Source organism: Pinus tabuliformis, chromosome 3_2 (assembly GCF_031772625.1).
Source record: "Pinus tabuliformis cultivar Carrire ecotype Pingquan chromosome 3_2, CPIR1, whole genome shotgun sequence".
Classification (NCBI taxonomy): domain Eukaryota; kingdom Viridiplantae; phylum Streptophyta; class Pinopsida; order Pinales; family Pinaceae; genus Pinus; species Pinus tabuliformis.
In genome coordinates, this window is record NC_142302.1 from 444,287,822 (window position 1) to 444,359,910 (window position 72,089).

Genomic DNA, 72,089 nt, shown 5'->3' on the forward strand with positions numbered 1-72,089 from the left:
ATGATGACAGTGTTAGGATGAGAATTTTTGTTCAAAGCTTAACCGGGGATGTCAGAACTTGGTTTAGATCCCTGAATGCAAATTCCATTGCAACCCCTGAGGTCCTGTACCACGAGTTTACCAACAGATGGGAGAAAAAGAAAGATCCACTCCACATACTCGGTGAATATAACACTATTAAAAGAGGTCCCCAAGAAACAGTTTTGGAATATTGTGCTAGGTTTAACAATGTATATAATGCCATCCCCCAGAACTTAAGACCCCCTCCTGATTTGGCCCTGTATAACTTCCCTGATGGTTTTGATTCTGATATGGCCTATCAGTTGAAAGAAAGAGATCCTCCAACCCTTGCAGAAGCCCAAAGAGTTGCAGTCACTGTAGAGGCAAACCTAATTGCCAAGAGAAACAGGGCAAAGCTGGAAAAGAAGGCTGGCTTCAGAGAAGAGCCCTCAGGCTTTGATCAAAAGTTGGATGCAATACTAAACAGCATGAAGAGACTGGGTGAAAGGGTGGAATCAGTCGAAAGAAAATCATCATGGGAGACATCACAAAGCAACCCTCCTAGAAACCCAAATTTTAGGAGAACTCAGAACCCGAACATAGGAAAAACAAGTGCTGACCAAGATATCAGACCCCCTTTTCAAGAAAACTATGCTGAAACCTCCACAGCCAATCAGCTCAATGAAGATCCCGAAATTAACTTAATGGGTCTGGATGGTAAAAGCCATGTATTCTTAACACAAGAAGACCATGAGGAGGATGAAAGCAAAACATTCCAAACTAAATCAGGAGAATCCTTTGACTTTAAACAAGGATATGATACTGCTGTCTATGAAGTCCACAAACAATACAAACTAAGGAGTAGGACTGTAAATGTAGATCAGCCTGAAAAGGCAAAGGAGAAACAACAGCCCAAAGAAACCATGGTCACTGAACCTAATGACAACACAAACGTGCCTACAAAAGAAGTAGTGGTTGAGGAGGTTACTGAACTACTGTCCCCACTACAACAGCCCACGGCAACCTCATCCTCCCACTCAAACCCGAACATTACCCCTCAAGACATGAGTATGAGGGGCAGGTTTCGGAATCAAGATGAAATCCAACAAGAAGATTTAGTGAACAAAGAAAAGACTGCTATCCGTGACTCTAAAATCCAAGTTGACAAACCTTTTGACCTAGGTACAAAGATTGGCAAGTTAAAGATAGCAATCCCCCTCTCAGAGCTAGCCAAGCATGACATATATAAGCAACAGATCAAAAAATCCCTTCAGCTCACCAACAGCAAAGATGATGTAAATGTGCTAGATGACACTCCAGAATTACTGTTTGGCCCAGAAGTAGATGGAAAAACAGTAGTCACAGGGGTTTTACCTTTTTATGTCAGCCTGCATGTTCATGATAAAATACTGCACAATGCAATGTTTGACTCAGGTGCTTCTCATAACCTGATGCCAAAAGCAGTCATGGAAAGATTAAACTTGGATATAACAAGACCATACAAAGACATGTTTTCTTTTGATTCTAGTCAAGTCAAATGTTTGGGCCTAATAAAAGACTTATGTGTGTCCCTGGTTCAATTCCCCAACAAAACTATTCTAATGGATGTTGTAGTCGCTGATATCCCACCCAAATATGGGATGCTGTTATCAAGATCATGGGGAGCCAAGCTCCAAGGATCCCTGCAATTAGATATGTCATATGCAACTATCTCTGTCTTTGGGCAACCAAAAAGACTATACAGGGAAACACTCATGAAGTATATGGTCAGCAGTGAAGAAAAGCCTCAAAATTTTCCAATATATGCTGTCCATTCGGACATAGACTCCTTCATCCTCTTCAATGACAGCATAAGCCTCTCAAACAATGACATTAGGACCGAAGCACTCATACAAGAACAAAACATTGATCAGACAAGTAGCACCTGCCAAACATTGATCAGCCCAACAATACACAGTATCCCTCCTCTAGTTGTCAAAGATTGTCAAAAAGGTGATGAAACTGTCCTAGAAAATAAATGGGAAAAGAAACCTCAACTCATGCTCACATTGCCATCCCATGAACAGAATTTTAAATCTCCTGATCAGCAAGACATCCTGTGGGCCCTAGAATTTGATGGCTCAGTTAACAAGTTAGGGGCAGGAGCTGGAGTATGGATACATAACAAAGAGAAAGGCTATGCAGAAGGCAGGGCTTACAGATTGAATTTTAGATGCACTAACAACATGGCAGAATATGAAGCTCTGTTACTAGGCCTCAAGATAGCAAAATCATTACAAGCACCCAGACTCTCCATCATGGGGGACTCTGACCTCGTAATTCAACAAGTAAAAGGAAATTTTGTCACCAATGACAAGAGATTGAGGTCCTACAGGTCTGCTGTAATTGAAATATTAGAGACCTTCTCTGAGTTTGTTATCACAAAAATCTCAAGGGGCCACAATCTCCATGCACACAGCCTGGCAACATTTGCCAGCACCTTCAAATTCCCATTGGAACCCAACAATTGTTTCACAGCAGAGGTCAAATACAGACCCTCTATTCCAAACAATGTCAAAGAGTGGCAAGTATTTGAGGATGACATGCAAATAAACAATTTTTTGACCTTGCAACAAGAGTTCACAAGATTAAATATTGATATTGATGGAGCATGCCAATCACAAATGCTTGAGTCAGCATGCCAATCACAAATATTTGAGGGAGCAAGTCCATCACAAATACAGTTTCAACAGTCTGCTCACCCAATGTCACCTAGGACAGCAAAACAATTACTGACTCCAACCATTTTCGACAATGAAAACATTCAGCAAATTAACCAAATTGACTGTGAAGAGACGAGTAACGTTGGAGCTGAAATCATACAACTCAAAGACAATTTCCTTCCAGCAGGCCTTACCCCACTAGAAGACATTTTTGACTCAAATGATGTCCCCAGAAAACCAAAGATGCAGCCATTAGATGCAGCAATTGAAGAATGCAACATTGGTACCACTGACAAGCCTAAAATAATAAAGCTATCTGCTGCTTTGCCCCCTGATCAAAAACCCAAATACATTGATCTCTTTAAAGAGTTTCAAGATGTTTTTGCTTGGGGTTATGATGATCTAAAGTCCTATGATACCTCTGTTATCCAGCATACCATTCCCCTCAAGCCTAATCAAAAACCATTCAAACAAAAATTGAGAAGAATCAATCCTGTGCTCCTTCCTTCCATTGAAAAAGAATTACAGAAAATGTTCAAAGCTGGTATCATAGCACCAATCAGGTTCTCTGAGTGGATTTCAAATTTGGTCCCTACAAGAAAGAAAACTGGTGAGATTAGACTTTGTGTAGACTTAAGGAATTTGAACCAAGTATCACTCAAAGACAACTACCCCTTACCCAAAATGGATCACATTCTTCAAAGAGTAGTAGGGGCTTCAAGGATATCATTGCTGGATGGTTTCTCAGGTTTCAATCAAATCCTGGTACACCCTGATGATCAGGACAAAACTGCATTTACTACCCCATGGGGAACTTTCAAATATGTCAAAATGCCCTTTGGATTGAAAAATGCAGGGGCAACGTTTCAAAGAGCAATGGACATTGCTTTTGCAAAAGAGATTCATGACTTCTTGGTTATTTACTTAGATGATCTAACACCCTTTTCAAAATCTGACCAAGAACACTTGAAACATTTAAGACAGATTTTCATAACATGCAGGAAATATGGTGTTTCCTTAAACCCCAAGAAATCATTATTTGGCTTGGAAGAAGGGAAACTTCTAGGACATATTATTTCAAAAGATGGCATAAGAATTGATCCAGATAGGATACAAGCTATCCTACAAATGCCTCATCCCAGGAATGTCAAGGAGTTGCAAGGATTCTTAGGGAAAATCAACTTTTTAAGAAGGTTTATCCCTAATTTAGCAGAATTAATCAGATTACTAAATGATATGCTAAAGAAAGATTCAAAGGTCAAATGGACTGTTGAAGCGAAACAAGCCTTTGAAAGTATAAAGTTAGCCTTGACTCAAACCCCAGTGTTAACCAATCCTCAGTTTGACAGAGACTTTATCATTTTCTCCTTTGCCTCCCAACATACTATTGCTGCTGTATTATTACAGAAAGATGACCAAGGAAATGAGAAGCCTATTGCCTTTTTCAGCAGAGCTCTTAGAGATGCCCCCCTAAAGTACCAAATAATGGAGAAACAAGCCTATGCTTTGATCAAAGCTATTAAAGACTTTAGGATTTACATCCTTTACTCTCATGTTGTGGCTTATGTACCAAGTCCTATTGTCAAGGACATCCTCACACAAGAAAACTTAGAGGGCAGAAGAGGAAAATGGATTGCCAATATACTAGAATTTGACATGGAAATAAAGCCTACAAAACTGATAAAAGGACAAGGTTTGGCCAAATTAATGACAGAAGCAAATTTCCAAGCCTTAGATATCAACCAACTGGACAGTGAAACAGAGCTGGCGACTCCAAAGATCAATGTAGCCTTTGAACAATCTCCTTGGTACTCTGATATCTGTTATGTGTTACAAAACCTGTGTGCTCCCCCAGGACTGTCCAGAACTAAGTGTAGGTTCCTAAAAATGAAAACATCTAAATTTTGTGTAATGGATGGAAATTTACTTTGGAAAAACCATGAAGGTATTTTGCTGCACTGTCTAATAGAGAATGAAACTAACAATATCATGCAAGATTTCCATGCTGGAGACTGTGGTGGACATTTGTACTGGAAGTCCACTGTGGACAAGTTATTGAGGGCTGGTTATTACTGGCCTACTATGTTCTTTGATGTTAAGAAATTCACAGCCTCATGCCACAAATGCCAACTGTTTGAAGGCAAAAGACAGCTGCTGCCACTTCCTTTGAAGCCCATTACAACAGAGAGACCTTTTCAACAATGGGGCTTGGATTTCATTGGGGAAATTCATCCCTCATCTTCAGGGCAACACAGATGGATTCTAACAGCAACAGACTACTTCACCAAGTGGATTGAAGCCGCCCCATGCAGACAAGCAAATGATTCAGTAATCACTCAGTTTTTGGAAAACAATATATTGGCTAGATTTGGCTGCCCAGAGAAGATAATAACAGACAATGCTGTTGCCTTCAGATCCAAGAAGATGGTGAACTTCTGCCATAAATTTCACATTACTTTGGGCCATTCTACAGCTTACTATCCTCAAGGAAATGGCCTTGCTGAATCATCAAACAAAAGTTTGATAAATATCATAAAGAAAGTACTGGAACAGAACAAAAGGAACTGGCATAAGAAACTAGTAAATGCTTTATGGGCAGACAGACTAACAACTAAAAGATCAATTGGGACCAGCCCATATGAATTAGTCTATGGATTAGAGGCCAGATTTCCTTCATCACTAGGAGTGCCGGTTATGAAACTTCTGCAAGAGAGCCAAGCAGAGCCAAATGACATGCAAAGAAGGATTAACCAGATAATCTGTTTACAGCAAACTAGAGAACAAGTTTTCAGCAGAGTGCAGATACTACAAGAGAAACTGAAAAAGGCCTTTGATAAGAGAACCAAAGCAGAAGATTTCAATGTAGGGGACAAAGTTTTGAAGTGGGATGCAAGAAGAGAAGAGAAAGGGAAACATGGAAAGTTTGATTCTTTATGGAAAGGACCATTTGCTGTACAAGCAGTACAAGGTAACAACACTTACTTCCTTAAAAGTCTGACTGAAACTGACTTGGATGAAGGTCCTGTCAATGGCAGGATGCTGAAGCACTACTTTGACTGTTCATTATGAGTGGAATCCAAGGATTCATTGTATATATGCAGATGTACATATTGTTTTCTGTCTTAGATTGTAAAAAGCAGTTTTCCCACGTGATTCACCAAGCAGTAAAAGGCAAATAGAATCAGAGGTTCTCCAAGGAAAAAGCACACAAGTTTGACACATTTATGCAGCAGATTTCAAAGATTGAGATGGGCAGTCAAAGAACAAGGCAATCTGACCTGTTGTTCTTGGTCTTTCAGAAGAAAAACCATCCCCATGTGGAGCCACTGTTGGATACCTATACCAATAGGTTTCATATTTCATGATTGGCAAGAGAAAGGCCAAATATGCTCTGCTTTGAGTTCACAAAGATCCCATATTTCCTAGAAAGCAAGAGGTGGGTAAGTGTCTCAATGTTGAGGACCTTATTTCAATTTTGTGGATGATTCAACAGTCTAATCTGGATCATGCCATCTTTCAATTTTGAGTTATAGGATAGAGAAAGAAGTCTGTCCAAACTGCTTAATCTTGGCAGACAAGTAGTTTAGGTAGAGGAGTAAAGGTTCCCAACAGCTTAATCTGGGACCTTGGAAGAAATAAGGGTAGAAGTAGATAGTAAAGAATAAAGAAAAAGCCAAAGAAAAGAAAAGGCAAGTAAGGGTTTGCAAGTCCAAATGCACCCTCTATGGAGAAACAAAAAATGCTAGGAAAATAGCTGGGTAGGCAGTTGTGGTTGCAGAAAGGGTATTTTCGCCATTACACATATGTCAAGAGGTGTTTTGCCAAAGCAAAATCTATCAATGAACAAAGTGGTTAATCCCATCATATTACAGCAAGGAGCATAACTAACCTCCCTTTTCCCCTCTATTCCATCACTAACACTCCCTTTCTTTAGCTGAGATTTATGAAGAGAGATCATGGTTTTATGGTGGTTCTAGTTCATTCAGAATCCACATTTCTTGTCTAAGGTCTTTTCATTTTGATCTACTCTCAAAACCAAGTCAATTTCAGATAAACTCAGTAAAATCCCCTTCATTTGCTCCCTTCATTCATATTAACCTCTAATCTTACTATATAGCTCCCCTATTTTACCCTTTCCCCTAATAATACTAACACTATGGTGTATAAAGCCCCAAATCTTATAAATACTCTTTCCCCCTGGCATTATAGCCATATGTTCTTCAAAAGGGACCAAAATGACATCTGGTCACTTTGGTGAACCTGTCCCATCCCATTCCCCCTTGTTGCAAGTTAAACTGCTCCTCAAACCACCATTTGCATTGGAAAACCCTTATAAAACCTCTTTTGCCTTTAAAAAATCCTTTGCAAAAAATTATCAAAGTCGAAACCCGCCTCTGGCGCATTTCCAAAGGTTAGCGCATTATTGGTTAAATGAAAAAAACATTCGAAAAACCAACAAAAAACCCACAAAACCTAAAGTTTTCCGCCCGCATATAACCCGAGCACCTCCATACTCCGCCCACCGTCGGATCAAGGCCTGAAGATCCGACGAGCCATGTTCATATCGGAGCGGCCCCCACTGCCGTCCTTTACCGCCCGAGATGCTGACGTTGCGTCACGTCGGGGCCTCTCCACGCGTCAAGCGCTAAGATATCTCGGAGCCGGGCCTGACAACTTCGGCGCCGTACCCAAACCGCCCCGAGAAACCGTAGCGGTTAGCTTTAACCGTAACCGCTACGGTCCTAACTGCCACCTATTTTCCGCTAACTCATCGCCACGTTGCGTCCGCTCGTACTCACCTCTGCTATTCGTCCACCTGTCCGCTGACGTGGTTGCCACCTCATCGCCCCTTGGACCAATAATCTACTGCCACGTCACCCGACGACGTCAGCTGACGTCACCTCACCGTGACCCACCAATGACGTCATGCTGACGTCATCACGAAAAAGCGCCAAAATGGTAAAAAACCCATATTTACCCAAAAAAGCCGTGTTTTTCCCACTTTCACTCCTGTCGCTATTGTTCTCCCTGCATGACCGTTTACGTTCGAATTTCCGCCAACCTGTTGATTTAACTCGGGCGACCTCCTCAGCAGCAACCGTGCACACCTGCACAACCTCTGTTCGCCAATTTACAGGTATTTACAGTTGTCCTGCCCTCCATACGACTGTTATTGAACTTTAATTTGCTCAGAAGGATAAAGGCACCTCAAAAACTATATTTACACCACCCATTTCCCTCTGCAAGTCCACATTTGCCACTGTGAAGTCGAAAAACACCAGCCGAGCCATAATACCTGTAATTTCGCCCAGAAAGCAACACTCACTGCGTATTCTCGGAAAATTCCTTGTTGGTCTCAATTCACCCGCTGGAAGGGGACAGTTAGACCTTAGAGAAGCTCTGCTCCTAAAAACAAACAGTATTTCAATTGCTGTTGAGTAAATTCCCCTCTGGTATCCAAAATACAAACTGTTTTCACAGAGAATCACCTCCATTATGTGTTGCTGCCATTTTTAGCTATCCACCCACAATTCTTGCACTTTGAAGAACTATGGAGACTCCTACTGCTCTAAATATCAAGCCCCTCAATGCTCCTCACCAGGAATTAGCATGGAAAGCCCTGGGAGACATGGATTACCAAATGATGGACTGGTTCCCTATGGGAACCAAATACAATATCCAGATGATGAATGAGTTAAAAGCCCAGCACCTGAGTGGGGCAGACATCTTGGGAATTTGGGACTCAAATTTGCCCATCTACAACCTTCCCCAAGTAAATCCTATGCCAGAACTGATCTACAGCTGCCAGGAATGTTATGACCCAAACCAAAGAGCTGTCATCAGCCCCACAGGCTCAATCCTGTTCCAGATTACCCCAGAGAGTATAAATGGAATGCTGCACTTCCAAACTGCCAAGCAATTGACTCCCCTCTTTATGCAGAATTTGATAAACAAAGGGACCAAGCTGTCAAATGACCAAATCATTAAAATCAATCAGTTGTTTGTAAAACCAGGCTCTGAATCAGTCAGAACCCCTCCCATTGGGTATCACTATTTGAATGAATTGGGCAGGATGTTAGTGGATTTAATCAGTTATGTCCTAGGATTCAGGGGGATAGAAGATGTGGATGATAGCCTAATGGCAATGCTATCTATATTCTCTCCTGGTAAACCCCCAGCTGTGCATTATGACTATGCAACCTACATTGCAGAGAAAATCCATGATCAGTTTATGAATTTAAAGAGAGAAAGACTATTCAGGTATACTTCATATATCTACCACCTCTTCTTGTTTTATCAACCAGCTACCTTCTCTTTTCCATTGAAGCAACTCAATGCCCAAGGAAATCCAAGATCAGTGGTATTCTGGACCTCTGTCTTTCACTATATATCTGTGTCTCCTTACACATACAATGAGTTCATCGACTTATTCATTTATCCAGCCATGACAATACTGCAAGGTACTCCTCCTCCTAGACTGACCGATGATATGAGGAGAATTCTCCATTTGAATAAGTCTTACAGCATTGGTAATTGGTACTTCTACCAAAACCACACAGTCATCAGAATATATGGCTGTGAGTTGACACCTTTTAGGTTGCCAAGGTATGTCCCCATGAGGCTTTTTGCCTTGGAATATTTCAGACAGTTTGGGAACTCAGACTACCTTCATTTTCAGAGCAAGAACAAGAAGTCACAGTTGAGGGTAAGGAACCAGCTGGGTCCTTTCCTATATAACAAGAAAGAGGAAGGATGGAAGGAGGCAGACACTATCCTGGAAGGCCTCAGACTGCAAACTAGTTTTGAATGGATACCCTATGACCCCAATCATTCTGTTTCCCTCAGGAGGATAAAATACAAATTGGGTGGTTATGCACACAAAAGACAACCTGAGATTGAACAGTATGCCAATGCCTTAAGCTGGGAAGAGGGTACCTTAGAAGAAGAAATAACTGCTGAAGAGCTTCTAGAGAGACAGGCTAGAAATATGCAAAAGGAAGCTGACTTGGAAACTTGTGGACAGGTGCCCCTCTCCTACAAAAAGCAACTTGGAGCAGCTGATACATCATCAACAGCGCAGCAGCAAACTGCCGAAAAAGCACCACAAACAGCAAGCAAGGATAAAGGGAAGCAGGTGGAACAGCCACCTCCATTAACAGAAGAACAAGTGGACACATTGCTACAGCAGCAAGAAGAGATGGAGCAGCAGGAACTCGGGCAGCAACAAGAAGAGGAACAATTTAGTGAACAGCAGCCCTTGCAGCAAGAAAAAGTGACTGATCCTCCAAGCTCCACTGAGCAACAGGCTCAGACAGTAGTGCCTCCTAGGGCAGAAACTACTGTTGATACCTCGGTCCTCCAAACCCCACAAAAGGAGGACTTAACCAGGAAAAGGGATAGAGAGACTCCCCTGACTTCATCCATTAATCGGGGAGAGAAAAGACAAAGACTAAATGACTCCCAAGAGGATGACATAGCAGTGAGGCAAGCAATGGGCATGGGCCCACCCAGTGGAGAAGTTTCAGCCAGTTCATTTCAGCATGAACATGATAGAGCTATAGGAGGAGAGGTCAGCTCCTCCAGCCAGCACAGAGAAGGACAGTCAAGCATCAAACAGCAATTTATTGACATTAAGAGGAGGAGTGATCCTATTAAAATACGGCTGTACGATCATTTGCTGAACCTGGCTCCTACCAATCAGCAAAGACTCATGTCTGCCTTTGATGTAAGTGAAGGCAAGATGATCATGAGTCACTTCATGCCCACAACACTGCATCCTCAATCTACCTCGGATTACCTAAGAACCAACATGGAGGTTCTGGCCAAAGACATACACCCTATGGATAAGATTGAATTACATAAACAAACTGGTGAAATGGTGTATGCCTCCTTGGCAGGTGAGACATTGGAGAACTACAAATTGAAGAGCAGCCTTGATAATACAGCCTCTCAGCTGGAATTGGAGAGAGCATCATCACAAGCCAAGGACAACAGGATCAAGGCCTTGGAAGAGGTAATTATAGAAATAGGACATGATCCTAAAGATGTCAAAGGTATCCAAGAACTCCTGAAGATAAGGGATGCAGACATGGCGGCCTTAAGAAAGAAAATCAAGCTTCCAGCTACCATCCATCCACAAACAGATGAGGTCGCCCAGCAAAGGCAGGAAAAGGATACTACAGACCTGCTGGTATCCCTGTACAAGGAACTGGTTAGGACTCAAGACCAGCTAGGACAATCTGAAGCTGCAAAGGCAGCACTACAAACAGCACTGAAGCAAAGAGAAGAGGGCCAAACCTCCCAGCCCCCTCCGGAAGTAATCAACCTTGAAGAAGCTACTCCAATAACTACTATTCCTCCTCAGCAGACTGGAACTACAGCACCATCTACAGCAACAACTACACCAGCAACAGAGCAAACTCCTAGTCTGGATATGCAGAAGCTGCAGGCTGAAATCCAAGTTCTTGAATCCCAAATGAAAGAGCTTGATGAAGTCAAGAAGACTTTGGCCAAGGTGAATGAAAAATTCGACAAAAGCAAGCAGAATGAAGCAACAAAGGAGCGAGAGATAAAAGCTCTAAAAAAGAGAATAGCTGAACTGGAAAAAGAGCTTGCACTGGAAAAGGTAACAGCAGAACTAAAAGCAGTCCTCTGGGGCAACATTGGTCGATCCATCACCAATCAGTGGCAGTACATTGAGACTATGGATGAGCAAATAGTACTCATCACCAAGGCAAACAAGGAAATACACAGAGCAAGAGCAAGCCTTGGCCACATGCCAGATGCTGCCAGCAGAATGGTCAATGTTTTAAATAACAAAACTAGCTCTCAACTAGCTGCCATGGGAATTACTAACAGGACTGAAACAATATCAGTAGTCAAAAGAGTCCTGACACTAAGAAGCCTAGTTGGAACACTGGAGAGGAGAACACAGGATATGCAGACCGAGATCAACAAGTTCCTGGACAGATTTGTAGCATTACAGAACAGAGGCCTCCCCAGCATTTTAAGCAGTGTAGGAAGACTGCTCACCCTAGAAAATTACAACAAAAGGATTGATGCCCATGCAGTAGCACAGATTGCAAAACAGCCCAGTACCTCAACAGACACAGGGCCAGCATCAGGGCAGAATCTGTATGATAGGGTGGATAATCTGTTTTTTATTATGAATGAAATTGATCATCTGTTTGACACACCACCAAATTTCTTTAAGTATACTGAGGTAGATGAGACTATGGGGGCAATCATAAATCATCAATTGCCCACACAGGAAGTATGGAGGAATTTGACACAGATAATTTTATCAGGCCAGAACCTGTAGCGCTAGTTTTTCTCCAGTCTATGAGCAGTCATGCACGGGCAGAATTTTGATAGATAAGATCTACAAGGAAGAGACAGAGGCTGAGCCAACTCAGCAAAGCCATTTACTCACTACTGCAGCAGTCACAATCACAGGTGACAAACACAGCATACAGCGCACAAGCCATAAAGTCGGGCTCTCCAGCATTTAATCAAAGTATCTCAACCGACTCAGCAGATCCCAAAGGCCAAAATATCTTCTGACAGAGCATTAAAACGCCTTTATTTTGTATTCAATGCTGTAATAAATTTCTGATAATAATATCTCAAAGTTGGTGAGAATATTAAGTCTGAGATAACTCAGGACTCAGATATTTTTGTAAAAATCGCAAGTATATATTGACCCCTGGCAGAAGCTCAGGGGGTTGTTGTTATTTTCCTTTCAGAGCTCTCGCTTGCTGTAAGATTCTCAGAGAAATAATACAAAGGGAGAAGGGAATTTCCAAAGCTTGGTGTACTTTGATGCGTTGTGATGAATGGTGAATGTTGCAGGATTCCAGAGTGTTTCATAAAACAATAAGTTTTTCTTAAATCTCTGTATTTCATGTTTTCGAGTCTTTTGTTCTCTTTTGTTGTCTAAATGTTTTACACTTAATAGCAAAGTAGAAGAATGGTTCCAGGATTTAATCTACGATTACCCTGAACTCAAACTGAGCTATTATCCATGTTTTCTTCAGATACAGTAACAGAAGTGTAATTCTTAATTGCTGCACTTTAGAACTATATCTTTCACAGTGATAGACATTTCCAGGGTTTCGAGTTTGCCCCTGAGACATCTATCCATTTCTCGTAACCAGTAGGGTGAGAATACTTAAGCGCTGAGTGAAAATTCTTAAATGCTTTCACTGCTTGTTTAGCCTGTTCATGTTATTAATCAAAAGTTTGTTCTATAAAGCACCCAAATGGCCCTGTAAGTTTCACCAGTTCATCTCAAAGTTTCTAGACACCTACAGCCATAGACTCCATTGCCCAATGATACTTGACTCTCTGAATAATACATCACAAAGATCTGAAAGAAATTCTTCAACCAAAATATAAACAAAACCTGTGCTTAATACCTAGCCTAAACAGTATCATTACAGATACAAATCATATAGAGAGAGCCCTCTCTGATCACAGTTTGGCTAGAAACAGTGATCAAAAGATTGGTTAGTGGTTACCCCGGCCGTATTCCCTTGGGAGTCATAGGGAACAACCTGGGTGATAACATAAAGCATAGGCAAAATTTTGGAGGGTGGTTGTAGCTGCTACAACAGTATCCTTCTCAATGCTTTGGGAGTGAGACGAATTGGATTCTTCTTCACTCCTTGCGTGATTTTTTTCTCCCTCGGATTAAAACTCTTTGCACAAAGATGGACAATTTCCTTGAAATCAAAAACCTCAAGAACACATGCAACATTCACTAACCTAGTTGTCCAAATTTTGTTATTGTTTTTCTGCTCTGTTGGTAAGTTCACATACCACTGATATGTGATTGGCTAGTGAAAATTATTACCATGACCGACAAGTGAGTTAAAGGTATCACTAAAATTGCTTATTTCCTTCCTTTCCTAGTCATCCTTTGTTTGTAGTTAGAAATATGTGATGGATTACAAACATTCTCAATGCCACTTACCCATATATTCCTCTTTCCCTATATAATTATGAGTTGTTACTCTCTCACGTGTGACATTCGTTGGGTGGGACAGGCTGATAAATTGAAACTTAATAGATTAAGGTCGTCGTTTATGGGAGATGGTGGCAATAAACCTCTAATTTTTAAAACCATCTCGTCTATTTAATTTGGAGATTGATTTGTTTTTAACACCCTTGATAATATTACCATTGAATGACAGGGAAATTTACTAAGATGAGATAAATATTGTGCCTCAAAATATTGTGATCATGACAAGTGGCATGCAAGAAATCAATAGTGCTAAGTGGTAGAATGTGTGAGAAGTGACAAGTCTCGAAGAAGTAGGTGTGCATAACAAGAGGTGTTCCAATTCGAGGATGTGTGTGGAACAAAAGAGTAGGGAAGAGGGAGTATATGTCGGAGAATGAGTTTGTGGAGGGAATGTGTGTGTGAATCAAGGAACACAAATTTCTTCTACACACATGAAATTTTTCTAAGTATAAAAGCACTTGAGAGATCAATTTCGAGGGTCAACACGCACAATTTGGGGCCAAAAGGAAATATTTAATTTATAATTGTGTAAGGTAATAAATGATTATTTATCTTCTTTTCTACTACAATGTGACCTGGGCCTAAAGTGAAGTGCCACTTTCGCTCTTCCATTTTCTAACAGCTTAAATACTGTTGCAAATCAGGAGTAAGATTTTATCATAAATGTTCTTAAATGGCTAGAATACATTTTTTTAATTAAATTTTGATCTTCACTCTCATGCCTAAAGTGAAGTGCCCTTACTAACAACGTAAATCCAACTAAATTATTATTTTTAATTAAATTTTGGTTTGAACCTACAAATAATTGGGTAATGATTTTAAGTATCATCATAATTTTATTATGGATAAAATTTATGTATGATGATATATTGTTTTTAAATTTTTGCCTAGTATTGAAATGACACAAATTTTCAAAAATTCAATGTTGAATTCTTCGCCAAAAGAATGATTCAAACTTGAATTCTCAATGTCGCTTAGCTATAAATTCCTTGTTTCCCTATATAATCATCAATTGTTACTTTGGCGTGTGACTTCCATTGGGCGGGATAGGCTAATGAATAGAAACTTAATAGATTAAGGTTATTGTTTATGGGAGATGGTGGCAATAAAACCTGAAGTTTAAAATCATCTCATCCATTTAATTCAGATATTGGTTCACCTTTAACACCCTTAATACCAATACCATTGAATGACAGGGAAAGTTAATGAAGCGAGATAAATATTTTGCCTCGAAATTTTGTGATCGTCACAAGTGACATGCATGAAATCAATAGTGTAGAGTGGGAGAACATGTGAGAAGTGACAAGTGTAGAAGAAGTAGTTGTGCATAACAAGAGGTGTGTGGATTTGAGGACGTGTGCATAATAAAGAATGTGTGAAAGAGGGGGTGTGCGCATGAGCATGGGTGCGCAGAGGGAATGCATGTGTGGAGCAAGGAACACGAACCTTCTTCCAGACACATGAAATTTGGTTAAGTATAAAAGCACTTGAGAGAGCAATTTTGGGTCAACACGCACAAGTTGGAGCCAAAAGGAAATATTTAATTTATAATTTTGTTGGGAAAGTGAACCAGGTATTTATACTTGGCTATATATGATAAATAATAAAGTTGTAGTGAATAAATTAAGAAGAGGTAACAAATGATTATTTATCTTCTACTTACCATAAAAACAAAAACAATGCTTTACAAAATATACAACAAATTAGGATATTAATTGCAGAATGTGCATCGAGCATTAAATCTAAATGATTTAATCATCATAGCATTAAAATTCAATCAATCTTACTCCCAATCATAAATGGCCCACTCATCTAATTAATATAAACACCAACAAGAGACACATGTTTGTATTTCAAAACTTTGGAAATTGAACATATACTCGCCATCTATAGAGACACTCAATTAGCATGGAATTAGTCATAAATATAATGAAAAAACAACTCTAATTTGTGGTACAAGAGATTTTTTTACCATGGCACCACAAATTCACTAAATGCTTCACAAATAATATCTAATGTTGCAGCGCCACTATATAGTTCTCTACTTAACTATCGAGAAAGTCAATTTAAGCTTTAACTTGGAATTCCTAGTTTTACTATCACAGAAGTAGATCACATTAAACAAAATGAAAAAAAACAAAAAAACAAATCTTAGCATGAACCATGGATAGCCAACTAGTTCATTTAATTTAAGGGTTCCAACCAAGACATGGTAAAATTTACATATGCAAATGTTCAACCGACAATACAGATGAAGCAATCATCGCTTTGAAATTTGCATTCATCCTTTCAATAGCCTGCTTCAAAGCATCCTCCTCTTGGGAAAAGGTAAATCTTCCTAGTTTTTCACCCTCTTCTGAGTCCATATAGAAGACATTGAAATCTCATGATGCTTTTCCTTATAACTAGTTCTTTATGCAATCCCTTTGTTGGTTATATAATTTTTTGTGATTACAAAGTTCATTATGGCTATATGGTGTGGCTCACATTCTTTCTCAACATTATGCATGGTCATATTACATAACCATAATGATATTGACTTATCATTGCTTAATGGATTTGTACACCTCATAAATTATATTTGGTACTCCATGCCTTGAATCCATATGCTATGTTTTTTCTTTCCATGTGTTTAGGTGCATGAACTCTATAAAAAAAAATCTGACTAGCTCATTATATGATGTCATCTTTGCTTGTGTGCAATGTAATTTTTTACATAGTTTTACTCATTTATCAATTTTTTAGTAAATGTCTTATTAAACAAGGTTTTCACATAATGGCATGTAACCCCTCACCTTATGCCACATGTACACTCTCTTTGACTAGAAGAGGATGACCAAAATATTCTCCAAGAGGTTTTCATGGAAGGGCATGTAACCTCTCATCTTATGCTACATTTACCTTCTTTATGACCCGAAGAGGACAATAAAAAAGTTGTACAAGGTAACTATACAAAAATGAGTGGTTAGTGATGAAAATTCCTTTCAGAGCAAATTTCAATTATTTTTGCTCATTTCGAAGTTGTTAAACAATTGTGGAAATCTAGAGTCTCTTTAGTGGGAAAGTTGTCACGAGAGAGTTTTTGAAGGAAATTGAGCACAACACATCAATATTCTTAAACCACAAAGCCTCAATACAGGGGAATTTCACCATCCCAAGGATAAAAGCCTAGATATTATAGTGAAACCTGACCGTAACCCATAAATCTCAGCTAGAAAAGGTCACAAGCTTCAACACAGAGAAGTTTCATAGTTCCAAATTTTCCAACAGTGAAAAAAACTCAGTTATTTTAGCAAAAATTCTAACTTTAACGCATATATCTCGCAAACAAGATATTTTGGAGAACAAAAAATTACATTTTAAAACAACAAAACAAGTTGAATTAGCAAGCTTTGATCTTGGGCATCATGGGATCTTTGAAACTAGGTTTTATGAATATTCGTTTAATAAAACAAAATATTAACGGAAAGAGTTCATTCATGGAAAATTATCAACATTATGAAGCAAATCAAAATTTTTCCATTGAAATATAAATCTCTAAAGATTTGAACATGCCAAGACTTCCAAACAACTGATCAACTTGCTAAGAGGCTCGCATATAGACTGGGAGACAAATTCATGTTGCTAAAAAAAAAAAAAAAAACCTAAGAAATTGGTTGAGATAAAATAACTCAAGAGGCATCACTAAACTGTGTGAATCAATAATATTAACATCCACAACCTCTCCTTCTTCTTCTTTTTTCTCTGATTATGACCAAAACTCGTATATTCATATTTCTCTTCCTTTTTACCAACAAAATAGATCAAAGAATTGTCGTTTTACAATTATTGTAAACTGGCATCATCTTTATTAAGAGTTATGAAATTTAATTAAAGAAAAATTCATCATGTATATAGTTCAAAAGCTTCGTGGAAATGTTTTGCAGATAATCCTCAAATTTATGAATTTTTTAAAATATGTATATAAATAAAACCTCGACTTATCCACTACTCCTATTGCTAATCTGCAACAAAATTAGGGACATGAACAAGATACCAAGACCAATGAATATTAAAATTCATAATCTAATGGTTCTAATTTTTAGATCCATGTACAATTGAAATCATATACAACCAAAGTCAGTGAAATTACAATTAAAATCAGTGAATATACAACCAAACTAGGTCCAAAAAGTAAAACAATTAGACAATTACCTAAAATTAAGGAATTGTAGGGTCTAACTACTCAAACTTTACAAAAAACTATAAGATCAAGTAAAGATACATCCCAAAAAGAACAAAGAACAATTTGAAACATATAAAAAATAATAGAAAATTGATCATTTTCATCTTCGAACTCCATCAATATGAGAAATTAGAATAAGTAACTCAAATTTTATACCAACTGACTAAGTTTTTATATTAAATGAAAACACATTACAACACCGAGCATGAAACTAATACTAGCTTCAACCAACAAACAAACACAAATAGAAAACGTAGACACTAAATACATAAAATAAAAAACCACATACATTCAAAAACACCATTTTTTCGTGACAATCAAAATGACCACCAAAGATCACCACATTTTATTATTGATTCTTAACTATATTTGAAGTTATAAGCCATAACCGAGACTCCTAAATATTTTAAGTGGCCAAATTACCACCATCTTACAACTGCTACGTCACAAAGATAAACCTCTGCTAGTAAAGAGGGATTCCCTCCTTGTATTAATCATAACCTTCACATTATCAATGGTATCATAGCTCTCCACTTCCAAAGTGGTGGTTTACCTATAAGGGTATTTATAAAGATTTGCATTCCAACTTTTAGACAAAGCACCAGACACAAAGTAAATTCCTTTTGAATTTTATAATCGGCCAAGGTCCTCTAGCCATCCTCCAACCACTTACCAACGAAGATTAGCCACTACTGGTCAGTGGGAAATCCTTGCTTGTCCTAGATATTGACCTTGATGTTTTCAATTGTGTCCAAGCTCTCAAATCCCAATGTAACTTTCTTTCCAATGGTTCTTTAACAAATATATGCATACCACCTCTCGATAGAAACAAAATTAAGAAAGGTCAACTTAAGAGTTTTAGTGTTCAAGGACTATAGAGAACAATATTTAAATTTGAAAAATGCAACCTATTCTATGCTTATCTGAATGTGTTCCATTTACCGAACCGACGACCAGGCTTAAGCATAATACATCTGTCTAATTACCTCTTATTTTAACTCCATATCGAAATGTGCACTTCATTTTCCAAACTAAAGCAGGGTTTAACACAATAAGTCTGCCTGACCAGCGCCATGGTACATAATGACATTTGCAATATTTGAAGTAAATGTTTTTCTTCAAATCACCTAGGAACAATACTTCATGGTGTTGCTCCATTTTACAAGAAATATTAATCACTTCATTTAAATTTGAAAGGTACTATAACCATATTCTTGTCTTGTCTCTGGTACATAGCAATCCATGTAAGCTTGGATGCCTTTAGGCAATTATTGAAATACAACTTCCATATGGAATTGGAAAACAAGAATACTTGCGAATTTCCAATCAAGAATAATTGAACATTTAAATTATGACATCCTCCACCAGATCTGAGAATAAGCATATGAAGACAAGCTTCTAAACACAAAGGAGTTAGATATTACCATTAGAGAAATTTTGAGGTAAAAAATGGGCCTCAAAACAAAATTGTACAACCAAAATCAACTTTATAAGAACCAATAGGATTCAAGGTGATGGTGTCAACCATGGGGGGTGATTCACCATTTTTGGAGTAAAAAAGTAAAAAATAAATAAATTATTTTTTCAATTGTATTTTCAACTTATCTCCCTACAGTTTTACTCAATTTTAGCACTCATTCAATTTGGAATTTAATTCCTCATCCAAGGAGTATCCATGTTCCATATTTTTTATGGACCCTATTACACAAAAAAATGAGAAATACATGAAAAATGAGATTACAATCACATTTTTTCATTTATTTCTCATTTTCGTGTGGCATGGTCCATAAAAAGTATGCAACATGGGTACTCCTTGGACGAGGAATTAATTTTTCATCCAATGAGTGCTCTTGCTCGAAATTTGAGTAAAACCCTAGGGAAATAAGTTGAAAATATGAGTTGAAAAGTAGTTTTTATCTTTTTGTTCCCTCTAAAAATTTGATGATATGATCTAATATTATTTTATTATTTCCACTATTATTTTATAATATTCCTTAGGAGGCCCATTTTATACCTCGAAATTTCTCTAATGTCCTCTCTATAGAGAGTCAACATGGCCAACACCCTTCATCAACTTGTGGGAACGCGCAGGCTAACATAGTTTGCAAAGCATACCTAATCCATTGTCTAGAGTTTGCAAACAACCTAAAATCACTTAATATACACATGCAACATTTTATGAGTGATACACTCTTGAGTCTTAACAGAACCATGTTATAAAATGGAAAGCGGAAGCTATTAAACTTATTTTCCTTAACCTTGATATTTGCTTGTGAATCTTATTTATCTTATTTGTGTTATTTAGTTAGATCTTTTCACCAAGCAATATCAAGAACAATAATAGAAACAATAGAGGACACAAATATTAGGCTCTCAGCTAGGGTGATCCGGATTTAAACAGGAACGCAACAAATTACAGAGATAACCATATACACAAAGATGCAGCGGAAATAATACTTCATTTCATTAATGGAAAATACTGAAATATGCTTACAAACAGAAATGGCAATAAACTAGCTAGGGCGATGGTAGCTTATCTCTGAGAAGAGATGTGATGGCTACATGCCTCTGAACTGTTCTTAACTGTATTACAATGAGGCTCGAAGGCCTATTTATTGTTGAGAAACAATGGAAAACCCTTCACATACCGAAACCTAACCCTAGAAGATGAAACGCCAAATTGTGGGCCCCGTTTGGGTAAATTGGTACATCAATTTCCCGGGGTCGTAACTTTGGCATACGATCTCCGTTTGACGCGTACGATAGCTCGTTAGAAAGATCTATCCGAGTACTACCACTTTGGGGGCCAACATAGGACTCGGTCGCCCCAGAATTCCAAAAAAACGTCGTTTAGGGCCTCAAAACGGCTCCGGAAGTTCAGGACCCGAAAAACTGCTAAAAATAGTAAACTGTGCTACAATTAAGGAAACTGAAAATGCTGAGAAAGACAATGGTGGGGGTCCAGGTGGACCTGGCAGGTGGCCACCAATATCCACCTGGATCATTCCTCCCCCCTTAGGAAGCAATGGTCCCCATTGCGTTGAGCTCCTCCATGAGATGAGGAAACCTCTGCTGAACTTGTTCCCTGGTGAGCCACTTGCCCTGCTGAAGGAGTTGGCCTGCTTTGACAACTCGATACAGTTGGATATGCTGTTGGCGAGTGTTCTTGATCTGTGTGTCCATGATCCGATCAGTTGCAGCTTGTTCCATGCAATCTGGATTTAATTCTGTGGGTTTGAGCTGTTCTGCAATGTCGGATGTGTCTAGCAATGGTGGAAAGTATGGCCGAAGGCGGTCCACATTGAACACTGGGTGCAGGCCAAGGAATGGGGGAATGCTGAGCTCAAATGCATTGTCTCCCATAGCCTTAGTAATGGTGTAAGGACCATATCGAAGTGGTCTCAATTTCCGATAGGCTCCAGTAAGGCGTTCCTTTTGCAAATGCAACCAGACTTTGTCGCCCACCTGAAACTTGTGTGGCACCCGGTGTTGATCATGTCGCTGCTTGTACTTGGCATTTGATTTCTCAAGAATGTCATGGACCTGCTGGCGAATATGTTGGATGCGCTCAATGAAGCTGGTGGCCTTATCTGTTTCGGACTGGACATGAGCTGAATTCATGTGAGTAGCTGCAAGTGGCATGGCCACATCAATGGGGCATAGTGGCTGGAATCCTAAACCCACCTGAAAAGGGCTATGGCCAGTGGAGCTGTGAAGAGCTCGGTTGTAGCTGTGCTGAACATAGGGGAGGCTCTCGTCCCATGTGCGTGGATGCTTTGAGTTATACATGCGCAGAATGTGCACAATCATCCTGTTGACAACCTCTGTCTGGCCATCAGTTTGAGGATGGAAGGCTGTGGACTTCGTGAGTTTGGTGTCCAGCATTGACCAGAGACTGGACCAAAATGTGCTGAGAAACCGACTGTCCCGATCTGAGATGATAGACTGTGGGATCCCAAAGTGCACCCACACTCGTTCAAAGAAGAGTTTAGCAGTGGCTTCTGCTGTGATATTCTTCTTGCAGGCCATCATAATGGCCATCTTTGAGAACCTGTCGACGACCACAAAAACACAGTCATTTCCATGCTTAGTGGAAGGAAGGCCTGACATGTAATCCATGGAGATGGATTCCCAAGGTCGACTAGGGGTAGGCAACGGGGTATAGAGGCCTTGCTTCTTAATGGTCGGTTTGGCAATGGCACAGGCAGTACATGATCGGATGTACTTCCCAACATCCTGTCGAAGATTCGGCCAATAGAAATAGTTTTGCAGTACTGCCACTGTTTTCTCGACCCCGAAATGCCCAGCAGCCCGACTGTAGTGTGCTTCCCAAATCATCTTGGCACGCTCGCTTGAAGGAACACAGAGGTGACCGAGGTGGCATAATAGGGCATCCTGGAGGTGAAAATCTGCAACCTGCCGACCCTCCAAGAGTGTCTGGTATGTGTGGCCGAATTCTGGGTCGCTTTTGTAGAGAAGTGGCCAATCAGAAGTCTCGTGCCCGCAAGAGTTGAGCACGGTGGTTAGCGCCATGATCGGTGGTCGACTGAGGCAATCTGCAACATTATTGGTGCTGCCCTTTTTATACTTGATATTCAAGTGAAACTGTTGCAGGTATGTAGACCACTTCTGATGGCGATCATTCTGCAATTTCCCTTGGGTCTGTATGAACTGCAGAGGTCGGTGGTCTGTGTGGATGACCGTTTCCTTCCCCAAAATGTAATGCTTCCATTGTCGGCAGGCCTGTACAATGGAATACATCTCTTTATCATAAGTGGGGTACTTCCGGACTGTGTCTGAAAGTGTTTCACTGTGATATGCCACTGGATGTCCATGTTGAGTAAGGACTGCCCCAATAGCATAGTCAGAGGCATCTGTCTCGACCTCAAATGGTTGTTGTAAATCTGGTAACGCGAGCACTGGTGCCGTGCAGAGGCGATCCTTCAACTCCCTGAATGCCTTCTGTTGAGATTCAGACCAAAAGAATTTTGCTTTCGCCCCGCCCTTGGTGACTTGACTCAAGGGCCAAGAAATATGAGAAAATCCCAACACAAACCTGCGGTAGAAGTTGGCAAGACCTAGAAAGCTGCGGAGCTCTGTTAGAGTGGTTGGAGAGGGCCAATCCCGAATGACTTGGACCTTGGCTGGATCGACATGCACCCCCTGTTCATCAATGATGTATCCCAGATACTGAACCTCGGTCATGCCAAAAGTGCATTTCTCCAAATTGGCACATAGCTTGTGTTGCCGCAGTGTTTGGAGAACCTGTCGGATGTGGTGGAGGTGCTCTTCCCAACTCTGGCTGAAGATCAGAATGTCATCCAAGTATACTACTACAAAGGAGTTGGTGAATGGCCGCAAGATGTCATCCATTAGCCTCATAAAGGTTGCAGGAGCATTCGTCAATCCGAAAGGCATGACCAACCATTCGAAGAGGCCCTCCTTGGATTTGAAGGCAGTCTTCCACACATCTGAGGGTTCAATTGGTACCTGGTGATATCCTGACTTCAGATCGATCTTGCTGAAATATTTCGCCCCCTTTAGTTGGTCTAGGAGGTCATCAATCCGCGGGATCGGGTACCTATTACGGACAGTGATCTTGTTCAGCGCCCGATAGTCAATACAGAGTCTCCACGTCCCATCCTTCTTCTGTACCAACACTATCGGGCTCCCACAGGGCGAAGAACTCGGACGGATGTGACCTTTCTGCAGGAGCTCCTGAATCTGCCTCTTGATTTCATTGTTCTCCAGAACGGAGCGCCGATAAATTGGTCCATTGGGTAGCGGCGCACCTGGGGTCAGATCGATGGAGTGCTTGACTTGACAGTGCAGAGGAACCCCTGCCGGGGAGGTGAAGATGTCTTCGTACTCCTCCACAATCTTGTCCATCTGTAGCTGCCGTGCAGAGGGACCCCGTTTGGAGGCCGCGGCCACTGTCTTCTTCTTCCCTTGAGGGCGTATCATCAGGAAAACAAATTTCCTGGTTTTGGAAATGATCTTACTGCATTGTTTTGCAGTAATCAAAGAGATGGCGGCAGGTGGTGCTACCTCTGGTATCCTGAACAACTTATTTCCCAATGTAATAATAACAGCACGGGGCCTTGATTCATACACAGCATGTCGCTTCCACAAGTATGGTTGTCCTAGTAATACATCACAAACTTCAAGGGGAGCAATGTCACACAATACCTCATCCGTGAAGGGCTTGATGTTGTATGGAAGGCGACACTGCTGGCTCACGCGAAGATCTCGCCCTTGGTGAAGCCACCCAATGGTGTATGGTTGTGGATGTGCTGTGGTCGGTAAGCCCAACCGCTTCACGACCTCTGCCGAAATGAGGTTCTTTTGACTCCCGCTATCAACAATGAACTGTATCGGGGAGCCCTTTACCCACATCTGGGAGTGGAAGAGACGCTCCTCCTCCTCTGGATCTTCGGGTTCATTTTTCTGGATCTTTGCGGTAGCAACAGTGGCGCTGGGATCCGCATCAATGATCTGCTTCCCTTTTTCATACCCCTTATCGGGTTCTGACTCAGAGTCGGAACATGCATCTGATTCTGAAACCTTTAGCTCAGCCACCAGTGACTGCTTGGCCCGACACTCACTTGTGTTGTGAGTGGAGCTCTTATGGAACTCGCACCATTTTCCAGTGTCCTTTCTCGGCTTCGCGGCGTTGCTCTTTGCTTGCAGCTTCGGCTGGTTGTCTTGGGCTGTCCCGCCTTGGCTTTGTCCTTTGTTCTGTGGTTTAGGGGCACCTTTCCCCTGCTTTGGATTCGCAGATCCAAAGTCTCGCTTCTTTTGTTTAAACTTCTGCTCGACCTTGACGGCATACCGGTATGCTGCGCCGAGCGAGGGGATGTTTAGGAACTGTATTTCTTCCTGGATGTACTTGTGCAGGCAGCCACGGTATTTGAGTATCAAATGTTGCTCCGAATCCTTGATACCCAACTTTGTGCGAAGGGTATGGAAAAGATTGGTGAACTCCGGCACGTCTTGGTCCCTTCCCTGCCGCAGCGTGGTCCACTTTATGTATTCATCCTCATAGCTTCCGACAGGGTAGTACTGCTCCTTGATGGCATCCCGGAACGAATCCCAGGTGGGTGCGGCTGAAAATAGTGAGCCAGTACTTTCATCCTTCTGCTCGCAGTAGGTTTCCCACCAGTCCTTGACGTGGGGGGCTGCTTTGAGAAGAGCAAAAACAATCTTTTCCCGACTCGAAAATTCATGAACAGAAAAATAACCCTCTAGCAGATTTAACCATTTATCTACGGCATCGGCGTCTATCTGACCCTCGAATATGGGGATTTCAAAATTAACTTGTACCTTAAAGGGTGTGGCGTTTCCAGAGGAGCTGCTGGAAGCCGATGCGCCGCTTCTGGGTAGCCGCTGAAGGATCTGCGCAAAGCTGTCCATCATCGCGTTCCGTTGTCGCTCGAGCGCTTCTTCGAGCAAGATTTTGATGGGATCTCCTGCCCCCTCGTCTTTCTTCTCGTCCGCCATGGGAGGCCGTCGGGATTTGCGAGGCTGGTCTTGCAAAGGTTCAACCAGTTCAAGCCCTAACTCCTTATATCCCGACCTTGTTGGGGACATGCAAAGAAAAACAGAGAAAAAGCAGACCGCTCTGATACCACTGATCCGGATTTAAACAGGAACGCAACAAATTACAGAGATAACCATATACACAAAGATGCAGCGGAAATAATACTTCATTTCATTAATGGAAAATACTGAAATATGCTTACAAACAGAAATGGCAATAAACTAGCTAGGGCGATGGTAGCTTATCTCTGAGAAGAGATGTGATGGCTACATGCCTCTGAACTGTTCTTAACTGTATTACAATGAGGCTCGAAGGCCTATTTATTGTTGAGAAACAATGGAAAACCCTTCACATACCGAAACCTAACCCTAGAAGATGAAACGCCAAATTGTGGGCCCCGTTTGGGTAAATTGGTACATCAATTTCCCGGGGTCGTAACTTTGGCATACGATCTCCGTTTGACGCGTACGATAGCTCGTTAGAAAGATCTATCCGAGTACTACCACTTTGGGGGCCAACATAGGGCTCGGTCGCCCCAGAATTCCAAAAAAACGTCGTTTAGGGCCTCAAAACGGCTCCGGAAGTTCAGGACCCGAAAAACTGCTAAAAATAGTAAACTGTGCTACAATTAAGGAAACTGAAAATGCTGAGAAAGACAATGGTGGGGGTCCAGGTGGACCTGGCAGGTGGCCACCAATATCCACCTGGATCATTCCTCCCCCTTAGGAAGCAATGGTCCCCATTGCGTTGAGCTCCTCCATGAGATGAGGAAACCTCTGCTGAACTTGTTCCCTGGTGAGCCACTTGCCCTGCTGAAGGAGTTGGCCTGCTTTGACAACTCGATACAGTTGGATATGCTGTTGGCGAGTGTTCTTGATCTGTGTGTCCATGATCCGATCAGTTGCAGCTTGTTCCATGCAATCTGGATTTAATTCTGTGGGTTTGAGCTGTTCTGCAATGTCGGATGTGTCTAGCAATGGTGGAAAGTATGGCCGAAGGCGGTCCACATTGAACACTGGGTGCAGGCCAAGGAATGGGGGAATGCTGAGCTCAAATGCATTGTCTCCCATAGCCTTAGTAATGGTGTAAGGACCATATCGAAGTGGTCTCAATTTCCGATAGGCTCCAGTAAGGCGTTCCTTTTGCAAATGCAACCAGACTTTGTCGCCCACCTGAAACTTGTGTGGCACCCGGTGTTGATCATGTCGCTGCTTGTACTTGGCATTTGATTTCTCAAGAATGTCATGGACCTGCTGGCGAATATGTTGGATGCGCTCAATGAAGCTGGTGGCCTTATCTGTTTCGGACTGGACATGAGCTGAATTCATGTGAGTAGCTGCAAGTGGCATGGCCACATCAATGGGGCATAGTGGCTGGAATCCTAAACCCACCTGAAAAGGGCTATGGCCAGTGGAGCTGTGAAGAGCTCGGTTGTAGCTGTGCTGAACATAGGGGAGGCTCTCGTCCCATGTGCGTGGATGCTTTGAGTTATACATGCGCAGAATGTGCACAATCATCCTGTTGACAACCTCTGTCTGGCCATCAGTTTGAGGATGGAAGGCTGTGGACTTCGTGAGTTTGGTGTCCAGCATTGACCAGAGACTGGACCAAAATGTGCTGAGAAACCGACTGTCCCGATCTGAGATGATAGACTGTGGGATCCCAAAGTGCACCCACACTCGTTCAAAGAAGAGTTTAGCAGTGGCTTCTGCTGTGATATTCTTCTTGCAGGCCATCATAATGGCCATCTTTGAGAACCTGTCGACGACCACAAAAACACAGTCATTTCCATGCTTAGTGGAAGGAAGGCCTGACATGTAATCCATGGAGATGGATTCCCAAGGTCGACTAGGGGTAGGCAACGGGGTATAGAGGCCTTGCTTCTTAATGGTCGGTTTGGCAATGGCACAGGCAGTACATGATCGGATGTACTTCCCAACATCCTGTCGAAGATTCGGCCAATAGAAATAGTTTTGCAGTACTGCCACTGTTTTCTCGACCCCGAAATGCCCAGCAGCCCGACTGTAGTGTGCTTCCCAAATCATCTTGGCACGCTCGCTTGAAGGAACACAAAGGTGACCGAGGTGGCATAATAGGGCATCCTGGAGGTGAAAATCTGCAACCTGCCGACCCTCCAAGAGTGTCTGGTATGTGTGGCCGAATTCTGGGTCGCTTTTGTAGAGAAGTGGCCAATCAGAAGTCTCGTGCCCGCAAGAGTTGAGCACGGTGGTTAGCGCCATGATCGGTGGTCGACTGAGGCAATCTGCAACATTATTGGTGCTGCCCTTTTTATACTTGATATTCAAGTGAAACTGTTGCAGGTATGTAGACCACTTCTGATGGCGATCATTCTGCAATTTCCCTTGGGTCTGTATGAACTGCAGAGGTCGGTGGTCTGTGTGGATGACCGTTTCCTTCCCCAAAATGTAATGCTTCCATTGTCGGCAGGCCTGTACAATGGAATACATCTCTTTATCATAAGTGGGGTACTTCCGGACTGTGTCTGAAAGTGTTTCACTGTGATATGCCACTGGATGTCCATGTTGAGTAAGGACTGCCCCAATAGCATAGTCAGAGGCATCTGTCTCGACCTCAAATGGTTGTTGTAAATCTGGTAACGCGAGCACTGGTGCCGTGCAGAGGCGATCCTTCAACTCCCTGAATGCCTTCTGTTGAGATTCAGACCAAAAGAATTTTGCTTTCGCCCCGCCCTTGGTGACTTGACTCAAGGGCCAAGAAATATGAGAAAATCCCAACACAAACCTGCGGTAGAAGTTGGCAAGACCTAGAAAGCTGCGGAGCTCTGTTAGAGTGGTTGGAGAGGGCCAATCCCGAATGACTTGGACCTTGGCTGGATCGACATGCACCCCCTGTTCATCAATGATGTATCCCAGATACTGAACCTCGGTCATGCCAAAAGTGCATTTCTCCAAATTGGCACATAGCTTGTGTTGCCGCAGTGTTTGGAGAACCTGTCGGATGTGGTGGAGGTGCTCTTCCCAACTCTGGCTGAAGATCAGAATGTCATCCAAGTATACTACTACAAAGGAGTTGGTGAATGGCCGCAAGATGTCATCCATTAGCCTCATAAAGGTTGCAGGAGCATTCGTCAATCCGAAAGGCATGACCAACCATTCGAAGAGGCCCTCCTTGGATTTGAAGGCAGTCTTCCACACATCTGAGGGTTCAATTGGTACCTGGTGATATCCTGACTTCAGATCGATCTTGCTGAAATATTTCGCCCCCTTTAGTTGGTCTAGGAGGTCATCAATCCGCGGGATCGGGTACCTATTACGGACAGTGATCTTGTTCAGCGCCCGATAGTCAATACAGAGTCTCCACGTCCCATCCTTCTTCTGTACCAACACTATCGGGCTCCCACAGGGCGAAGAACTCGGACGGATGTGACCTTTCTGCAGGAGCTCCTGAATCTGCCTCTTGATTTCATTGTTCTCCAGAACGGAGCGCCGATAAATTGGTCCATTGGGTAGCGGCGCACCTGGGGTCAGATCGATGGAGTGCTTGACTTGACAGTGCAGAGGAACCCCTGCCGGGGAGGTGAAGATGTCTTCGTACTCCTCCACAATCTTGTCCATCTGTAGCTGCCGTGCAGAGGAACCCCGTTTGGAGGCCGCGGCCACTGTCTTCTTCTTCCCTTGAGGGCGTATCATCAGGAAAACAAATTTCCTGGTTTTGGAAATGATCTTACTGCATTGTTTTGCAGTAATCAAAGAGATGGCGGCAGGTGGTGCTACCTCTGGTATCCTGAACAACTTATTTCCCAATGTAATAATAACAGCACGGGGCCTTGATTCATACACAGCATGTCGCTTCCACAAGTATGGTTGTCCTAGTAATACATCACAAACTTCAAGGGGAGCAATGTCACACAATACCTCATCCGTGAAGGGCTTGATGTTGTATGGAAGGCGACACTGCTGGCTCACGCGAAGATCTCGCCCTTGGTGAAGCCACCCAATGGTGTATGGTTGTGGATGTGCTGTGGTCGGTAAGCCCAACCGCTTCACGACCTCTGCCGAAATGAGGTTCTTTTGACTCCCGCTATCAACAATGAACTGTATCGGGGAGCCCTTTACCCACATCTGGGAGTGGAAGAGACGCTCCTCCTCCTCTGGATCTTCGGGTTCATTTTTCTGGATCTTTGCGGTAGCAACAGTGGCGCTGGGATCCGCATCAATGATCTGCTTCCCTTTTTCATACCCCTTATCGGGTTCTGACTCAGAGTCGGAACATGCATCTGATTCTGAAACCTTTAGCTCAGCCACCAGTGACTGCTTGGCCCGACACTCACTTGTGTTGTGAGTGGAGCTCTTATGGAACTCGCACCATTTTCCAGTGTCCTTTCTCGGCTTCGCGGCGTTGCTCTTTGCTTGCAGCTTCGGCTGGTTGTCTTGGGCTGTCCCGCCTTGGCTTTGTCCTTTGTTCTGTGGTTTAGGGGCACCTTTCCCCTGCTTTGGATTCGCAGATCCAAAGTCTCGCTTCTTTTGTTTAAACTTCTGCTCGACCTTGACAGCATACCGGTATGCTGCGCCGAGCGAGGGGATGTTTAAGAACTGTATTTCTTCCTGGATGTACTTGTGCAGGCAGCCACGGTATTTGAGTATCAAATGTTGCTCCGAATCCTTGATACCCAACTTTGTGCGAAGGGTATGGAAAAGATTGGTGAACTCCGGCACGTCTTGGTCCCTTCCCTGCCGCAGCGTGGTCCACTTTATGTATTCATCCTCATAGCTTCCGACAGGGTAGTACTGCTCCTTGATGGCATCCCGGAACGAATCCCAGGTGGGTGCGGCTGAAAATAGTGAGCCAGTACTTTCATCCTTCTGCTCGCAGTAGGTTTCCCACCAGTCCTTGACGTGGGGGGCTGCTTTGAGAAGAGCAAAAACAATCTTTTCCCGACTCGAAAATTCATGAACAGAAAAATAACCCTCTAGCAGATTTAACCATTTATCTACGGCATCGGCGTCTATCTGACCCTCGAATATGGGGATTTCAAAATTAACTTGTACCTTAAAGGGTGTGGCATTTCCAGAGGAGCTACTGGAAGCCGATGCGCCGCTTCTGGGTAGCCGCTGAAGGATCTGCGCAAAGCTGTCCATCATCGCGTTCCGTGTCGCTCGAGCGCTTCTTCGAGCAAGATTTTGATGGGATCTCCTGCCCCCTCGTCTTTCTTCTCGTCCGCCATGGGAGGCCGTCGGGATTTGCGAGGCTGGTCTTGCAAAGGTTCAACCAGTTCAAGCCCTAACTCCTTATATCCCGACCTTGTTGGGGACATGCAAAGAAAAACAGAGAAAAAGCAGACCGCTCTGATACCACTGATCCGGATTTAAACAGGAACGCAACAAATTACAGAGATAACCATATACACAAAGATGCAGCGGAAATAATACTTCATTTCATTAATGGAAAATACTGAAATATGCTTACAAACAGAAATGGCAATAAACTAGCTAGGGCGATGGTAGCTTATCTCTGAGAAGAGATGTGATGGCTACATGCCTCTGAACTGTTCTTAACTGTATTACAATGAGGCTCGAAGGCCTATTTATTGTTGAGAAACAATGGAAAACCCTTCACATACCGAAACCTAACCCTAGAAGATGAAACGCCAAATTGTGGGCCCCGTTTGGGTAAATTGGTACATCAATTTCCCGGGGTCGTAACTTTGGCATACGATCTCCGTTTGACGCGTACGATAGCTCGTTAGAAAGATCTATCCGAGTACTACCACTTTGGGGGCCAACATAGGGCTCGGTCGCCCCAGAATTCCAAAAAAACGTCGTTTAGGGCCTCAAAACGGCTCCGGAAGTTTAGGACCCGAAAAACTGCTAAAAATAGTAAACTGTGCTACAATTAAGGAAACTGAAAATGTTGAGAAAGACAATGGTGGGGGTCCAGGTGGACCTGGCATGTGGCCACCAATATCCACCTGGATCATAGGGAAAAACGCTCCAAGGGGAAAACCCTGAAACTCTTCTTCTTAGAATCTACTTCAAATGAGATACAAATACCCATACCCTATACTAAGTCCTTCTCTATTTACCAAGTCGACCCTTTAGCAAGTCCTTCTCTGATTTTGCACCAACCAACTTCAAATTGCAACTTTGTCTTGCAAGCTTCAATACTGCAACTTATGTTGCAACTTCGACCCTTCAACTTTGTCCTTGCAGCTTCTCTAGAAACCCTAATCAAACCTCCTCCTAAGACCTACCTAGAGCAAGGCATCTCTCCCAAGGTCAATGAAGTCAAGGTAAGTCTTTCTTCCTTCCAACTACAAGAGTATGCACTTTGTTCTTCTACAACTCGAACTTGTAATTTCAGCCTCCTTTTGCAGCACTAAAAACCCTATATCTTTGCACGTGTGAGAGATATGGAGCCGAAAAACAAGAAATTTAATCCTTCCTCCTTTTTATAGACCTTTGCTCTTCTTTTATTCTCCTCCCAACTTCAGATCGAACTCTTTCTTGTGATATCGAACTTGAGGAGTGTGTGTGCAAATGAGGTCGAATTGCTTCTTTATATAGCCTTCTCAAGTGGTCGAATTCTCTCCTTTAGGACGACTTGATGTTCCAAGGGTCAACTTGTACTTTGGAGCTTCCAAGACTTTTTAGGTTTAAAAATAATTTCTTTTTACAAATATATTTTTCTTGGAATGGTATTATAAACATGATGTTGAATCCTTTGACTCAAGACAATAAATCCTAAGACCTAAAAAACCCTGAAAGCACAAAGGACATGCTTTTATCTAGAAGACCATCAATAATGAGCATGAAACCCATGTTTTAATGATAATAACCTTTTCTTTTCTTTTCTTGTTTGGTACGTAGGATACATATAGAATTGGGTACAACAATTATGGAGACCGAAACTAGTTACATTTCTCAACACTCCCTCTTAACTAGGGATGTATTCATAATTATACAACCAGTACAAAATCATGTCTCAAACTAAAGAGTTCTCACAAGAAGAGTCAAATTGATAATCCATAATGTAAGCATTTATGACCAACACTAACTCTGAGGACTAACTAGACAAGCTCTTCTTTAATCAAAATCATTATGCTGGGAGGCTTTACATGTGACATTGCACTACCTCTTCAAGGTACATACCCCATCTGGATGTCCAAAAGGTATGTTCTTTTAGGACGATTATTATCTTAGATCTCCAATCCTAATTCCTTAATGATATCTGTCCTCTTCGACCACTCTTCTCTTGGATTCTTGTCACATCCTCAAAGAGTGTTGACACATTTCATTTCTTGGATGTTTTATCCTCAAGGAAACCACAGATGCTTATCCAATCCTTTGTCATTCTCTCTTCATCACTTGAATAGGAGAATGCACATGTGATGTCCAACATCACTCCCTCTCAACCAAAGAGGACATCCCTATTCTCCTTTAATATTGAGAATAAAACCTTTCTCCTATACAAGGAGAATCCTTTACTCCCTCTCAAAATCAGAGGAGATCTAGACTTCCTTTCTATTTGGGAAGTCATCATCACAAGCCTTACAACTTGTCTTCATAAGAGTATCAACTACCAATTCTTCATAGTTTACTGACTCCCTCTTTACATCATCGAGCTTTCTTTCTTTCAAGGTATCATGGAGCCACCTTCTCTTTTCAATCTTGTGATAGGTTCCAATACAATCTTCTTGCTCATCAATTTCTTCTTCGATATGAAGGCATTACATTGAGCCTTTCCAAACTTCAAGTTGATCATAACTTCTTCTTGAAAGTGATCTTCCTTTGAACTTTAGGTTATCTTATTTCACTGCTACCTTTTAATCCCAAGATATCCACATCTTGACTTCACAGTTGCCAGGTACCAGATATTGAGATTCCCTCAATAATCCTCATACATTTTCATCCATATAGTTGAACTTGCCTCAACTGCCATCCTGCAACACTCTTCTAGGAATCAAAGTAATATGTTAACCAAATAACCAACAATAATGAAAATCAAACTTACCTCATTACGATGACCTTATCATTCCATCAACATCCTCATGGTCCATCTCCATATGAATCTTCCTTCATGCATCAAAGTTCCCAAGGATCGAACTTGATTACCAAGTTACAACTTTTCTTCTGGAGACTATACTGTATGTTAATTTTTATTATATATATTCTAGAGAAAGTCTTAAAATTCTTTATACATCCTTAAGTAAGTCAAATATTATTCCTTTCAAGCATCATATATTCATATACCTAAGCATATTTTATGACCAACTTTCTTTCCAAAATATTCTACATATATGAATCTTATCCAAAGTTTTATATGCATTGTGCATTCCTATGCTCTCATCCAATCATCTAGATATCTATATATCTCACAAAGAGCTTGCATCTTGACCCATTGCATTATTTCATCCCTTTACTAATATTGATTCCGCATTACATGGAATGTCTACTAACCCTTTTCATAGTGCTTCTTCCAAGAACCTTATGGTGTTGATTCGAACAAGGTCTTCATCATCTACAATAACTGAAAGTCTCTCTACAAGAATTTGACCATTGTTTTTCCCTTCAACACTACAATCTTCTCAAGTGATGAGTCTGGTCTACACTTGGAAGCTATTAGTTCCCGTTCATAGTTTTCCTAAGGCAACAAGATTCCATCCGTGCTCCAACATCCTGACAACCCAGCTCTCTATCTTTTATCGAACTTGGAATCAAAATCAACTATAAAATTTATGACCATATCCAATTTTCCCTCAGTTTGAATGCACAGGTGGTTTTTCTCAATGCCTTTGCTGATTTCGAAAATAACTGCAACCTTGTCAACAATATGCATTGTTTTCAAATCTGTTGTGGATTTTTCATTCAATAACATGATAATCTTCCTGGCTGTTTGTGCTTCTTGCTGGATGTCCTTCTTATATGAAGTTACAACTTCTGTGATACCAGTGATTTCAACCCTTTCTTCAGCAACAACCTGGAAGAATCCCCAAGTTTAATGCACTTGTTAAATTATGTCATCCAAAATGACCTACCTGGCTTCAATCAAAGACATGTTTCCCTTCAATCTACTTTTCAATTCCTTTATTTCTTCTTGAGTTGACTTGTATTTCTCAGAGATTCACTCATTTTCTAACTCAAGGTAGACCTTAATTGTTTCTCTTTAACACCTAAATCTGCTTGAGATAGAGTCAACTAATCTTGGAGCTTTTTCATCTCTACTCTTAACGGCGTAAGTTAAGTCATGACCTATGCCAATTTGTCTGTAGGATCTTTAGACTCACTAGACACCAAAATTGTACAAACACGATTTTTGATACTTTGCTCCAAGTCTTGGACCTTTTCCTTTAAAGCTATAATCTCTTTATTTTTTTCTATCAGCTGAATTATGAATTATTCCTTTTCTTTCCCTACAAAATCCAATTCAACAGTTTGGACATGTTCTATCACTGGTGTTTTCAACTTCTGCCTCAATGGTTGCATTTCAAATTTTGGTTCCCTGTATCATATCTTTTATAGCTTCTCTGTCATTTGGGTCAACACCCAGCTTGATAATCAATTCCTTGTAACCTTCATTTTGCAAATATAGAGCTCTAGAATTGGCCTTCTCTTGTTTGATTATGTTTGAGGATTTTTCTAAGAGCTTCTCTACTTTGTTAACTATCAATGAAGCTCTGCTTAAATCATTATATATCATCTCACCCACTTGTCTATGAAAATTAATTTTATCATGTAAAAGAACATCAACAATGTTGAGAGATAAATCTATTGTCTTAAACTCAACACCTTAAGGGAGTGACTGTATAGTAGGATGCAACAAAGACAATTTCAATTGATTTCTTTCTAGGTCCATTGCTGAGAGCAACCTGGTTTGGAAAGAAGAAGATTCTTGCATGGCCAACTGAGACATCATCTCACCTTTCACCTTTTGACTTTTTTCTTTAATGACTTGGTAGTTCTTTAGTGTTGTATCAATCACAGAAGAACTTGCTTCACCTGTGGGAACTGGCAAATCTGTAGAACTAGAGGGCACAATAAGCTCAGGTTTTGCTAGATTCATCTGAAAACCTTGTTGACAAGAAGCACTTCATGTTAGCTTCACTTGCATTTCTTCCTCTTCATCTTCAAACTGTGTTTTGGTCTTCTTTGAGGGTTGCACATCTTCCATATCTACATCAATGGTTTCAACAATGCTTCTCTTCAAGGACTTCTCCTTAACTGACGAAGTTTCAATTTCCAACTCTAAATTAATAGGCCAAACTTCTTGATTTGCTTTCCATTCAATTTCAGGCCTACTTTCATGAGAGTATGGTGTTGAATTGACACTTTCTATTCTCTTAGAGATGACTTGGTGAGGGTCATATTGCCATCTTTCTCCAAGCTCAAAATGAAATTCCTTCATCATCTCCTCTACTTGAGTAGGAGAATGTCTAGAATTCATTATTAATGTACCAACAACATTTTCCAATTTAAACATTTACCCTCTACATCTAGGAAGAAAATGGACTTGGTCTACATGTAGGCTCTGTCTTATGAACTCTAAGGAGAATATTCTCATTGGTAGAAAAATTGGTAATCTATAAGGCTGCACTTCACATCCATATAGTCTTATCTCTATAAAATCTTCAAAAAGGTACCAATCCCCAACCCTGGTATCCTTACTGAGCTGTAATAACTGCTTCTGTTGTGGTAGAATTCTTGGGGGTGGTGCACCATTTAGAATAGTGTAAGTAGTTGCCATGAATGTGGAAAAGAACTGAGAAAATCCTTCATTGTTAGGCTTTCTTTTAACTATATTAGTCCACTCAACTACTGACCTCCTCTACTTGTTGGAATCAAAGATACTCAAACCCAAATATTCAAACTTATCAATATGAGTGTACAAAAAAGGATAAACCATGATGGAAGGATGTCTAAAACAATTTGCAAGGTGGACGTTCTTGAATTGAAAATTGATGGATTGAGCTAGGTATGAAGGTATATCTAAAACCACACCTAACTGCAAAATTTGACTCAAGACCCCTAGGGATGGCCTGTTAACATTGCTTGTATCATCTTCTCCAAGTAATGATAAGATGGTGGCTAATATTTTTTGTGCATATTGAGAGAAGAAATACATTGGGTAGGTTTTAACTGCTGGAGGAATTTTTGTTCCTAGGTGCAAAATCGATATAAACAAGGATTGCTTGTTTTCTTTTGAGAACTAAGTGAAGTTTAAAAAGAATGAGGCCTCAACAAATGGTTGGGAGTTTTGCACATTAGGGAAACAAAAAGCTTTGTGGATGAAGTCAGTTGTAACCTCAATGATATTCTCCCCTTTAGAAGAGGCAACAAAATTCATTTGAGAAATGTATGTAGATGTTAACTAGGTTAGAAATTTGGGAAATTGATAAGTGCTTGGGGTTATAGTATAATATAACCAGACTCAATAATGCTAAAATAATCCTCTTTACTCATAAAACAACCAAAATACTCAAACTGAAACTCTTCAAAGTCGAGGGGATAGAAAGCATCATGAATTTCACCCTCAGTGTCCATTAGGGGTTTGTAGGTCCTTGGCCGACTTCAAAACCTTATTTAACTTAATCATTATGGGCAATTAGTGTATGACATAGAGTCTAAATACTTAGTTTTGGAGAGAAGCGGTTGAAGCTGAGGTGTATTGTTGTTGGATAACTTGGACGACAGTTAGCAGAGTTGTCTAAGCTTTGAAAATGATGAGAATTTGAAGGGAGGAACGACCAAACAAACCCTTTTAACCCTTATTGTCAAGCGGGAAAAAAAATTAACAAATGAGTATGGACGACAGAGGATGATGTGACAGATGAACAATGTGGACAATGACGTGGGTGGATGAGGTGGTTGGGTGAGAGAGGCAAGCATGCTCGCTTGATAGGTGAAGCAGTTGTTGAGAAATCTATAGGGCTATAGATATGATGATTTCTCTTAAACTTGATAACTGCTTGTGATGTATTTTTACTTTTTCTTACTTATTAGCTTCTTCTCTTATTATTATGTTATTCTTATCATAAAAAAACTACCAAAACAAGAATATCAACAGAACACAAGAACACAAGATATGGGTTGCAAGCCAAGGCCAAAACCTCTCCACTTGAGAGGAAAACCCACAAATCTCTTATCTTCTTATAGATTCTTCAAATGACGAATTCCAAGACCTCTATACCAAGCCCAAGTCTGACCTTCTTGATGATGTGCCTCCTTTGTCCAAGTCAAACCCAGTCAAATCTCTTCTAGCTGCAGAACTTCAACCCCAGTTACAAAATTTCGGCCTCTACTGCAAGTCTGAAATTTCTAGTCCCTGCAACAACTGTTGCCTTTACATGTGTGAGCAGATGTAGGGATTCCAAGGCTTCCTTTGACCTTCGCTTGAGTTTCTCCTTCTGCTAGGGTTTAATGATGACCTAATAAACCTTCGTTCGACCTTCTTTCTGCAATTTCTCCAAGTTCGATCTTGCAACAGTAAAACCCTAGCCTCCTTCCTTCGCACATGTGAAGAGAGAGAGAGAAAAAATAACCCAAACATTTGTCCTTTGTCCTTCTTACTTCTTCGCTAGCCCTTTTCTTCTTCTCCTTTGCTTGAATGATGAGAGAATAATTAATGTCCATACGAGGTCGAGTTCTCTCCTATATATAGGCTTTCAAGGTGGATGAAATGCCCTAATTGAGGCCAACTTCTTAGTTGTCAGGCCGACTTGGTATTGGAGGGTATTTTGACACTTTTAAATACAAAAATAATTATTTTTACAAGTTACAATGTGCCCAATGGGGTCTTCTTCATATGACAATGACTCTTTTGACTTATTGACCCTAGGAAAAACCCTAGAAGCACTTAGTGGGTCCTCAACCTCTATATAAAATACCTTGAGAATGAAACCCATGCTACAAAAAATAACAATAATAAATTTTCTTTCATTTTATAATATACAAGAATCAAAAGTACATTTCATATTTATGAAGACTGAAACGAGTTACACATTTTTCAATAACGATCACATGTTGAAATTGAAAGTGGTTTGAAGAAACCATTCAACCGCTTTGCGCCCCTCCTCTCCAACGGTTTCTAAAAAAATAGGTTGGGGGTGGCACAATGAAACCTAATCGTCGATAAAGCAACTTTGCGCCACCACTACCCAATGTTAAGACTCATGCAATTCGACCCAACGCAATTGAGTTTGATGTGACTGCCCGTGGATGCAACCTGATCTGGCATCAGAGTTGCATGGTGGTTAACCCTCCACTTTAATCATTGCAGGCCCACACACATTTTAATATTTGCAAAATCTGAAGGGTTAGAGCTTATAATAAAAACAATACAATTTGGCACTAATCATTCAACAAAACTTCTTTTCTCTCCTCCCCCGCTAACACACACACACACACACACATTCTATATATTTTGGAAAAACTAGAACGCCATTATTGTTAAAAAAAAATGCATGAAAAGTCTCCTTGTGGGATGATGGGTTGGTTGTCTCACTTAGATGTTATCCTCTCCACCTGACTTTAAATCCCACGAGAGGACACCATGGTCTGTCATAGTAAGGTTAGAAGGGATAGGCATGCCGTTGGAGTTTGGGATCCCGATTCCACTTTTTGGTGGTCTCCAGATGTCTCGGTCCTAGGCTGAACTATGAGTTTTTGATACATGTGGCTTGCAGGCTGTTGCATATATCTAGGGAGGTTGCTAGTTTCCCATCAATCATTAAGTCTCCTCGTGGGACAATGAGGTGGTTGTCTCACTAGGATGTTATCCCCTCTACCTGGTTGACACCATGGCTTGTCATACTAAGGCTAAAAGGATAAACATTCTGTTGGAGTCTAGGATCTGGGCTCCAGTTTCCGGTGATCTCCAAATGTATCAGTCCTAGGCTGAATTATGAGTTTCTAATATATGTGGCTTTGTGGACTGTTGCATATATTTGGGGAGGTTGCTAGTTCCCTATCAACAATTTTATTTAAAAAAATTGCATGAATAGTTTCCTCGTAAGATGACGGGGTGGTTGTCTGACTGGGATGTTATACCCTCCACTCAATTTCAAATCCCATGGGGGAAACCATGACCCGTCATAGTAGTATTTATTGACATTTTATTCCTATCAATTTTTTTATGCAAAGACTTACTTAAATTGTGGTAGGCAGTCACTGATGGTAAATATGTTATTTACTTATTTATTGACATTTTATTCCTACCAATTTTTTTATGCAAAGACTTGCTTAAATCATGGGGGGAAGTCACTAATGGTAAATAATTTATTTACTTGAGTATGAACTATTTTTAAGGATTTTATTTATGGATGGTTTTTCCGCAAGGTTTAAGAATAAAAAATCACAACCATATCTAAAACTCATGGATTACTATCTCAACCATATCCAGAAATTATGGCATAAAATATTGAGGGAGTTATCCACATAGCATTATATTGTGCAAAGCAGACAATAAGACCTTGAAGTTATCGCCCAATCAAATGTTTAAAAAATAAATTTTTAATAATATTCAAAAATAATTATTTATTTTTCAAAATTAAACATTATAAGTTGCATTAATCAAAGCTAAACTACTAGTGGTCAACCTATTGCTAGAGTCAAATAAAAGTTTTTAAACTATTTTTAGTTTCTAATTCACCAACTTTACAAATTCTAGAGGTTAGCTAACCTCCACTCATGTGTTACAAATTCTTAACATTAAGTATTTGCTAACTATCTACATTTATCTCTTTTTTTGTAGGTAAGCACCCACGGGGATTTGAACCAGTGATCTATCGCAAGGAGTTGCACCCATTCACCGCCAATCCAAAACCCCGTAAGCAATAACTATCCACATTTATCAACTTACACTCCTAATATTATAAATTATCAACATTAAATATTTTAATAACTCTCCGTATTTATCAACAATTTAATTTATATGAATATATATAATAAGAGAAAACAAACCCATAAACGCATCCATATTAAACGTTTGAAGAAGCCTGTAAGTTACTTCCCCGCTTAAGGCGGTCGGGTTCGGATAAGAGCCACTTGAAACATCACACGTGTCCACGCGCAGGATAGGTCGGCGTGAAGCATTGAGCACGGTCGGCAAAATTAAAGGCAAAAGAAAAAAGAAATAAAAGAATATTTAACCGCCATGTGTTTTTTTTAAAGAAAGAGGAAAACGGCAAAATTAAAGGCAAAAGAAAAAAGAAATAAAAGAATATTTAACCGCCATGTGTTTTTTTTGAAAGAAAGAGGAAAATAAATTAGTAAACAAATATTGCGACTTATATTAGTCGAGGGAGGTGCGAGGTTCATGCAACTTGTGTTTGATTGAACAATTGGGAGGAGAACGGGTTTTCCCGGAAGGTGTGTGCCTGAAATTCTCAGTTTGAGGTCGCAGGTCCGAATCTCGTAGCCAGTTTGGGAAGGGATCGTGCTGTCGAGTCCTGTCGCGTGTTACCCGGACATTATCCCATGGCCGGTGCTACAACGGGGCGCCCTCGCGTCCGGAAGTCTCCGCTGCGGGCGAAGCGCAAATCCGGAGGTAATGCTAGTAACCTTGATGATCTCTCTTTGAGGAAATTGGATAATCGGAAAATGAATGCAAATTTTCCCTCTCCAAGCTATAATAACAATGGTAGCGTTAATACTATTTCTCTCCTGGCAAGTTCTTCCAGTGTTACTGGAAACCAGTTTGGGGATTGTATTGGTGATGATACAGGGGTACACATGAATACATTTGTGGGTTTTGATTTGAAGAGATCCGAGAGCAATCATGACGAGGGTTTCATTAAAGGGGGGAATTACAACAGAAGGGCTTTTAGTGGGGGGAAAATTAGTAAGTCCGCTGGAAATGCTGGTAAGAATCTGGTGATGGAAAATGTTACAATACTGAAACGGGGCGAAAAAATCGAAGATGTTGTTGGTGGTGTTAGGAGTGTCAATGAGGAGAATGATACCCCTGTGAAAACCTCCCCTCATGCTGCAGACAGTCTTGTTCGAGACGGCACCAGGGTTTCACGGGGCAATTTTTACGGTAGGGTTTCGGAGGGCTGCCCTGATGATTCTAGAAGAGCAATGGATAAGAAAGGTCAGTCTGAGGCTGTAGTTGGTGGTTCTAAGTTTGCATCTGCTCGCACTGTGCAGAAAAAGAAGACTAAAGCCCCGTTTAAGACTTCGCAGGTTTGCCCTGTGTCACCTTCATATGATTCAACCGCAAAGTCTAATAATTTTGATGGTGCTCTTTGTGTCGATGAGGTGGATAAGTCCGGGAATGGTTTTGTGGTAACTTCAGCAGATCGTTTGGGACCAGATCCAAGCAGGATTTCAAAGGAAGTATCGTCAGGCATCTTGCGCTCGGCTTCGACAGGAAGTAGGTCTTCAGAGGAAATTAATGATGAAGATCTGCTAGTAGTTTTGCCGGAATTGGTGACCAGGGCTGACGGCAGCGTGAAATCTGAAACCAGGCCTGCTTCTAGTCCTGTCCACACAGAGTCCCCTCTGCCAAATAGTTTGTGGGATTGGTGGGCTGGTCCTGCATATACGAGCTCCCCCTCTCCGAGATGTTTGCCATTGCCCAAGTTTTTTATGCGGCACAAGGTGAGGTCTAACATCATAGATTCGAATGGACTGGGAGGAGATGAATGTAAGAATAATGGAACTGTCATTGCTCCTGAAGCTGCTACTCGGGATAATAAGAAACAGATGCCGTTGGATGTTAAACAATCTCATGTGGGTATTACCCATCAAACTGGGGTAGATGCATTTGCAACAAAAAACCTGCGTCGCCTGCTGCAGCTTGAATAGAAGGATCGAGTGATGCGTATTGTCTGCATTTTGAACTTTATGTCGGTGGCATGCACAGGGATTCTGCATAAGGCGATGCTAGCTAGCTGCTCGACTAGGTGCGAATTGGAGCAGGTATTGAAATTTTAGACCTTCAATGGCTCCTGTCTTTTAGTTTGGGGCAGATTATTTTGCTTTCGTAAGGGGCAGGATGTATCTATCTTGAATGATAGGATGCCTGCATATGATGTGGAATATGTTAGGATTCACGATTCTTTTTATTTGCATTGATATCATATAATGCCAAAAACCATGAACAGCCCTGTGTCTCTCTCTTTATCTTTTCATGGGAGGGTGTGATTGGCCAGAATCATGGTCTTCTGTTGTCGTTGCCTAACCGGTGAGAATAAAGTGATTATTGAGTGCTGCTGTGCTCAAACATACGAGTCTGCGGGTTTGGAGGCGACGCAACATACAGTGGCATTCTTCATGGATACATTGGTAGTTTGTTGGATGACTGCATGACAAGCATAGGTGACATTTAGTCTGCAGCATTTTAATGACTCGTGGAAAAAGTAGCTTCACATATATAATGTGTTATTATATAGATGGATGAAGCTGGAATTCAGTGGTTTCTTTCTGGGTGAAAGTGCAACCACTCAGTATAAATATGCCATTTTGATTAGAACCGATGGCTATATGTTAAGTTTGTGATGTCGTCCATATACTTGGAGATTAGTTGTTGAGTTTTTAGAATGTTTTTCAGTTCAAATGATTAGGTCTTAGTTCAATAAGAAATAACCACCTCTGGGGTGAAAATTTCAGCTGCTTGTAATAAAAATATCATTTTGAATAAAAGAAACTGCTTTTAGTATGTTAAAGTTCTATTTCGTTTTGAATAAAAGCAAATGGTTGCAGTATGTTGGAAGTTCCACTGACTTGTTTGAATCTTTGTACCAGTTTTTGAATGTTTTCCAATACTAAATATATTCTGGACTACTGCACATTGTCTCCTGCAAGTTGAAGGTTTTGTTTAAGATGGATTTTTTGAAGGATAATGCAGTCGAGAAGGGATGTGCTGCTTGCAGTTATCCGTAGTAAGAATATTGATTTAGTGCTAGTGGTATTTTATTGCCCCTGTGGTCTATAGCTCAGCTTGTGGAGGTGAATTCTCTTTTTTGCAGCTAGCTTGGTGGACAGCTTTTGAGAAAAACGATAAATATTTGCCTTCATTTCTGCGTGAATTGTTTCTGAATATTTATTTCAATTCTTCATTTTTATGAATTTAGTTTCTTATGTAAATTGTGTTTACTGGAATGGTTTGGCGATATGATAAATATGGTTAAGATATTGTGTTAAGAATTTGAATGATGGCAATCTGTCATTAAACCATGCCAAAATGCACATTTAACTCCACATATATGTGGATTGACAATTTTTAGGTATCTATAGCCAAATGTGCTCATTTTTGGAAAAAACCAATTGGGTACATGAGATCAAATTTGGGTTGAGTCCCTATATAAATACATTGACAATTGTTAGGTATCCAAAGCTGAATTCTGCTCATTTTTGTCAAAACCAATTTGGGTAAATGAGATCAAATTCAATTAAGTTCATGATTGGCCAAGGGTGGTAGTTTGGACCATAGTATTCAAAACCAGAACAGGTGACTGGACCGGTCCATCTATCAAGTGTTTCAAACCAGAACTGGTCAAACGGGACTAGTCAGATCTCAATGAACTGGTCTTTTAAAAAAATACATGAAGTATTTATTTTTTAATGAAAAAACTATTTTTAAGATTTCAAACCATGATTCTAAACCATTAGAGACAAAATATTCAAGCTTTGCTCGTCTACATACCATGTAAAGGTGAATATATCAAAATGACATCGAGTGCAATACATATCAACAACAAAATACATAATCCTTGAGGCTACAAATGAGCCTCTAGAGACCAAAAACAATGCTACAAGCTATGGGGCGACTAGCTTAATACAAGTAAGTCTACATATCAATGATCAACATGATCACTCATCATGTTCAAACTCATCACCACTAGTAGACATGGGATCATCAACATGAGCTACATAAAAATTTGGCTCAATAGTAGTGGTAGTAGTAGCAACAAAAGTAGACAACAAAACTAGAAATCACTAATCAACATGACTACTTATGAAACTCATCATTGATTCAGCGCTACTAGAATTGGGATCATCAACAAGAGATACATAAACATCATCTAGCTCAAAATCTTCAAACTTGGATTTCCCAACCTTATATAATATGATATAAATTGAAAAAGTTTAACATGCCTAACCAATGATTTTGGTTTTTGTGAAGGGTTCATCTCCTCAACCTTATAATGTGGTAGAAAAAACTTAGCATGGCTAACCAATTATTTTCCTGAGTGAAAAGTACACTTTTGTTAATGCCATGGTAGTGGAGTTCAACAATCAGTACCACCAACATCAACAAAGTTCAAAAAACAAGGCTACCAACATCAAGGTTCTTAAAGAGCTTCACGCTCTTTATCAATTGCCAATCTAATACCCTCACATGTGATAGAATTGAATAGAAACATTGTAAAACCCCAAGCCATGAAATGTTGAAAACCATTAAGTTTGTTGAATTCTAAGTGAAATCTAAAATTCCAATTTCTCCATATGATGTCCAATGAGGTCAAAACTACTCTCAAATATCCTAAGTCATTTCATGGTAATGTTAAAAATTTATGTAAAAGATCATTTTTTATTTTAAGAATTTAACATTACCATTAATTCCCAGCGTTGCTAGAGTTGAGATGTTTGAGGATAATTAGAGGGGAGAGATGCTTTTCTTGGAGGGGTTGTTTGTGGAGGGAAACATGTTCAAGTTTCCATCAAAACAATTTCAAAACTCACAAAACCACTTTATGTTTGGTACGTGGTTGGCTTGGCAGTGGACTAGTTGGTTTATGACGAAACTGGCTGGTATATGGGAAAATTCGCTGGTTTATACTCGGCTTGACAAAAAAACCAGCAAGAAGGGTAGTCTAACTGGGTTTTTGTTTATTTTAGTTAACAATGGTATGTTCTATGTTTGACATAGTTCCTTAGCAGCCCAACCCCAATGACAATTTCCAATTTAGATTTCCAGTAGCAATCACATTAACCATTAATCACATTGACAATAAAAGTAGATGAAACATGAAACAAATGCAGAAGACAAGCCAAGACAAGGGAACACCAGATTTGGTGGATGCTAGGGAAAAATGCCAAGATGGTGAAAACCCCTTGATCAATTCTTCTTATTATTATATCAAAATGTTCAGCAGAGAGAGAGAGAGAGAGAGAGAGTACAAAAGTTCAATTGACTTGTCCAATTCAAAGTCAAAACAACCATGTCAATTTCTGCAATCAATTGCAGTAAAATGTTAACCCTAATGATAAAGTCAACGTTGGTCAAAGCAACAATAGAATGTCCTCAAAAAATTGCTTGGTCTTCCCTAGTCTAATTTGGCTTGATTAGGAGGTCAATGTCAGCCCAAAACAATCACAAAGTGCTAAAAAAACTTTAGTTTTTGTGCCAAAAGTTGTGGCCTGCTAAGACAGAAATCTCCCCAAAAGATCGAAGTCAAATGATGCCCAAAAGGTGTTGGTCAACGCTGGTCAAATTGTAGTCAACTTTATAATTTCGGTCCTGCAATTCAGTTTTTGAGATTCATCCTTTTTGATCCACACGTGTGAGAGAAGAATGCCCAATGTAGTATGAACCAATGAGAGAAGGAGAGAGAATGTGAGGCCAGCTAATTGACATCCCTTCATATTCCCCATGTGGACTTATGGTTATGCCCATAATCATCTATCGGAAGCGTTATTGATGCACTATTGCCTTAAAGACCCTACTATACAACTTACTCGGAATACAAAGGAAACACGGGAAAACCCGCTCCGAAAACACACAGAAACCCGCTCAAAAGCTTAAGGTTGCCTTTATAAACTTTCGGGTTCACGCTCTGCGTCAATCCCTTCTGCTGCGCTACTCTTTTATATTCTCCGATCTCCGATCGACGATTCATCGCTATCGGCATATCGCAATATCACTACTTCATTACCGCTGGCACTTGACCTTTCCGAAGTGTGATCAGCGAAGTCTCCATCGTTGATCCGTCTCTTAGATCTAACGGTCTTTGTTCAATCGCAATGTCGCAATTAGAGTTGGCAAAAGGTTAGGGTCCGGTCCATGCATATGGAACATTATGATGCGATCGATTAGCGATCGCTCATCGCATGTTATCAAGGTTTGAAGTCCTGTCACATACAATTGAATTATGCCGATGCGATAAAGTGGCTCTGTTGTCTTCGATTAGATCTGGTCCGTTGATCTTACAGATCCAATGACCATTATACCTTCTCGCATCTATTTCCTCCTGTATTGATTTCAGTTGTTTTTAATGGACTCTGCATTATAAATATGATTCTTCTCCATACTCTGTTTCACACACGACCTTCATATATAAACGTACGCTATGATATCTTTGAAGCGGCACAACCACTGTTATAATGATAAGGACCTAATTATGCTTTAACGCCGCAGTTCATAACTTAAGGCATAAAAACAGATAAGAATTGCCTAATTTGTTGCGCAAGCAAATATGCAGAGAAAGCGGGGGATTTTAAATAGAAACAACACATTCACACACACTGATATTTTATTCAATACAATGAGTTACAGAGCCTCGGCCCTCTGGCTCGATTACAACAATAAAAAACCCCGTTTCTATCTTGGAATCTTTGCTCTCTCTTACTCGACTCCACCTACTTAACCTCTCTTTTGCTAACCTCTAGCTAACCTATCCAACCTCTGAATTATACAAAAAAATCACAATTTATACAAAAGTGGATTCATGAACCAATTCTGGTATAGATTCAGAAATTTTTCACTCTCTCCTAAAGAATTTTTTCAACTCCACTCTTTTCTAAACAAACGCTAAGTCAAGCTTTCAAATTCCTCATATCCTATCCAAACCAAATAAATCTAATTCTTTGGCCTGATCTCCACACAGGGAGGATCACTTAGCCAATATACCATTTTTCTCATATTCGACAATAAATAAACACTCACATACATTTAAATAAATAAAATTAACTGAACTCTTGTCTTCCAATCCTTTGTTAGTCACAACATGTGATCATGCCATCACATTGTTGACTAGGCATGAATGCTCCTGCATCAGATTACCAAAGTTGAAAGCTTTCTTGACCTCCTGGTCATGCGTTTTCTTCTGCTGATCATCTAGTATCCCAAACTTTACTTTGTAACTGGTCATTACTTTCATCATGCTGCTGACTCAATTCTTTTGCCACTGTCACTTCTGTTCCTCAAAATCCCTCTCAAGGCAATCAAAGGAATGACATGACAAAAGGAAGAGGTAAAAGAAGCGCCGGAAATCAGGGAAGAGGACAACCATTCAAGAAGGCAAGAAATTCTAGGTATGAATCTAACATCGTGAACAATAAGCAATATGAATATTATTTAATAGCAGCTTTATCTACTATTGCTCCCCTGAACTCACTGGGAAATTGGCTTATTGATAGTGGTGCCTCAAGGCACTGCACTGGTTACAAAGAAGCTCTCTATGATCTGATAGAGAAGGAAGCCAACCTGAAAATTGCTCTTGGAGATAATACAAAATATCCCGTGAAAGGCATTGGAAATGTCACTCTTAAAATGAATCAAGGAAATGCAACTCATTTACAAGATGTGTTATATGTACCTGATCTCCAAAAGAACCTGGTGTCTATATCGGCAATGGCAGACAAATGCTACAAGGTGACTTTCAGCGATGGTAAGGTACGTGTATAGAAAAAGAATAATAAAGATGCTTTCATTGTTGGGTTTCGAGTTGATTCAATATATCAGGTCGGTGGAAGTCCGCTAGGTGTTATGTCTTGTGACACAACTCTTCACTCCGAACTATGGCATCAGAGGTTTGCTCACCTTCATTATAAAGCTCTATCCGATGTAAAAAGATGGTGACAGGGATGCCCGAATTCCGGGTAGAGCAAGGTGTATGTCCGTGATGTGCCGAAGGAAAGCTCAAAAGGGGACCATTCCCCTCAAGCCAAAGCAAGACCTCCGATATATTGTAGTTGATTCACTCAGACATATCAGGTATGATGCCTGTGAACTCCTTGGGAGGATATTCCTATTTTCTCACTTTTACAGATGATTATTCTCGCAAGTCTTGGATATACTTCTTGAAAAAGAAGGATGAAGTGTTCCACTAGTTTCGACACTTCAAAGCCTTGATCGAAAATCAAACCGAGAAGAAGATCAAGATCTTAAGAACTGATAATGGGACTGAATATGAGTCCAATGAGTTTCATGACTTTTGTAAAGAGGCTGGCATTAAAAGGGAGACTACTGCACCATATACTCTTGAGCAAAATGGTGTGGCGGAAAGGAAGAATCGCACAATTGTGGAAGTTGTGTGTGCTATGCTCCATGATCAAAGACTTCCAAAGTTTCTATGGGCTGACGCTGCAAACAGCGTCGTATATGCACAAAACCAATGCCTTCATCAAGCATTGGGTTCCAAGACTCCCGAAGAAATGTTCACTGGTAAGAAACTTGACGTATCTCATTTTAGAATTTTTGGAAGCCCTGTATATTTTCATGTACTGAAGGAGAAGAGAAATAAATTGGGTGCTTCTAAAAAGAAAGGAATCTTCGTGGGCTATAGCAAAAATACTAAGGGCTACAGAATATATGTGGCTGGTCAAAGGGAAGTTGAAATTACCCATGACGTCACCTTTGATGAAGATATGGCTCTTAGCAAAATAGACAATTTTCCTACTCAAAGAAGATCTAAAGAAGCTGACACCAGGGAACCAAAGGAAAAGGAAGAAGAAACGATGCCCGATGTGGAAGAACCTATGGATCCTACTGATCCCCCTTCGCCTAAGCCTTCCTCTTCTAGGAAGAGGCCTTTATGGCTAAGGGGGACACTTGATGATGCTGAAGAACACATTGCACCTCGAGGAACCTTCCGTGAAAGTAAGTCGAACAGGTAACAGGAATACTTGACCATCAGGAGCACGATCATCCAAAATGAGCCTTCATCATTCACAGATGTCGTCAAGCATCAAATATGGAAGGATGCTATGACGAAGGAATATGAGTCCATCATGAAAAACGATGTTTGGGATGTGGTACCCCGACCTCTGGACAAAGCTGTTGTCACCTCAAAATGGCTTTACAAGATAAAGCATGCAGTTGATGGAAGTGCATAAAAATATAAGGCTCGTTTTGTCATTCATGGCTTCTCTCAGAAGGTATAGACTATGACGAGATATTTGCACCTGTTGCCCGATACACCACCATTCGCTCGATCATAGCCTTTGCTGCTTCGCAAGGATGGAACTTACATTAGATGGATGTCAACACTGCATTCTTACATGGTTCGATCAAAGAGGAGGTCTATGTGGAACAACCCGAAGGATTTGAGAGTTATGATCAAAAATCTCATGTGTGCAGGTTAAAGAAGGCCCTCTATGCGCTGAAACAAGCACCTAGAGCATGGTATGAAAGGATCAATAGCTACTTGATAAAGCTAGGATTCACTAGGAGTGAAGTCGACCCTAACCTTTAAGGTTGAAGACGACAAACCTCTCATACTAGTGCTGTATGTTGACAACCTTTTTCTAACAAGTACAGAGCCTCTCATTCACAAATGTAAGAGCGCTGGCTTCTAAGTTCGAGATGAAAGACCTAGGAATTATGCACTACTTCCTAGACTGAAAGTCTGGCAGAAGCCAGTGGAGATTATCCTATCTCAAGGAAAATATGTGGTGAAGATATTGGAAAGATTTGGTATGGTGGACTGCAAGCCCGTAACTACCCCAATGGAACTTGACTTCAAGAAGTTAAGCGGTAGTGCTTCTGGACCTGTGTTACAAAATGCTACCGAGTATCGTCAACTCGTCAGAGCATTGATGTTCTTGGTGAACTCCCGTCCGGATATATGCTTTGCAGTGAACACATTGAGTCAACATATGGTTGAACCTCACCACACACATTGGACTGGTGCCAAGAATCTGTTGAGATATTTTCATGGCACAATTACTCATGGGTTAAGATACACTGCTGGAGATGTGAGACTACTTGGATATACAGACGCTGATTGGGCAGGTAGTGTGGTGGACCGTAAGAGCACCTCCGGGTGCTGTTTCTCTTTGGGATCTACCTCGATATCTTGGATGAGCAGGAAGCAGAAGTCGGTAGCTTTGAGCACCGCCGAGGCAGAGTACATTGCTGCCAGTATGGCCTCCTGCGAGGTAGTCTGGTTGCGAAAGCTCTTCAGTGAGCTGTTTGGATTTACATTGGATACCACCGTGATCCTGTGTGACAACCAGAGCGGGATTCGTTTATCAGAGAATCCCGTATTCCATGATCGCTCCAAACATATCGATAGCATGTACCACTATATTCGAGATACGGTGCAGCGAGAAGCTACAAGGCTCCAACATATCGGTATAGAAGAACAGATCGCAAACATTTTGACAAAGCCCTTGGGAAAGGTCAAATTCTTGACTTTCCAAGAACGACTTGGTGTCGTTCAGAGACCCTCATAAGAGGGTCAAGTATGATGTATTGAGCTCTGGGAGCTCCAAGGGGGCACAGGGTACTTCTTGGAGCGACATGTGACCACAAGGCGACTCACCATCCCTTGGTGGTACACTATGTACAGGGTAAAGAGGTTCAACCTTTTCCCTGCGATACCCCGTGGCCACTGTGGACAGGTTGATTCGTTCTCTTGTGGGCGAGGATGATTCGTTCTCCATGGCGACTGTGGGCTAGGATGATTCATTCTCTTGTGGGCTAGGATGATTTGTTCTCTATGGCAACTCTGCACATGATGATTTATTCTCCTGTGGGCCAGGATGATTCGTTTTTCGTGGCGACTATGGAACATGATGATTCGTTCCCCTGTGGGCCAGGATGATTTGTTCTCCGTGGCATCCACTGATAGGATGATTCGTTCCCCGGTCGAGGCATCCTACCCATGTAGTCTGGGACTCATGGGAAGTACCTCTCATCTGATCAATGAATAGGGAAATGATGATAGGGACCATAGTAGTACTATCGATGGACGCATTGCTGTATCTACCGTACTCCCTATGCTAGGATGACCTCCATTGATCTGGGATCAATGATACTGATCTAGGATCAGTGAGAGTGGTACACACTCTGAGACTGACTTTGGGTCAGTGGAGGATGGTATGGTACATCCTTGGTCATTTATTCTTCTTCATAGTTTGAGCAAGAGCCAAGCAGAGCAGAACAGGGGACAAGTTGTACAGGGCAGTGCATTTGATGGATGAAAAATAGCGACAATCAGATAGATTGCTGATGTAGTTCTCCCTAGTTGAGAGGGAGTGTTAAAATTGGCAACTAGGGCCAAACTCCACGCGGATCACCTTATTTGTGACTACTGATATTTTTCCTAGATTCCTCTCATCGGGAGGTGTAGGATTGATCTAAAGATCATCCGATTCCAATAATTATTTATGGAGATATGAATTTATTTTGATTATGGAAAAATTGTCAAAGTCAGCCAACAATTTATGTAGGTTCAGAAGCTCAACAGTCATGTCTATTCAACATCAACGTTTTGCATATAAATACAAGGAGCATTCTCCTCATTTGGACACTTCATCTTCACACACGTCTCTCTCTCTCTCCTACGCAGAAAGAGTCTCTCTTTCTCACACGTGTGGCTGAAAGGAAGACGTTCTAGGGCAAAAAGGACGTAGAAATAGGATAACAAGTCATATTTGACCAACGTTGACCTTCCAAGAAGTGCAGATTGGGTGTGGTTGCCTCTGCTAGGTAGGTTGCAATTTTTGGCACAAAAATCGAGGTGATCTGACCTCAGGTTTGACCGGTATTTACTGTCTTAGTTTAGGGTTGCAATCAACTTCAAAAATCTGCACTTTGACTGAATTTGTGGGGTTGTTCTAGGGTTGCTTCTTCAGGTTGTTCAAGGACAAGTTGACTGGAAATTGACCAAGCATATTGGAGGTCAATTTCCACTCATTTGACTAAGTTTGACTTTGTTGATCTAGGGTTTGCTGCTATTGATATAAAATTTCAGAAATCAGATTTGTACTATTTCTCTTTGCTGAACTATTGAAGATAAAAGAAGATTTGATCAAAGGGTTTTCCCATAGTGGGGTTTGTCCCTGGCTAGCCGCCACATCTTGTGTCTCTTGTCTTGGCTTGTTTTCTGTTGATCGTTTAATGTTTTATATGCATTTTACTTTATGTACATGTGATTGCGAATCTGTGGATAATATTAAAAAAAATAAGTAAAACTGCTATAAGCATAGAACATACCATAATTTAACACTAAGTTATTGAGAACTTCTTCCTCAACATCTCTGATTTCTTCCTCATCAAAGAAAACCTCTGGCACTGCAACTTCTTTGACAATGCTTGGCAACTCCATCATAAGTTTGTAGAATACCTTTCTATTTTACACAATTTTTCCCAACACTCAATTTATCCAAATAAGACAACAATGCCTCCTCTTCTATGATGAGTCTTTGATCTTTCAAAGATTTCCTTGACTTAACTTCTTCAGCTAAGTTCTCTGCATCAACGTTTCTTCTCTTCATTTCACAAACTTATAATGCATTTGTTTCCTTTCCTTTTTCCATTTCCCATTGGTCTTATATCCATGCTAAAATTCCTTCAAACATGATCCAATAAGTTTTCACTAAGAAAAGACACAACCATTCAGCCAGACATTTTAATTTACTCCACCAATTGAAGCCTTGAAAGTCTCTATGCGTCTCTTTTTGTGTTTGTTTTGCCTTTGCCTCTTTCACCAACACATTTCTCTCGTTATCAAATGTTCGAAGTATTAATTTCTCAGCAAACAATTCTCTGAGAAGGAATTTAACTCTTTTTCCCACAAAAAATCTTTGTTTCCATTTTTCTCTAATTCCTTTCAATACCAGCGTCTTCAAACCACTGAGTTTTGCCTTCATCTCAACCAACTCTATGTCCCTTTCTTCTTTACTCATTCCTTTGAGTCCAACTGCTTCAACACTCTTTTTCTTTTGCTTCTGACTTTTCTCTGTACCCCTGCCATGACTAACAATAGTCAATTCCATTTCTTCTTCTGGTGAACTTTCTTTGTTTACTAGTGCGCTGCAACTAGCGTTTTTCATTTCACCTGTAACAAGTCTCCTTCATGTCTCAACAAACTTTCTTGAGTTTAGCCTTTTGGCATCTATTGGTTCTTTCCTCTAACTTTTCACTGACTAACAATTCTACCCAGCGCTCATTTTGCTGGAATTGTTATCTCCTATCCACAATCACAATTGTGGAGCTGCCTCAACAACTTCTACCAACCATAGTTGGAAGTTGTTCTCAGCGTCTCTCGAACACTCTTTGCTTTAGGCTCTGCATCTTCAGTTGCTCACTTCCTTCTTTCATTCAGTAATTTTATTTACTGTTGGGTATTGTCACCTTTACTCATCTGAGAGTTCTTCTTGTTCTACCTTTTTTAACATAGCTCATATGCTATGATGTTGGTACAACTCATTCTTCCTTTCAATAATTCCACTGACTTGCACAATTTTATTTCAAAATACATCAAAGTACCTTTCAAACCTGCAATATTTCCTTCAAAGATGTCTTAAAACTAATTCCCATTCCATCAGTTAAATCTTTGCCAAAGGATTCATCTGTTCACTATTTCATTTAGACTTTCCATTCAAAAGACTCCATACAGCCAATTAACTATTCCCCATTTTACTTTTCATAATGGACTCTTCAGCTTTCAAGATCAATTAAGATTAGATCTAAATTTCAATTATTTTTACCATTTCATGATAGACACTATCAATTCCTTACACTATCAATTCCTTTTGATAACCTATTTATAAGCACATCTTGTTTTGCTTCTACAAATTCCAAAATTCATTCCTTGTAGTGGTTCTTCTTCTAGTCCTTTTAAACCCAATCTCTGTTCTTTCAATAATCAATGTCATTGCCTTCCACAATATTTTAAACAATCCTCAATCATTCTCAGTTTTCACAAAATTTTTCAGATCATTTAAATGGCCTCAATGCCATAGTAAACCACTCTTCTATTCGGCGTTAAATTCCAAACCTTCTACTTCAATTTTCCTTTTAATCAAACCAATCATTCAATCAACTTACATGGGAATTTCATTTTCCTTTGAAACTTCAATCTTTTGTTGTTCTTCAGACATTCAAAACAAATCTCTGCAAAATTATCAAAATAAACATTCTTACTAGACCCTCATCAGAAGTTCACTGCTTTCCCATTCTGATCTCAGTGTCTTTTGTAGTCTAATCCCCATCTGCATCGATCCACTTCCGTGCAAATTATACATGCGCTGATTTTTAAAATTCAATTTCCAAACCAATCCTTACAGAGCGTTGAGCTAGCTCTAATACCAAAAATGATGCCAGCGTACTGACACCCCTCCATATCCCCCATGTGGACCTATGGTTATTGATGCACTATTGCTTTAAAAACCCGTCGATACAACTTACTCGGAATACAAAGGAAACATGGGAAAACCCGCTCTGAAACTCATAAACCGGACTTCAAATGGAATTCCACCCGCATATATAAATCTCTCGGATCCACCTTTTCCATATGCCTTATTGCATTTTCCTCTGATTTCAGCGTTACATAGAAAACACATGGAAACCCGCTCAAAAGCTTAAGGCTAGAACTCAAATGGAATTGAGTCCGCCTCTATAAAGTTTGGGGTTCGTGCTCCGCTTCAATCCCTTCTGCTGCACTGCTCTTTTATATTCCCCGATCTCCGGTTGGCGATTCATCGCTATCGGCATATCACAATATCGCTACTTCATTACTCGCTGGCACTTGAACTTTTCGTAGTGCGATCAGTGATTAAGTCTCCATCGTTGATCCCCCTCTTAGATCTAACGATCCTCGTTCAATCGCAATGTCGCAATCGGAGTTGACAAAAGGTTAGGGCCCGGTCCATGCATATGGAACATTGCGATGTGCTCGATCGGCGATCGCTCATTGCATGTTCTTAAGGCCTGAAGCCCTGTCACATACAATTGAATTACGCCGATGCAATAAAGTGGCTCTGCTATCCCCGATTAGATCTGGTCCGTTGATCTTACAGATCCAACGACCATTATACCTTCTCGCATCTATTTCCTCTTGTCTTGATTTTGGTTGTTTTTAATGGACTTTGCGTTATAAACACGATTCTCCTCCATACTCTGTTTCATGCATGACCTTCATATATAACTGTAAGCTATGATATTTTTGAAGCGGCACAGCCACTGTTATAACGATAAGGACCCAATTATGCTTTAACGATGTAGTTCATCACTTAAGGCATAAAAACAGAGAAGAATTGCCTAATTTGTTCCGCAAGCAAATATGCAGAGAAAGAGGGGGATTTTAAATAGAAACAACGCACTTATACACACTGATATTTTATTCAATACAATGAGTTACAAAGTCTCGGCCCTCTGGCTTGAATACAACAATAAAAGACCCTGTTTCTATTTTGGAATCCTCGCTCTCTCTTAGTTGACTCCACCTACCTAACCTCTCTTTCGCTAACCTCTAGCTAACTTATCCAACCTCTGAATTATACAAAAGGATCACAATTTATACAAAAGTGGATTCATGAACCAATTCTAGTTTAAATCTAGAAATTTCTCACTTTCTCCTAAAGAATCTCTTCAACTCCACTCTTCTCTAAACAAACGCTAAATCAAGCTTTCAAATTCCTCATATTCTATCCAAACCAAATAAATCTAACTGTTTGCCTTGATCTCCACATAGGGAGGATCACTCAGCCAATATACCCTTTTTCTCATATTCGACAATAAATAAACACTCTCACACATTTAAATAAATAAAATTAACTAAACTCGTCTTCCAACCCTTTGTTAGTCACAACATGTGATCATGCCATCACATTGCTGACTAGGCCTGAATGCTCCCGCATCAGAATGTGTGAGTTATGAAGATGCCAGAGGAGGTGAGAGGTCACTTGTATTTATACAAGTCGTTGAGGGTGAAGTGACACATCCATTGAGCTTTCTGAGCTTACATGATGATGTGGCTGACCTTGACAATTTGCACGTGTGGGCATAAATTCATAATCACATTTCTGCTTGTCCAAATGAGATGATGTTTATATCAATTTTGGTCCTCTAGAAAAGAAGAATTTAATGCAAGCATCATTTCCATCAAATGAAATGTGTTAAGGTGAAATTTGGCTTTAGTTGCCAATTTTAACACTCCCTCTCAACTAGGGAGAATTCCACTTGCCAATCTATCTGTCGTCATCGATCATCATGCTATTTTGTTGTTATGTACTATTTTTGTCATCTCATCTCTGCTTTGCTAAACCATGATGTAATAATGTAGAAGAACTGATTGAGAGTGAGTCACAAGACCTTATCACTCTCTATTGATAAAACTCAGTCTAAAGTTATAACCACAATTGATCGCAGATCAAGTTGTTGAACACCATGCATCTTAGACATAGGGAGTACAACAATACACGATGTGTCGACCTCATGTTGTTCTATGTAGTCCTTCGATCTTGTATTTCAAACCCCTTGGGTTGTTCTATGTAGACATCCTTCTTAAGCGAGCCATGCAAGAAAGCAATATTAACATCCATTTGGTGTAGGGTTCATCCTTGAGAGGCAACAAGGGCAATAATGGATTGGATAGTGGTATATCAGGGAACTGGTGCAAATATCTCATCATAGTCCACTCCTTCCTTTTGAGAGAAGCCTTGAGCAACGAACTTGGCCTTGTATTTTTCAACACTCCCATCAACGCCATGTTTGATTTTGTAAAGCCATTTAGAAGTGACCACAAACTTGTTTTTGGGTCTATGTGTAGGAATTTACAGGGTAAGTTCCTCAGACAGAACACCAAAGGACACCGCTCACAAACAGATCACAAATCAATACACCAGTATTTTGACGTGGTTAAAACCCTCAAAGAGGGAAACAGTCCACGGCCTGAGCCAACGTGGCCACTTCAGGGAATTTATTAATAAAAGAATGAAAATTTACATATGCTTCTCTCATAGACGGATTACCCTACAAATGACCCTCCATGCTCTTTAAATAGAGATCATGGACCAATCGGGTGTTAAGCTACGGATCAAGTGTCGGTAATACCGATGAGAGAATGAACGGTCGGATCACTACATATCGTGACCGTCGGATTGTAAGTTACAAAATGTACATAGTAAAGAAACACACTTTACCTAACTCTATATCTAACTCTATACTAGACCAAGTTGTACTTAACTATTTCCTATGTGTCGGAATATCCTAACATCCCTCCTTAAGAACAACTTGGGATAGGATTGAAGGATTTACAAATATGACACAATAGGAGAAGGAATGAGGCACTAGAGCCTATCCCCCCTTAGTGACAACTTCCTAAACTCCAACCATAAATCAAAGTTTAGTGAAATTCGCCTCTGTGAGAGCCTTTGTAAAGATGTCTGCAACTTGATCATCTGTTGAGCAATATTGCACTTCAAGAACATGGTCGTGAATGAGCTTTCTGATGAAGTGCATGTGCAGTTCAATGTGTTTGCTGCGCTGATGTTGGACTGGATCTTTGCATAGCTGAATGGCACTTTGATTATTACACCAAAGTGTAGTCGGATGCTGCTGCTGAAAGCCAAACTCTGACAGGATCTGACAAAGCCACAAGGCTTCCTTACTAGCTTCTACGGCACCACGATATTCTGCTTCTACTGAAGAAAGAGAAATGACACCTTGTTTCTTGCAATCCCATGTAATAGGTCCTGAACCAAGAGTGAACACATAACCTGCAGTGGACTTCCGATCATCAGGGTCACCAGCCCAATCAGAATCAGTGAAACCAACCAATAGACGAGTTGCTTCGGCATTGTAATGAATCCCAAACTGAACTGTACCTCGAACATAACGAAGTATTCTTTTAGCTACTTTCCAATGACTTTCACGTGGGTTTTGCATAAATCGAGCAACAAGGCCAACGACAAAGGAAAGGTCAGGACGAGTATGGGTTAGATACAAAAGTTTTCCTACAAGTTGACGGTATAAGGTAGCATCAACTTCAAGAGAAGTACAAGTGACTGAAAGTTTGACTCCAAACTGAAAGGGAGAAGGGGCTGGCTTACAGTCTTCCATGTGAAAGTGGCGTAGAATATCACAGGCATACTTGGACTGAGAAAGGAAAATACCTTCCTTGGATTGCAAGACTTGAAGACTAAGAAAATAATGTAAGTGTCCTAAGTCTGTCATTTCAAACTTCCTTTTAAGGCTAGACTTCACATGGTTTATAAGGTTGGGATCACTGCCAGTTAGGATAAGATCATCAACATAAAGAACAAGAATGATAAGAGACTTGCCCACTTTCTTGGTGTAGACAGTATTGTTAGAATGACACCTAGAGAAGCCAGATTCTAAAAGAAAGTTATCCATTTTGGCATACCAAGCTCGAGGAGCTTGCTTGAGACCATAAATGGATTTCTTAAGCTGACATACAAGGCTGGAGTTTGTTTGTATAAAGACAATAGGTTGTTCCATATATATTTCTTCATGCAAGTCCCCATGCAAGAAGGCAGATTTAACATCCATCTGACGTACTTCCCATTTGAAAGAGGCAGCAAGGGAAAGAACAAGGCGGATAGAGTTCATTTTGGCAACAGGGGAGAAGGTTTCAGTATAGTCAATGCCTTCAACTTGTGAAAAACCCTTAGCAACAAGACGAGCTTTATGTTTATCAACTTTCCCATCTGGTCCATACTTGGTTCTCTAAACCCATTTGCATCTAACAAGTTTTTGTCCCTTTGGTAGAGGAACAAGATCCCATGTATCATTTGCCAATAATGAATGATATTCTTCATTCATAGCTGCTTCCCAATCTGGATGGCCTGAAGCTTCTGCAAAGGTGTCAGGATCATAATTCACTAAAGCTTGAGCCAGTAAAGAAGAGGCTCTCTCGAACTGAGAACGTGTACGTCGCTGATCTGTAGGATCACTGACAAGATCACCTGCTGCATCCCAAGTAGCACGGACCCATTTTGGAAGCTGAGGAGCTGAAGGAGGATCCTGAGAAGGTGGGGGAGGATTTTCATCATCGCTTTCATCATCTGAAGAAGAAATATTTTCAAAAGTAGAAGAGATAGGGAGAGGTGGCACATCCACCGAACTAGGCTCGCAGGCTGATATATTTTCATCAAACTTTACATTTCTTCTAATGATAACATTTTTGAACTTAAGTGGAATAAGTCTATATCCTTTGACATCTTCAGAATATCCAACAAAAATACATTTTTCACTCTTTGGTTCTAAAGCTTTATGTTTCTCATCTGGAATATGGGCCCATGCTTTGCTTCCAAAAACACGAGAGTGACTTACATCTGGTTTGTTTGAGCTCCATGCTTCTTCTGGAGTGATATTCTTTAAAACCTTAGTAGGAGTGCGATTTATTATGTAATTTGCACAGTTAATTGCTTCTGCCCAATAATTAAGACTAAGTCCTTTAGATTGAAGCATACAATTAGCCGTTTCCTTTAAGGTGCGATTCTTCTTTTCAGCTACATCATTTTGTTGTGGAGTATATGGAACACTATGTTGCATTTGAATTCCATTCTCAGTGCAAAAGTTGATGAATGTGTTTTTAACATATTCTCCTCCATTATCAACTCTTAGCTTAAGAATTTGATGTACAGATTGTTTTTCAACAAAGGCCTTAAAGGCCAAGAACATGTTAAATACTTCACTCTTGAGTTTTAAGAAGTATATTCAAGTGCGTCTGGAGAAATCATCAATGAAAGTTAAGAAATACTTGTAGCCAGAGAATGAAGCAACTGGAAGTGGACCACATAAATCACTATGCACAAGGTGTAAAGGGGTTGAGGCGTGCCAAGATGCACGTTTTTCAAAATTGTCCTGATGATGTTTTCCGAGTACACATCTGGAACAAACACCATCTTTGCAAGATACCATTGGAAGACCTGTCACCATATTTTCTTTACATAGATTCTAAAGAGAGATAGTTTAAGTGACCAAATCGCTCATGCCAAAGTTTGCTCACTTCATCATTATGAGCAACAAATACTGAGGGAAGATTTGATGACCCAAAGTTGTGAAACTTATACAACCTTGTAGAATCATCAGCAATGCCAGTAGCTAAAATCTGTCTAGGATCTCTTAGGTCCTTAATTACAACATCGTGAGGTGAAAATTCAACGATTTTACCTTCACCTGAATGGGTTATCTGATATACAGATAGAAGGTTGCAGAATAAGGTTGGAATACATAATACATCATTAAACTGACCATTGTCTAGATGAACAGTTCCAGTCCCTACAACACTAAGAGATCTATCATCACCAACATATATATTTTTGGTGTTACAATCATTTAAAGAAGAAAACATGGCTTTGTTTTTGGCCATGTGATAAGAAGCTCCAGAATCAATGAGCCACTCATGAGAATGAGAAGAAGAAGATACATTTAGTGCATAGCCAAACCGAGATGCTTGACAACTACATGCAAAAAGTTCCATTCTTGAAGATGAAATTGAAGTTGAAGATTGCTCCAAATGGATGTTATGCTTCTTCATTGCTGCTTCCAAGGCTTCCATCTTTTTAAAGCATTTGGATTCTAAGTGGCCATCTCGATTACAAAAGTTGCAATGTCTATCAGTCTTCTTCCCTTTGTTTTTATTTGTCTTATCATTTTGTTGAAATGATTTTTCATTTTGAGGCTGAAATTGCTTAGGATCCTTGTTTGGTTTAGGACCATTCTTTTTAGGATACAACTTCTTAAGATTCTTTGGATTTGGTTGCTGCTGGGCGGCTAATTCTTTCTTAGAAGAGTTTCCAAGATGAAGAAGACCAAGGTGTAAGAGTTTTTCTTGTTCTCTTATTAAAGAATCACAAAATGAATCAAAGGAAGAGGACTTGTAGGTTCGTCCCTGAGAAATGAAAGTTTTTCTTGTAGAATGGAAGGTGGAAACAAACACAGAATAGGCTGGTCCCAACTTAGTAAGAATGGAGTAGATAACGCTATTATCTTTTTTCTTAACCTTAACACCTTCCAAGAGAAGTCTAAGGGTATTGAACTTGGACAAAAAATCTTCAATGCAAGAAAAATTATTGGGGTCCAATGTAAGCAATTCATTTTTAAGTTGATGGGCTTTAAGTTCATTTTTAATTCCAAAGACTTTAGTAATTTGTTGCAATGTTTCATCAGGGGTATCAAGTTCTGCAATATGGAATCTAAGATCTGGAGAAATAGACATCCCTATCAACCCACGTGCTTGGTCTTGCCTATTTTCCCATTTCGCTGCCTTATCTTCATCTTTCGGTTTGGTCTCTTGGCCTGTGGCTATTCTATAAAGACCTTTACTTCTAAGTAAATCCACAATGTAGGACCACCATTGGAAGTAGTTAGTGCTAGGGGTGATTTTAGGGGCGAATGTTCCCCCTTTGGCGAAATTAAGGGGTTTTAAATTTTTAGTGGGCGAATATTTTGTATCATAGTACATTTTTACAAATCACCTCAAATAGCTCACCTTATTTTAAGGGAGACGGTAAAAAAGGTAAATTTAGCCCTTAAAATTAGGAGTTACAACCTTCCATTCGCCCATTTTCAAGAATAGGTTTTATTTAAGTGAATCCTATGGGCCAAAGGCCTAAATACCATATTTATAAAAGAGGTATGGTAAATTAATAAAAAATATAAATATATGAGAGGTATGGTAAATAAATAAAACATTTTTTATATTTACTCCATAAGTCACTTTATATACATGCAAGGGTGTAAACAAATAAAAATATAAGTAAAGTGGAGGTATGGTAAATAAATAAAATATCTTTTTATACTTACTCAAAATGTATGGTAAATAAATAGAAATATAAATAAACTAGACGCATGGTAAATAAATAAAACCTCTTTTTATATTTAGTCCATAACCCTTGTTCTATTTATGAAGGCTCAAGAAAGAGGTTTTATTTAAGTGAATCCTATGGGTCAAATACCATATTTGTAAAAGAGGTATGGTAAATTAATAAAAATATAAATAAGCCAGAGGTATGGTAAACAAATAAAACATTTTTTTATATTTACTCTATAAGTCACGTTCTATTTATGAATGATATGGTAAATTAATAAAAATATAAATAAACGAGAGGTATCGTAAACAAATAAAACATTTTTTTATATTTACTCCATAAGTCACCTTATATTTATACTATGGGACAAATACTATGGACTAGATTGTTATTAATACCATGCAAAAAAACATTATTAACCCTAATATTAGTATTAATAAAAATAAAAATGGCACATGGTATTGACTCATGGTATTCACCAAAATGGCACATGGTATTGACCCATGGTATTCACTTGGAATGTAGCCTATTTAAGTGAGGGAATTAAACCAGCATAGATCCATCTTTACTCTGGATCTACTAACCCCCGAGAGGTATCAAATATCGTGATATGCAAACTAGCATATAGTGAAAAAATATTTGATCCGATCAAGAGTAAAAATGGATGTTGTAATTTAATGTATGTTAAACATTTTAGCTTGGTTAAAATAAAAATAAAATAAAAATCAACTATTAATTTTATTAATTTTTATAAATTACTAATAGTAATTTTTAAGCTCCAGGTTTATGATAACCCATGGTATTCATGTGAGCATAGACTATTTAAAGGGGAAATTTTATCTTAGATCCATCTTAATTCTGGGTCTACCAAGTGCTCATAGGGATAAATAGATTTCATCCCCCTAGGAGTGGTAGATGTGGAGTTAAGATGGACATAGGTTGGTTTTATGATAATGAAGATATTAAATAGACTTAGGAAATTATATTGTAAAAACATCTTAAGGTGAATGGTTAAAGCATAGACATTGGACAAGTATATTTGTATACTTCTGTTTTAAACTGAAACAAATCCAGGGCTAAAAGGAATGGATTGATTGCACTAGTCATCCTTCTATAACTTTCCAACATATGCTGGAGTAAACAGATTGTAATTTGGGTAATTTTTCTAATTGCAAACGGGAACATACTTGTGTATTGGCAGGGTGGTTACGAGGTCCCTAGAAGTGGAGTAAACAGATTGTAATTTGGGTAATTTTTCTAATTGCAAACAGGAATATACTTGTGTATTGGCAGGGTGGTTACGAGGTCCCTAGAAGTGATGAATTTGAATTTTTCTTGGTTTTATATATAGTATTAGGTTTTTTCTCATGCTTTCTGTGAATGGCACGGGTGAAATTTATCCTACACCCACTAGGTTATTGATATGTAATTTCGGTAATTTTGATTTCAAAAGATATTTTAAAGAAATGCAATGATTTCATTTGTGTATTCAATAAACACAAGATTTTATAATTGAGTAAAAAATTCGCCATGCCTGGTGAGAGATTCGCCAAAAAATTATATATACATGTCATATTATTGATAAAATCGCCTCCCATTTTTCTTATATACCATGAGATTCGTCCATTTATTATACATGTAAATTTAGGGGGGGTTCTTAAAATTTTCCCTGGTTAGTGCTATCAAGAATGACTTGGCATGGACTTTCCATTTTTAACAGAAACTGAAGCTATATATGCTGAAACTAAGTATACTAATGGAAAGATCTCGAAAAATTAGGCCGTTTAAAAAAAAACGGTTCTGAAAACGGCTTCTGGATGAAGAAGTTATGGCTTTTTGAAAACAAATTGACGAAGTCGACGACGAAGTGCGGGAATGTGCGGAAATGAAAAAAATCCGCCCCCACAAAATGGAGACTTGAAACCAAGACCTCTACTCTCATAAATTAGCTTTGCACCAAGTGAGCTATACAAAAAGTTTGAGAGAGAGAGAGAGAGGGGGGTTGATGCTTTGGGTTGCGTGCTTGCTTTGAGAAAGCTCTTTTTCCCTACAAAACAAAAAAACACAAAGCCCAACACGGACATACAAAAAAAAGACGACCCTTGCGGCTCGAAGTTAGCTTTAGCCAAAAACTAAATATTTTCAAAAACGAACCTTGCGGCTTGAAGTTAGCTTTAGTCGGAAACTAAATATTTTCCTCAATGTTTCTGATTTTCCGAGATCACACTAAGGCGCAACGGAAAAGAGCATACGCATGAGAAAAATCTTTCATTTCTGTTTCTGATTTGCCTAGATCGCACAGAGTTGCAGGGCCAAGAGCATACGCAGAAATGAAAGGTATAGATTCGGTAATAAAAAAAAGCTAAATAAACCGAAACCGAAATAAACAGAGAGAAAATAACTGTAAACTGCAAATAAACACTGTATACCTCCAGATCTTAAAAATGACGCAGCTAGGGCTACCGAAAACCTTTTCGCGTGAAACGAAAGGGGTTCCTCACTGGAACAGATGCTCCCAACACAACAGAGCAGTCCTCTCGGCCCAAAAGCAGTCAGAAACAGTAGATCTAGGAAATGACAGTCGGATGCAGTTCTACCGGTTTCAGATTTGGATCACCAACGGACGCGGCCCTCAAATAGCTCTGATACCATGTAGGAATTTATAGGGTAAGTTCCTCAGACAGAACACCAAAGGACACCGCTCACAAATAGATCATAGATCAATACACCAGTATTTTGACGTGGTTAAAACCCTCAAAGAGGGAAACAGTCCACGGCCTGAGCCAACGCGGCCACTTCAGGCAATTTATTAATAAAAGAATGAAAATTTACATATGCTTCTCTCATAGACGGATTACCCTACAAATGACCCTCCATGCTCTTTAAATAGAGATCATGGACCAATCGGGTGTTAAGCCACGGATCAAGTGTCGGTAATATCGAGGAGAGAATGAACCGTCGGATCACTACATATCGTGACCGTCGGATTGTAAGTTACAAAATGTACATAGTAAAGAAACACACTTTACCTAACTCTATACCTAACTCTATACTAGACCAAGTTGTACTTAACTATTTCCTATGTGTTAGAATATCCTAACACTATGAACCACATCCTAGACATCATTCTTCATGATTGATTCGTACTCCTCATTCATCGCATCTTTCCATGCTTGGTGTTTCATGGCTTCTTTGAATGTATATGGCTCAGATTGAACAATAATATTTATAGCAGCTAATTACCCTTGATACCTGTTTGACTTCTTACTTTCACGAAATGTCCCTCTTGGAGCAACGTCTTTCAACATCTTCGAGAGTATCTTTGAGCTACAAAGGTCTTTTCCTGGCTATCTTTAGAGATTCATCCTGCTTTCCTGAAACATCATTATTGTCCTTCCTTAGGATAGGGAGATCTCCTTTCCCAAGGGCAGAATCTTCATCAAAAGTGACATCATGGCTTATATCTACTTCTCTTTAACCAGGCACATAGATTCTATATGCCTTCGAAGTTTTACTGTAGCCCACAAATGTTCCTTTCTTCTCAGATGCTTATAACTTGTTTCTTTTCTCGTTAGGCACATGAAAATACACAGGACAACCAAATATTCTAAAATGAGAAACATCAGGGTTCTTACTAGAGAAGACTTCTCCGGGTGTCTTGAAATCCAATGCTTGACACGGGCTCTTATTTTGAACATATACGACAATGTTCGCAGCTTCTTCCCATAAGAACTTAGGAGGCCTTGGTCATGAAGCATGGCATGGGTGGTTTCTATGATTGTTCGGTTTTTCTTTTCAGCAACACCATTTTTCTCAGAAGTGTATGCAACGGTTGTCTCCCTCTTAATGACAACCTCTCTACAAAAGTCATTGAATTCGTTTGATTCATATTTGGTTCCATTATCGGTCTTCAATATCTTGATCTTCTTCCAAGTTTGATTTTCCACCAAGGCTTTGAAAGAACAGAACCATTTGAACACCGTCCTTTTTCTTCAAGAAGTAGATCTATGTTTTGCGAGAGAACTTATCCACAAAATTTGCATAGTATAAATATCCTCCTAATGATGTTACAAGCAACATAGCAAATAGATTAGAATGGACCAATTGAAAATGTCGGTAGTTTGACTTTCACTCGAAGGGAATGGTCCCCTTGTAAGTTTCCCAGCTGCACAACCTTGACAAACACCTTCATGGTTCATGTTGAACTTGGGCATACTTGTGACCATCTTTCTTACTCCCAGGATTTGTAATGAAGGTGGGCAAATCTTTGGTGCCATTATTTAGATTGAAGAGAAGTATCACAAGTCAAAGCTCCCAAAAGACTTCCTCCAACTGGATAGATACCTTCAACCCTAAATCCATACCTTTCCATCAATGAATGTTGCCTTGAAGCCTTTATCTTCCATCATAGAAATAGACACCAAGTTCTTTTTCAAATCGGGTATATACAATATTTCTTGTAGATGAAGGGTTTGACCTTGATTTAAGTGAAGAGTGATAGTCCTTATCCATTTCACAGGGTAGGTGGCATTGTCTCCAAGTATGGTCTCCAAATTAGTCTTCTTTTCAATTAGATTTGAGAGGGTCTCCTTGTACCTAGTGAAGTGCCTTGAGGAACCACTATCAATCAACCAATGATCCAAAGCAGTGTTGTGAAAATCGCGATAATATCGGAAAATCGCGATTTTTTGAGTTTGGCGATATTATCCCCCGATTTTTACGTTTTTTTTTTTTTTTTTTTGGTTCGCAAAAAAGCGCGAAAAAATCATGATAACTTGAAATAATCGCGTTTTTTATGAAAAAATCTTGAATTTTTTTGCCAATTTTTTTATGAGGGGGAGCAACAAGAGGAGGAGGTGACACAACCTACCTAGGCTACCCCTGTCACCAGTAGAGGACGTGGTCTACTTCCTGTAGCTCCTAGTTCTTTAGCTTCTAAAGCACAACAGAGTCCACTACCAACTCCATCGACATCTACATCTAGAGGGAAAGCTATTGCATTCGCAAAAGGGGCAGAGGAAATCAGTGGTATTAGTTATTTGGTTCATTTCATTGTATATGACATTATGACTCATGATATGAGTTACATTATTATATTTTTTATTCATATTTTGAGGTTGAGTTGGGACTCAGGAGTCAGGACTGACTATTTAGAACATGATTCACTGTTATGTGTGATGTAACATTAGAAATGATATTACACATATTATATATTAGTTCTTTTATCATATTTATGTGTCAATGTATTTATTTTATGTTGTAGATTGAAAAAAATGAATATTTTTGTATTTTACGATTTTTTTTTTTCCAATTTTTTTTCTCGCCAATATTATCCCGATAACGATTGCTGCAACATTGATCCAAAGCATTCAGAGGAGAGGCAATATTGGGGTGGAAATATGATAAAATTCCTTTTGTTTTTCTACAACATTACTTTCCTCATACCTGGAGTTTCTCGTTCTTTTGGGAGGTCGACCATTACCATATCGAGTGGCAGGAACATTTCTCTTTCCTTTATTGTTGAACCTGTTGTTCCTTTGATTGCCATTGCCTTTGAGGACACTTTCTAGCATAGTGGCCAAACCTATTACAATTGGAGCACTTTCTTTTTTTTCCTTGTTTGAATCCTGACTTGAATCTTTGACCTTGTCTTTTTGGACCACCATTGTTCCTTCTTTTTGCATGAGCGGAGAAAGAAATAGGTTCATTTCCATTTGAAGGCTTGTCTCTATCCATCATCCTTGTCTCTTCTTGACTGCGTCTAGCCAATAATTCATCAAAATAAGGAATCTTGTCATTGTTAAGAATGGTGGTGTTAAACACATCCCATGCTCTTGTGAGACCTCCAAGAGCGATGAGAGTGAGCTCCTTGTCAGCGACGACTTTTCGAATGGATAGAAGATCATTCTTGATTTCTGTAATCCTCATGAAGTAGGATTGGATAGACTCCCCTTTATCCATCTTGATGTCTTTCAACTTGTTTTGAGAAAGAGGATTTGATTTGCAATTTTCACTTTGAACATCCCAACCAACTTATCATACATTTCCTTAGATGTCCAAGAAGTATGATGTAGTTGCCATTGAAGCTAGACCAATATTCTTGTCCAACAACTCTTTCTTAGTGATTGCTTTTCTCTCTTTTGCTTGGATTTTTTCTTCACTCAGGCTCTGATAACATGTTAATTTTTGTTAATAATGGTATGTTATATGTTTTTAGCACAATTACTTCAATGTCCCTTTAGCAACGCAATGACAATTTCCAATTTAGATTTTTAGTAGTAATCACATTGGCCATAAAAGTAGATAGAACATGAAACAAAATGCAGAAAACAAACCAAGACAAGAGAACACTAGATTTAGTAGATGCCAGGGAAAAACCCTTTGATCAATTCTTCTTATTATTATATCAAAATGTTTAGCAGAGAGAGAGAGTACAAAAGTCAAAGTAACTTGCCCAATTCAAAGCCAAAACAACTGTCAATTTCTTCAGTCCACTGTAGTCAAACTTTAGCCCTAAACAGAAAGTCAACGCTGGTCAAAGCAACAATAGGATGTCCTCAAATCAGTTTGGTCTTCTCCAATCTAATTTGTCCTGATCAGGAGGTCAAAGTCAACCTAATCTGCGGTCAAACTGCTGTCCTGAAATCTGTGGTCAACCTATTATTTGGTCTGTGGTCAAAGTGCTTAGAAAACCTTGGTTTTTGTGCCAAAAGCTGCGGCTTGCTGAGACGGAGATATCCCCAAAAGATCAAAGTCAAATGATGCCCAAAGGTTGCTGGTCAACGCTGGCCAAACTGCAGTCAACTTTGTAATTTCGGCCCTGCAGTTCAGCGTCTGAAATTCGTTCTTTTTGATCCACATGTGTGAGAGAGAAGAATGCCCAGTGTAGTACGAACCAATAAGAGAAGACAGAGAATGTGTGAGTGATGAAGATGCCAAATGAAGTGAGAGGTCACTTATATTTATACAAGTCGGGAGAGTGAAGTGACACATCCATTGGGATTTTTGAGCCTACATGATGATGTGGCCAACCTTGACAATTTGCACATGTGGGCATAAATTCAAAATCACACTTCTGTTTGTCCAAATGAGATGGTGTTTATTTCAATTTTGGTCTTCTCCAAAAGAGGAATTTAATGCAATTATCATCTCCATCAAATGAGCTGTCATAAGGTGGAATTTGGCCCTAGTTGCCAATTTTAACAGTTTTTCTACCGGTTTGGTGGAGTTTGCTAATTAACTCGCTGGATTGACTGGTTTCCAATTTGAACCAGCCAGTTTTGAATACTAACTTTTGACGCGTTGCAGATGGGGTTGCATGATCAAGAAGTTTAGCTTATTCGTGATGATTGTCTTTTCTACTTTGTGATCTTTGGCAATTGGGTTGAAGATGAAGTTGAATAGAGACCTTAGTTGAAAAGGCACACAAGGGACAGTGGCAGACGCTATGATAAAGGATTTGCCCCCTAACTTTGCAATATCATCCTCGTCTTACCTCAATACTATGGTACTTGACATATTTAGATAATAAATTCCCCCATTCTCTCTCCATGCAGCTCATGAGGTAGCCTTTGAAATATAATTTATTTGAAGTTAGCCTTAAAATTGTGTTTCCCATGCATCTCCAATCCATTTGCCCCAGAAATATGATTTTTTTTGATGTTTCTGTTAAGGACCTTTGATACATCAATCAACCAGTATTGGCCTGTCTTTAAATCTTTACATTTTATCCAGATGTGAATGGGAAGCTTAATTATCGATAACAATCTTTGCCGTTTACTTGTGCTTGCCATTCTTTTAGTCTATAGTGATCGAAACCCCAATGAATTTACTTTAAGATCAAGCTTGATGCTCCTGTTTCCTCGTTTCATTCTACTGTACTTGTAAAGTACCATAGCAGTTTTTTATATTTATTCGAGAAAATGGTCGGCAAAGTCTGGTAATCATATGAGCACACGCCAATAGTGGGCAGAGTAGTGTCTTTGCCGTGCACCTCACACACACAATTACAGTGCAATGGAAATCCTAGCCAGCAACTAGTAATGGTTTTCCACTGAAAAATTTCAGCAGGCTTCCACTCTTTTGTGCCTGATGGTTTATGGGCAACGTTTGCACCATAATCGTCATAATAGCTAAATTGAGTTGTAGTCAACCAACCAGAAGAAGATTTATGTCATACTCGATGTTTTAAAACTCAGACATTGAGTTGGACTGGTTTGGTTTCAATGATTTAGTTTACAGAAAAGTACATGATATAATTAAATCTTAATGGAAAAAACTTATTTTAAAGAATCCTAACCATTAAAGACAAAATATACAAAAATTGCTCATCGTATTTAAAAACTCAGACTCAGAATTTGACTTGGACTAGTTTCATTTCAATGATTTAGTTTGCAGAAGAGTACATGATATAACTAAATCTTAATGGACAAATTATTTTAAAGATTCCTATCCATTAAAGACAAAATATACAAAAAAATTGCTCATCAGTATCAAAATGGCATGAAGTTCAATATATATCAGCCACAAAAAAAAAACATAATCAATGAAGCCCTAAATTGCTTAAGAGTCCAAAAAGCTTGCTGCATAGTACAACCTATTAGCCTACAAGTAGTGGTGAATCAAAATGGCATGAAGTTCAATATATATCAGCCACAAAAAACATAATAAATGAAGCCCTAAATTGCCTTAAGAGTCCAAAAAGCTTGCTACATAGTACAACCTATTAGCCTACAAGTAGTACATGGTTGCTTCCATAGTACAAGTAGTACATGGCAGTTGTAGTAAAATTTGCTACCATAGTATAAGTAGTACAAGTCATTGATCAACTTGATTAATCATCAAACTCATCACCACGGTTAGAAATATGCCCATCTCTCACATAGTGGGCTTAAGGTTTTAATCCTGGCACCTCCGTAGGATTTGGTGATAACAGGAATCGAACCCATGACCTGAAGCATGTCGACTCCCTGGTTATAGGCCAATGGAAGGTACAACCCACGACCGATGTGGGGAGCAAAAGAATAAGGGAGGTTGTGTTGACAACGAACAATTCCAGAGACAAGATAGGGATATTTGAGGACTTTAATAATAACTTTTTTGTGAGTACATTATTTGTCCCATTTTTTGGGATTCTCCCTAAGGCCATTCAAACTTGTCACACCCTTCCAAAGCGGATTGCATTAACAACCACAGAGCAATGTTTTGTTGTTTATGTTTCTATACGAGCCAATGACTTACTATCGTGCAATTTGCAAGGTTTGTCTTGGTTTCTCCGTATTTGAGTAGCTATTCTAATCATTACTTCTCAGGCTCTTAGAATTTTTAAGCAGCTAAGATCTATCTTCCAGTAAACATGTAACAATCCTTATATTCAAATATCATAGTGATCTTGAAATGAATTTTCCAAAAATTCCGTAGTATATTGCCAACAATAAATTTAAATTATATCAACTGCACATGATATCTTTTCCAAACGCAAATTATATATTTTCACCTTGACCTAGATCTTTTCTATATACATTAAGGTTTATAATCCATGTTATCTACTGTGAGCAAAAAGTATTAGTGTTTTTCTATGTTTGTATTAATTATCAAGAGGCAAAATTTTGCAATAGTTTGAAACTAAACTAGGTTGAATATGTTGGTTATGTTGAGTATCTTTTCCAAATCTAAGGGTGTGAGCAATAAAGATTACAATAGCTAATTATACAGAGAAACCAACACAAACCTTGCAAATTGCATGAGAATAAATTATTGGCTCGTCTAGAAACAAAAAGACCACATAATTCTAACATTGTAGTCCTAACATGAGCGGTATAGTTCCATCTTCTATCTTGCATGGGGTGACTATTGCATAAAATGAGCTAGACCTAAAAATCTTGAA